The sequence below is a fragment of the Cyprinodon tularosa genome, unplaced genomic scaffold, assembly GCF_016077235.1.
Source record: "Cyprinodon tularosa strain WSP-4 unplaced genomic scaffold, ASM1607723v1 ctg1249, whole genome shotgun sequence".
Taxonomy (NCBI): domain Eukaryota; kingdom Metazoa; phylum Chordata; class Actinopteri; order Cyprinodontiformes; family Cyprinodontidae; genus Cyprinodon; species Cyprinodon tularosa.
The window spans coordinates 3,248-75,336 of NW_024038058.1; the positions used below are offsets into that span (position 1 = coordinate 3,248).

General features: G+C 43.9%; 1 protein-coding gene across 2 annotated transcripts; it reads right to left on the bottom strand.

The window, feature by feature from the left end:
• Positions 1 to 11,311: 11,311 nt before the first annotated feature.
• hdac11 (histone deacetylase 11) lies at positions 11,312 to 29,969 on the bottom strand. Of its 2 annotated transcripts, XM_038276472.1 has the most exons (12): positions 29,843 to 29,969; positions 29,648 to 29,750; positions 29,492 to 29,548; positions 28,848 to 28,996; positions 25,352 to 25,452; positions 25,135 to 25,251; positions 19,971 to 20,013; positions 19,562 to 19,638; positions 19,396 to 19,458; positions 14,895 to 14,991; positions 14,523 to 14,701; positions 11,312 to 12,062 (listed from the first exon to the last, which is right to left on the bottom strand). In XM_038276472.1, the coding sequence occupies exons 3-12, from the start codon at positions 29,524 to 29,526 to the stop codon at positions 11,877 to 11,879; spliced, it is 1,047 nt and encodes a 348-aa protein (XP_038132400.1). In that variant the 5' UTR covers positions 29,527 to 29,548; positions 29,648 to 29,750; positions 29,843 to 29,969; the 3' UTR covers positions 11,312 to 11,876. The 2 variants fall into 2 exon arrangements, with proteins under 2 accessions (XP_038132400.1, XP_038132398.1); XM_038276470.1 differs by lacking the exon at positions 29,843 to 29,969 and having other exon boundaries at positions 29,648 to 29,835.
• Between the last annotated feature and the right edge of the window lie 42,120 nt (positions 29,970 to 72,089).

Consider the following 72,089-nt stretch of genomic DNA (forward strand, 5'->3'; position numbering starts at 1 on the left):
ACTCGCGATTAATCGCATTTTAATCGCACATTTTTTTCCTGATTGAAAATCATTTAAATACTCTCGATGACATACAAAAAAATACATACAGGCTAGGTTTGTGCCAATGTTCTTTTTTTAAATGAAAACAGGTCACAGATACTGATTTATGCCATAGAAACATATGGCAAGAAGATGGGGAGGCATGTAGCAAAAAATAACAAATATGTTGGCAAAAAAAAGGCCCTGAAAACAGGCTGATGTAAAAGACAGTCTTTACAGTTAATACAGTCTTTTGAACAAAGACAAGCATTTTACCCTACTGCTATAAAATGCAGTACAGTTAACATTAGATGTTAATTAACCAAGATAATAATGAACAATTTTCAATCAATACATCAAAATCAATAGACCGACATCACTAGATGGAGGTAGTCTATGCTCTAGAAAGTTACTTTTCAGCCTCTTAACAAAAATGAGAACACACACACACCCACCCCCACACACACACACACACACACGCGATACTGACCTGTGGCGTACACAGACAGCAAGAGTGCCGTAGCAGATTCCATTTCACCTCAGTAATCTGTTTTCTCAGCGTATTTCAGGTTGCTACTAGTTACCAGACACTCAACTTGTTTGTTGGTGGTGGGGCTTAAAGAAAAGGCACTAGCGTCACCCAGTGTATGAGCGTCTTTTTCCCTTGAGGAGCTCCGCTCTCGAAGCCTATGAGAAATGCATACACTGGGGGAAAATAGCCCCGCCTTCCGGCTGCAGCGGGATGTACTTGGAAAATTGTACCATAAAACCACATAGCGTTAATCTCACGTTAAAAAAATTATCGCCGTTAAAATGGCCTCGCGTTAACGCGTTAATAACGCGATAATTTTGACAGCACTAATATATATATGTGTGTGTGTGTGTGTGTGTATATATATATATATATATATATATATAAACAGTAATAAACAGTAATATAAACTGTAAATTTAATGTAAGTGCTGCGAATTAGCTGTTGCTATTGCACCAAGATGCAAACATGGGACTGCTGTTTCATTCAGTTTGTCTATGTAAATGTGTGTCTGTCCCTATCAAATAAACTTTAATAAAAAATTTTTTTTACAGTTCTAACATTTTTTATATATATAATAACAAAATACACTCACCGGCCACATTATTAGGTACCCCATGCTAGTAACGGGTTGGACCCCCTTTTGCCTTCAGAACTGCCTCAATTCTTGGTGGCATAGATTCAACAAGGTGCTGGAAGCATTCCTCAGGGAGTTTGGTCCATATTGACATGATGGCATCACACAGTTGCCGCAGATTTGTCGGCTGCACATCCATGATGCGAATCTCCCGTTCCACCACATCCCAAAGATGCTCTATTGGATTGAGATCTGGTGACTGTGGAGGCCATTTGAGTACAGTGAACTCATTGTCATGTTCAAGAAACCAGTCTGAGATGATTCCAGCTTTATGACATGGCGCATTATCCTGCTGAAAGTAGCCATCAGAAGTTGGGTACATTGTGGTCATAAAGGGATGGACATGGTCAGCAACAATACTCAGGTAGGCTGTGGCGTTGCAACGATGCTCAATTGGTACCAAGGGGCCCAAAGAGTGCCAAGAAAATATTCCCCACACCATGACACCACCACCACCAGCCTGAACCGTTGATACAAGGCAGGATGGATCCATGCTTTCATGTTGTAGACGCCAAATTCTGACCCTACCATCCGAATGTCGCAGCAGAAATTGAGACTCATCAGACCAGGCAACGTTTTTCCAATCTTCTATTGTCCAATTTCGATGAGCTTGAGCAAATTGTAGCCTCAGTTTCCTGTTCTTACCTGAAAGGAGTGGCACCCGGTGTGGTCTTCTGCTGCTGTAGCCCATCTGCCTCAAAGTTCCACGTACTGTGCGTTCAGAGATGCTCTTCTGCCCACCTTGGTTGTAACGGGTGGTTATTTGAGTCACTGTTGCCCTTCTATCAGCTCCAACCAGTCTGGCCATTCTCCTCTGACCTCTGGCATCAACAAGGCATTTCCGCCCACAGAACTGCCGCTCACTGGATGTTTTTACTTTTTTGGACCATTCTCTGTAAACCCTAGAGATGGTTGTGCGTGAAAATCCCAGTAGATCAGCAGTTTCTGAAATACTCAGACCAGCCCTTCTGGCACCAACAATCATGCCACGTTCAAAGTCACTCAAATCACCTTTCTTCCCCATACTGATGCTCGGTTTGAACTGCAGGAGATTGTCTTGACCATGTCTACATGCCTAAATGCACTGAGTTGCCGCCATGTGATTGGCTGCTTAGAAATTAAGTGTTAACGAGCAGTTGGACAGGTGTACCTAATAAAGTGGCCGGTGAGCGTATAATGAAATACAATACAATAACCCATTTTACAGAATCATCTGATCATATTATCAGTGTGATGGCGGTGGGGAAGAAGCTGCTGCAGAACCTGCTGGTCCTGCATTGAATGCTGTGAAGCCTCTTCCCAGAGGGCAGCAGCGAGAACAGTCCATGGTGGGGGGGTGAGGGGTCATTGATGATGTCACGGGCTCGGGACACGCAGCACTGGGATGAAATGTCTTTAATGGAGGGAAGGGGAGCCACCATGATCCTCTCTGCTGTTCTCACCTTCTTCCAGTCTGAGGCGCTGCAGCCTCCACACCACACAGTGAGACAGCTGCTCAGAACGCTCTCTATGGTGCTTCTGGAGAAGGTGGAGGGGCAGGTGGGCTCTCCTCATCCTCCACAGGAAGTCCAAGCGCTTCTGGGCCCTTTGGACCAGTGAGGTGGTGTTTCCAGTCCAGGTGAGGGTGTCTGTGATGAATGTGGTGCTGCTGACCACCTCTACAGCTGAGCTGTTGATGAGCAGTGGAGCGTGGTTAGGCCGGTTCTTCCTGAAGTCCACCATGATCTCCTTGGTCTTCTCCATGTTCAGGATCAGGCTGTTATCTCTGCACCACCAGCTGCTCCACCTCCTCTCTGTAGTCCAGGTCGTTGTCGTCTCTGATGAGGCCCACCACCGTGGTGTCATCTGCAAACTTCACCATGTGATCGGTGGTGAACCTGGGGACGCAGTCGTGCGTCATCAGGGTGAACAGCAGGGGGGTCAGGACGCAGCCCTGAGGGGAGCCTGTGCTTAGACTGATGACATCAGAGGCGTTCTGTCCGACCCGGACTGACTGAGGTCTGTTGGTGAGGAAGTCTAGCAGCCAATAGCAGAGGATGTTCTTTTTGATGCTGATGTCCTCAGTGCATTTGTTGATGTAGGCTGACACAGTCATGGCAAACTCATCAATATTTAACAAGTTGTCATATGTTGCTGCAGCCTTGACGATGTTCCAGTCAGAGCATTCAAAACCGTCTTGGAGTGTTTCCATGGCGCCCTCAGACCACACTCTGACCTCTTGTTTAGCCCTGATCAGCTGGGGCCTATATTCAGGGATAAGCATGACAGATAGGTGATCTGATGACCCGAGGTGGGGGCGGGGGGCTGCTCTGAATGCATCTTTGATATTAGAGTAAACCAGGTCTTCAAGTTGAAGAGACTTTTAGTGGGAGATTACGCATTCGTTATCCAACGAGCAGACTTTGGAGAGCAGGATTGATGGTAGCGGCGTTCTGTGGGGATTTCTCCTTAGCTTCGCCGTTAGCCCCCCACTAAAGCCTTGCTTTCTCCGTCTCACGTGTCTCTTACTCTGGCCTGGCCTGGTAAGTGATCCTGCTGTTGTTTTGGTTACATCCGTCCACAGCACTCTGCTGCTTTTAAACAGTCAAGAATGTCTGTATTTAAAACATTTTGTGAGCGTAGCTCAAGCAGGCATTGGCAATCATAGATGCGGTTCAGATGTCTGGTTTGTAGCGTTTTCAGCCGCATATTCCTTGAAATTGTCATTGAAATTGTTTAGAGCTGTTCTTTGCCACTGCCTTGGAGTGCCGCCATGGAGAATACTTGAATACTTAATAATAAGCATACTTGAAACTAATTTTACAGCAGTAGGAAATTCACCGTGCTCTGCTTATGCTGGAAAAAACACACCCATGCACACAGAAGCAGTGTGAATAAAAGCTGTGTTTTTTAAATTTGGATATTTTAGTCCTTTGTAAAAAAAAATATGTACATGTATTAAAAAAAGAACAATTGTAGAGTAACATATTTACCACATGGAGTACAGTTATTGAGGAACTCATAAAACTATACAGAGAGCTAATTCCAGCAGTTCCTGGGATTTATAGTGTTTACTGATCTGACTGTATTGCTTTATTGTCTCTGTAAAATGGTCTGAGATGACTTTTTGTGAATTTGCATTATATAAAAAAAACGGAATCCAAATGCTAATACTTTCAGACAGGACTAAGGCTAGCAGGGAGGTCAGGTTCAGTCTGACGGTTGTGCACATGGAAGCAGTCCACCGGGCAGAGGTTTCCAGAAAAGGCAAACATCCTTACAATGAGTCATGCAGGGTAGTTTAATATCAATGTAAACTTTTGTTTTTATTACAAGAATTTTCCTTTTAGACTATTAGATCTTAAGAGCAACGAGCTTCAAAACACTAAGAGATGGAAGCAAAAACCAAAAACATCTGAGCAGACGTTTATTGAAAACCAAGATTTAACTGAAATGGTTTGTTGTGCTTTTTGTGTAATTTTTTATCTGACAAAGATTTTTATCAGTGCCTTTCTGATAAAAACCACACTTAATCTGAAAGTAAGAAACCACATCTTAAAACCACAACTGTTGGTTTTTAATGAAGCAACTGATGCTGAGACTGTGAAACTGCAAGATTATTTTCCTATAAATAATGCATAGTCTAAAAACTTTCCTTTTCTCATGATCTCACTTGAAATCAGGTGAAACATTACCTGATTATAGCTTAAGATGACAAAAACAATCAATTTTTTATATATTTATCATGTCGTTTTTTTTTCTATTATATATTTAATAATCCAGTCCTTTGGGAAACAAGACCTAGATGCACCATCTGATCCATCGGCTCTTCACCAGAAAAGAGTCACATCCAAGGTAGGCAGCAGGCACACAAATGACCAACTCTGGGAGATAGTAACGGAAAACAGTACAGGACTCTTTCAAAGCCCTGTAAAGGAATCAGTACACTTTAAATCCTTTAACGAAGATGCATTGGAGGGCAAGTCTGGTGTCAGCAGGCTCTATAATTCCAGCTCCAATAGTGTATCTTAAAGTCGCTGCAGTTCTTAGTTGGATTTTAGGATCCGCTACAGGGCGAGCTACCGTCTGTCCCAGCCCCTGCCTCTCGGCGAGGTACCGTCTGTCCCAGCCGTCTGTTCCACCCCCTGCCTCTCGGCGAGGTACCGTCTGTCCCAGCCCCTGCCTCTCGGCGAGGTACCGTCTGTCCCAGCCCCTGCCTCTCGGCGAGGTACCGTCTGTCCCAGCCCCTGCCTCTCGGCGAGGTACCGTCTGTCCCAGCCCCTGCCTCTCGGCGAGGTACCGTCTGTCCCAGCCCCTGCCTCTCGGCGAGCTACCGTCTGTCCCAGCCCCTGCCTCTCGGCGAGGTACCGTCTGTCCCAGCCCCTGCCTCTCGGCGAGCTACCGTCTGTTCCACCCCCTGCCTCTCGGCGAGGTACCGTCTGTCCCAGCCCCTGCCTCTCGGCGAGCTACCGTCTGTCCCAGCCCCTGCCTCTCGGCGAGCTACCGTCTGTCCCAGCCCCTGCCTCTCGGCGAGGTACCGTCTGTCCCAGCCCCTGCCTCTCGGCGAGGTACCGTCTGTCCCAGCCCCTGCCTCTCGGCGAGCTACCGTCTGTCCCAGCCCCTGCCTCTCGGCGAGGTACCGTCTGTCCCAACCCCTGCCTCTCGGCGAGGTACCGTCTGTCCCAGCCCCTGCTTCTCGGTGAGGTACCGTCTGTTCCAGCCCCTGCCTCTCGGTGCCGCCTAGATGCTCTTAGCCGAGTGTCCCGTGGGATCCAAAGCATTTACTTTGAAAAAATTAGAGTGTTCAAAGCAGGCCCAGTCAACTGAATACCGCAGCTAGGAGTAATGGAACAGGACTCCGGTTTTATGTTGTTGGTTTTCTGAACTGGGGCTAAGATTAAAAGGAATGGCTGGAGACATTGGTGTTGTGCCGCTAAAGGTAAAATTCTTGGACCACCGCAACTAGCAATGAGGCAACATTTTTCCCATCACCCGACGGCGAAGGTCCAGGAAACCAAAGTCCTTGGGGTCCGGGGGAGTATGGTTACAAAGCTAAAACTTAAAGAAATGAACAGAAGGGCTCCACCAGGAGTGGAGCTTAAGGCTTAATTTGACTCAACACTGGAAACCTCAACCAGCCCGGACACGTCAAGTATTAACACAGAATTCAAGTACCTTGGTGTGATACTTGATTCCACTTTGTCCTTTAAAAATCATATAAAAAAACTTGCCAATACTGTCAAATTTAACCTTAAAAATTTTAAACAAATCAGGTCTTTTTTAACACTTGTTGCTGCTAGAATTGTTCTCCACTCAATGATTTTATCTCACATTGAATACTGCATCACAAGTTGGTCTCTCACCACAGTTACCAAATTAAAATTAATTGAATCACTGTACAAAAAATCTCTAAAAGTGTTTGACCAAAAACCCAATTCTTTCCATGTATGTAATATTTTAAACAAGTACAATCTTTTAAATTTTGAAAATTTTATAAATTTTAAGTATGTATGCTTCATTTAAAAAGCGCTACATGGACTAGCCCCTCCTCCTGTGTCTATTCTGTTCAAACACAAGACTTCAAGTGGCCTGAGAAGCAGGGCCTCCTCCAGAGGAGACTGTGAGGTCCCTCACAGAAGAACAACTTTTGGTCAGAACACTCTCTCTGCGAGAGCCACTAACATCTGTCTTCCTCTGCACATACGGGAGAGCCCTACACTGATCAGCTTCAGAGCTCAACTCAAACTACAGATGAAAACAAACCAGTCATGTAAATTCTTAACATTTCCTTGTGATGCTTGTACAGGTGCTGGTCATAAAATTAGAATATCATGAAAAAGTAGATTGATTTCAGTAATTCCATTTAAAAAGTGAAACTTGTATATTATATTCATACATTACATACAAACTCATATATTTCAGATGTTTATTTTGTTTAATTTTGATGATTACAAATGACAACAAATGAAAATCTCAAATTCATCATATCAGAAAATTAGAATATTGTGAAAAGGTTCAAAATTGATGGCCCCTGGTGCCACACTCTAATCAGCTAATTAACTCAAACCACCTGCAAAAGCCTTTAAATGGTCTTTCAGTCTAGTTCTATAGGCTACACAATCATGGGGAAGACTGCTGACTTGACAGTTGTCCAAAAGACGACCATCGACACCTTGCACAAGGAGGGCAAAACACAAAAGGTCATCGCTAAAGAGGCTGGCTGTTCACAGAGCTCAGTGTCCAAGCACATTAATAGAGAGGCGAAGGGAAGGAAAAGATGTGGTCGAAAAAAGTGTACAAGCAAGAGAGATAACCGCACCTTGGAGAGGATTGTGAAACAAAACCCATTCAAAAATGTGGGGGAGATTCACAAAGAGTGGACTGCAGCTGGAGTGAGTGCTTCAAGAACCACCACACACAGACGTATGAAAGACATGGGTTTCTGCTGTCGCATTCCTTGTGTCAAGCCACTCTTGAACCACAGACAGCGTCAGAAGCGTCTTGCCTGGGCTAAAGAGAAACAGGACTGGACTGCTGGTGAGTGGTCCAAAGTCATGTTCTCTGATGAAAGTAAATTTTGCATTTCCTTTGGAAATCAAGGTCCCAGAGTCTGGAGGAAAAGAAGAGAGGCACTTCATCCACGTTGCTTGAAGTCCAGTGTAAAGTTTCCACAGTCAGTGATGGTTTGGGGTGCCATGTCATCTGCTGGTGTTGGTCCATTGTGTTTTCTGAGGTCCAGGGTCAACGCAGCCACATACCAGGAAGTTTTGGAGCACTTCATGCTTCCTGCAGCTGACCAACTTTTTGGAGATGCAGATTTCATTTTCCAACAGGACTTGGCACCTGCACACAGTGCCAAAGCTACCAGTACCTGGTTGAAGGACCATGGTATCCCTGTTCTTAATTGGCCAGCAAACTCTCCTGACCTTAACCCCATAGAAAATCTATGGGGTATTGTGAAGAAGAAGATGCAATACACCAGACCCAACAATTCAGAAGAGCTAAAAGCCACTATTAGAGCAACCTGGGCTATCATAACACCTGAGCAGTGCCACAGACTGATCGACTCCATGCCACGCCGCATTGCTGCAGTAATACAGGCCAAAGGAGGCCCAACTAAATACTGAGTGCTGTACATGCTCATACTTTTCATGTTCATACTTTTCAGTTGGCCAACATTTCTATAAATCCTTTGTTTTTATTGGTCTTCAGTAATATTCTAATTTTCTGATATGATGAATTTGAGATTTTCATTTGTTGTCATTTGTAATCATCAAAATTAAACAAAATAAACATCTGAAATATATGAGTTTGTATGTAATGTATGAATATAATATACAAGTTTCACTTTTTAAATGGAATTACTGAAATCAATCTACTTTTTCATGATATTCTAATTTTATGACCAGCACCTGTATTGTATGTTATGTTCTTTCTTATGTATTTGCCTGCCTAGGGACTACGGATGAAAACTAGCTTTGTAGCTATAATCCGGCATATTTACATTTGTTTTTATACTGATGTTCATTAATGTGCATTGTCCCTATTCAAATAAATAAAATAAAAATAACAGATTAAAATCTCTTTCTGGATTCTGTGGGTGGTGGTGCATAGCCGTTCTCAGTTGGTGAAAGGATTAATCTGGTTATTTCCGATTACCGATGAGACGTCTGCATGCTAAGTACCGGTAGTTACGCGGCCCTGTGCAATTGAAGTACAACTTCTTAGAGGTACAAGTGGTGTTCAGCCACATGAAATACAGCAATTACAGGTCTGTGCCTCTAGATCTCCGGGGCACACTGGGTGGATCAGTGTGTGTCTACCCTTTTCCAAGGGTGGTGGGTAACCCACTGAACCCCACTCATGATAGAGGTTGCGGATTCCAATAATTTTCCATGAACAAGGAATTCCCAGTAAGTGTGGGAATAAGCTTGTGTTCATAAAGTCCATGCCCTTTGTACACACTGCCTGTCACTACAATTGAATGGTTTAATTAGGCCCTTGGATCGGCAACAGCCGTTACTAAGCACCAAGATGATCAAACTTGACTATCTAAAGAAAAGTATTTACAAGGTTTCGATAGCTGAGTCTGCAGAAGGATCATTACTGAGTGTGCACCTGACCACGGTCCCCTGCTCCCCTAACTGGGAATGTTAAGGTGGCCATGGGCCGAGCCGTCACCGCATCAAGCCTCCAAGCCAAGTTCGGCAATGTCCAAGCACTTGGACGTGTCCTTCCAAGGCCCACCTCGGTTGCAGTGAAGCTGCGGGGGAAGGGGGTCTAGTCCCTCTGCGGAGGCTGACATGGAAAAGGGTTCCATGTGAACAGCAGCTGAACATGGGTCAGACTGTTCTAAGGGATGGAAAAACATGTCATGAAAATCAAAAGGGAGTCAGGTTCAGGAAGTGGTGGAGATCGGCCTGGTAGAGTCGTCTCCACCAGGCGTCCAGTGTGGTTATGAACCAGGAGAAGCTGATGCGAGCCCATGAGCGAGTTCTCTTTTCTTAGCGACAGAGGTACAGTGAAGACAGTCATGCATATATGTTGCTGAACGATAGTTTTAAGAATAAGTTTTAGCCTAAAATTGTTTGGCTAATAACACGGTTTGCTAATCATTAACTGGTGTTAATGTAGTGGAGCCTTACAGCTGTCATGGCAAAAAGTACTCGGGGTAATCTGTACAGATGACGTCTATTAAGTAGGAGTTTAAATGTCTGTTTTTTTGTCCAGAAAAAAAGGCATGAATTATTGGCTAACTAGTATTTGCTCTGATTGTGCTTTTCCAGATGCTATTTCTTCTTGTATTACAGTTGTATTTTCAAGTTATGTAAGAGTTCTTTGGTTTTTCAGTTAATTTTTAAGTTAAGTGTGTTTTTAGTGTTAAGCTTTACATCCATGTTAAAATGAAAGAATATTAATTCTTTATAACTCAGTATTCCCATGTATAATATACTGCAGTTAACTAATTAATAAATGATTAATACGTTTTAAAATAAATAATACATTTTGATAATCACACTAAATCTATTCTAAACAGTATATTGGATAGAGAAAATCATAGACTACATGATACAACATGATTCCCGGATTAAAAGAAATGTCATGATCATGTGGCTGATGGCTGGCTTGATTGCTCATTTCATTCACCTATCTAGCTCTGCCCAGTTCCTCATCACTGCTCATCTGATCCACCTGCTCCTGCCTCCATTTAAACTCCTTGGTCCCAGCCAGCAGTGCCAGATTATTCTTGAGCCCTTGGTGAGAGTTCTTCTAGCGTAACTTATTGTGTTCCGATTGTCTGATCCTGACCTGTTTTGTATTCAGACCTTTTAGCCTGCCTGCCCCTGTCTGATCTGTTTGCCTGACCCGTCTTCGGACATCTGCCGGATCCTATTTGTGGACTGAACCTGCTTCTCTCTTTTCCTGTCTCTATCAGTGTATCTTTACCGGCCTCTCTATATCAATCAATCAACTGTGCGGCTCTGCCTCTCTAGTTTTTATCCCTTCACTCCCTGGCTTGGAAGTCACTCTGCCCCAGCACCTTTTATGGGGTGAAGACCACTCTGATCTGTTTCCTAGGTTACTCATCCAAGTTAATGTTGATTCACAGCATTAAAGTCCTTCCTTCTGCTGGGGCCCAAGCTCCAAAGAATTTATTTCATTATCTGCTTCTGTCTCCTTGAACCCCAGTGGGCCTCAGCAGATGGCCGCTCACACTGAGCCTGGTTCTGCTGGAGGTTTCTTCCTGTTCAAAGGGAGTTTTTCCTCTTCACTGTCACTACAAGCATGCTTAGTGTGAGGGATTGCTGAAGAGTCAATGAGTCGATGCAATCAGCTGGTTTTCCTTAGATAGAAAACTTTGAATCAATCTGACTGGATGTGAGATGTTTGACATGATGTGAATTGGCGCTATAGAAATAAACTGAATTGAGTTAATGAGTCGATGCAATCAGCTGGTGTAGCTTAGAAACCTTTTATCTGACGGGATGATCTGATGAAGCTAAACTAAATGTAATAAAATAATAATGCTTAATGCTTCCAGACAGAAATCTCTTGGAAGGTTCACTTATTGGAAAGCAGCAGGAACAGCTGAGGATAAGGGACAATAGAAACCACAGGCAAAATCAATTCAAAGAAACGGCTTAATTTAATTTAGACTTTATTCTCTGGGTTAAATATTTCCATATATATTATACATAGCAGCTGATTTAGACAAAAACAAAGAAAAAAACTTCAGTTCATAATGAAATCTTGTTTGAGTATTTCTGAGGAATCAGAAGCAAGACCCTTAACCACAAACTGCTCCCCACGTGCTGCACAATGGCAGCCCACTACTTCCCAAGGGGAGGGATTAAATGTAGAGGTAAATTTATCCATTGTAAGATCAATAAAGTTCAATTATTACTATTATTATTAACCAAGCTGCCCCACTACATCCATTTAAATTTTTTCTTTTTTTTTATGTCTAATCTTTGTTTTCTTACATCCCTTTGAATGTTTTGGCACCATGTTTTTAAGGGAAACAGAAGGAAATAGAAACATCCTTTATTGGGAGAATCGATGTTCTCCAGCAGCAAAGAAGAATAATCATGGAAACTCATTAATCTTCCTGTTTTACTTCACTTTTCCAACATTCAGTCCTTTTTTAGTGGAAAACTCATTTGTTGAGAGTCCAGACTACGGTTAGCGTCTGAGAGGCAGCCAGCCTCACTCAGCAGACGGTCCTGATCCTGAACCGTCTGCTCCGATCAGGCCCTGCTGATGTAGGTTCAGGATGGAGTCAGCGATGATCCGAGCCGTTTTCTTCTGGTATCCTCCTGAAGTCACCATGAGGATGGGGATCCCACGCCGCCTGGCGGCCCTGAACACCAGCTCATCCCTCCTAATGATGCCCTGCCAGGAAAACAGAAGGAAAGCTGTGAGTCTACTTCACCTTCTGCAGCCTGGAGACGAGGGATGGAGGCAGAGATGACAGGAAACTCTAACCAGAGCTGAATTAAACCCAAACCTTCAAGTATTCCTTATTGAATAGCACATTACTATAATTATTATTGGTGAATTATTGGTGACTTCCAACCTACAGCTGAGTAGATAAAGAGAAATGTAACAGAAGTCTCCCTGAGTTGTACACTTCTACTGCATGTAGAACGACTCCAAGTGAAAAAAGTTGCATATCAGCAGAAATTATGATGTCAGGAGCCAATTGATGATCTTTTACTGGAAAAATAAGGAACGAAAATCCAAAGATTCTGATAAATAACTAAAAGAGACTCTAAAATTATATTATTTTGAATTAACCTGGGGAAGAAAATAAATATATTAACAAGGTAGGTGTTAACAACCATAGTCTGTGGCGTTTCCATGGAGACAGAGAGGAAGAATACTCCTGAACTGGATGGAAAAGAGAAGATCTAATGGTCACCTTAAATGAAAGGTTGGTTGGATGGATGGATGGATGGATGGATGGATGGATGGATGGATGGATGGATGGATGGATGGATGGATGGATGGATGGATGGATGGATGGATGGATGGATGGATGGATGGATGGATGGATGGATGGATGGATGGATGGATGATGGATGAATGAATGGATGGATGATCGATGTATGGATGGATGATGGATGGATGGATGGATGGATGGATGATGGGTGGATGGATGGATGATGAATGGATGGATGATGGGTGGATGGATGATGGGTGGATGGATGGATGATGGGTGGATAGATGATGGGTGGATGATGGATGGATGAATGATGGATAAATGGATGGATGGATGGATGGATGGATGGATGATGGATGGATGATGGATAGATGATGGGTGGATGATGGACGGATGGATGATGGGTGGATGATGGATGGATGGATGGATGGATGAATGATGGATGAATGATCGATGTATGGATGGATGATGGATGGATGATGGGTGGATGGATGGATGATGAATGGATGGATGATGGGTGGATGGATGATGGGTGGATGATGGATGGATGAATGATGGATAAATGGATGGATGGATGGATGGATGGATGATGGATGGATGGATGATGGGTGGATGGATGGATGATGAATGGATGGATGATGGGAGGATGGATGATGGGTGGATGGATGGATGATGGGTGGATAGATGATGGGTGGATGATGGATGGATGAATGATGGATAAATGGATGGATGGATGATGGATAGATGATAGATGATGGATGGATGGATGATGGGTGGATGATGGATGGATGATGGATAGATGATGGGTGGATGATGGATGGATGGATGATGGGTGGATGATGGATGGATGATGGATAGATGATGGATAGATGATGGATGGATGGATGATGGGTGGATGATATGTATGATGGGTGGATGATGGGTGGATGATGGATAGATGATGGATGATGATGGATGGATGGATGATGGGTGGATGATGGGTGGATGATGGATAGATGATGGATAGATGATGGATGGATGGATGATGGGTGGATGATGGATGGATGATGGGTGGATGATGGATGGATGATGGGTGGATGGTGGATAGATGATGGATAGATGATGGATGGATGGATGATGCGTGGATGATGGATGGATGATGGGTGGATGATGGGTAGATGATGGATAGATGATGGATGGATGGATGGATGATGGGTGGATGATGGATGGATGATGGGTGGATGATGGATAGATGATGGATGGATGGATGATGGGTGGGTGATGGATGGATGAATGATGGATAAATGGATGGACGGATGATGGATGGATGGATGATGGATGGATGATGGATGGATGGATGATGTGAGGGAAATTTATAAATCATCTGGTGGATTTCCTCCTCCTGGTCATTAATCCGATCAGACTAGGATTTTCTATGACCTCAGGTGACCCCAGCTGCTGCTGCAGGTCTGCATTCAGACCAGAGTGTGTCGAGACAGAGACAAAACCAAGACAAAACCAAGACTTTTAGGCTCCGAGACAAAGTCAAGACCAAGACCAGAGTGTGTCGAGACCGAGACAAAACCAAGACTTGACTTTGACTCGGACCCACCAAGACAAACCAAGACAAAACCAAGACTTTTAGGGTCCGAGACAAAGTCAAGACCAAGACCAGAGTGTATCGAGACCGAGACAAAACCAAGACTTTTAGGGTCCGAGACAGAGTCAAGACCAAGACCAGAGTGTATCGAGACCGAGACTAAACCAAGACTTTTAGGGTCCGAGACAAAGTCAAGACCAAGGCCAGAGTGTATCGAGACCGAGACAAAACCAAGACTTTTAGGGTCCGAGACCAAGTCAAGACCAAGACCGAGGGAGGTCGAGACCAGCGCCAGTATGTGACAGTATGGTCTGCATTCAGATCGGAGTACCTGAGGCGATATGGAGAGGCCTCCCAGGAGATCCCCATCCAAGATGTCCGTCCCTGCGTTATAAACGATGACGTCAGGACGCAGCTCGTTCAGCGCTCCCTCACAGTGGAGCTCAACCTTCTGAAGGTACTCCGAGTCCTCGGTGCCCCATTCCAGCTCCACCTTCCTCTTTATGGCCCCTGGAGATAAAATGGATGGGTGGAGAAGGTTCAGCCTGGTTCCTCCTGACCACCTGGAGCCCTTCCAACGCCAGCCCCAACGTGTCTGATTCATCAGACCTGCGGTACCAGCTGCTTCCTGCAGGGGGCTCCGTCTGTACCCACAGGATCAGCAGGGAGCCCAGCCCAGATGGAAGAAGCAGGAGGAACTCACGTTTGGCGAATCCGTCCCCAGGATAGATGTTGTGATTATACACGTCCATGATGAAAACCCGCCGGTCGTCCAGAAAATCTCGCTCATGTCCGTTTCCCTGGAAGACATGAAAGCCAAGGAGGTCAGCCTACCTCTTATGTTTTAGGAATGACCTGTAAGATAAATACTGCAAACTGTAACCAATCCATTTAATTCCAGGCTGGAGGCAACAAATGAGGAAAAGTGGCAGAGGGGTTGAATACTTTTAGAAGTCTGTTCATGCTTTGGAACGCTGTATGATGGACCATTCATTCATGTCACTTATTGTTTTCCTGTTTCTCTTCATCCGTCTCGAACTAGTCCTGCATACTTTAGCCGATTACAACAATTTTGGTATCAAACGTTCAGCTTCTTCTGGAGGGTTAGGATTTGTCCTTTGGTGATTTCAGCTATTATAATTTTAGAAATATTGAGCTTTTTATGGGGTTTTTTTACCCTTAGAAATGAATAGGATTCTGCCAAAAATCCGCTAAAACTTCAGCTACTTTGCCCTTTTACTACTTCTGCATACTTTCAGCTAGAAATACATTCAAATTTTAAAACATTTCCGTGACCTTCGGCTACTAATGTTTAACTCAGCTTTTTGCTAGCTTTTACTGTTTCGTTTCAGTGAAGCTTCAAACTTTTAAACATTTTTTAAAGATTGTTGGTTTTACAGTGGGCCATTCTAGCGCTTTTTAAACATTTTACTTTTGGCAAATAACTTTTGCTTTCTTTCTGAATGTTTAAACTACCCATAAAAATTATAAATCAAAACGTAGTTATTTTTGTCAGGATACAGGAATTGTAACCTTCATCGGTGTGGGATGTATAGTTTTCCTACAGTTTGGCCCAGACCACCAAGAAGTCCAAACTCCCTCAATACAAATCCAATGGGAGAGTTTTCGAAAATACAAAACGATACATTTTCGTATCACAGCCTCTTTAAAACCATTTCATGTACAAACATGAAACTTCGTATAGAACATCTTCAAACCCTTCTAGCACTTACATTGAACTATTTTTTTCAGTATCACTTATGGCTTAGCTGTTTAGCTGACTTGTTCGGGCACATGAAAACAGTAAAAAAATAATTAAGTTTTTGATTTAATAACCATACTTCAACACAAACTTTTATCCATTTTTCAAATTTTGCCAACTTCCCTCTTTTTTTCCAGAGTGCTGTGTCTTTTCGAAAACATTTTGAACAAAAATAGCCCTAAAGCTTTCTTCCCCAATCTGTCATGAAATAAACGGTGCAAGAATGACATTGATACGACTTATTATGCAAGAGTTGAGGCATTTGTTTGGCACAAGATCGTACCGGCGATTAAACCAGGGATATTGGGAGAGATGGTGTCTGATGGATGGACGCCTCTCCCAAGATATTTAATGTACAAACATGAAACCTGGTATGAAACATATTCAGACCCTTCTAGCAGTGTTGTGGTCAAGACCACCTAACCCGAGACCAAGACAAGACCAAGACCAGAGTGTATCGAGACCGAGACAAAACCAAGACTTTTAGGGTCCGAGACAAAGTCAAGACCAAGACCAGAGTGTATCGAGACCGAGACAAAACCAAGACTTTTAGGGTCTGAGACAAAGTCAAGACCAAGACCAGAGTGTATCGAGACCGAGACAAAACCAAGACTTTTAGGGTCAGAGACAAAGTCAAGACCGAGACCAGAATGTATCGAGACAGAGACAAAACCAAGACTTTTAGGGTCCGAGACAAAGTCAAGACCAAGACCAGAGTGTATCGAGACAGAGACAAAACCAAGACTTTTAGGGTCCGAGACCAAGTCAAGACCAAGACCAGAGTGTATCGAGACCGGGACAAAACCAAGACTTTTAGGGTCCGAGACAAAGTCAAGACCAAGACCAGAGTGTATCGAGACCGGGACAAAACCAAGACTTTTAGGGTCCGAGACAAAGTCAAGACCAAGACCAGAGTGTATCGAGACCGGGACAAAACCAAGACTTTTAGGGTCCGAGACAAAGTCAAGACCAAGACCAGAGTGTATCGAGACCAAGACAAAACCAAGACTTTTAGGGTCCGAGACAAAGTCAAGACCAAGACCAGAGTGTATCGAGACCAAGACAAAACCAAGACTTTTAGGGTCCGAGACCGAGTCAAGACCAAGACCAGAGTGTATCGAGACCGAGACAAAACCAAGACTTTTAGGGTCCGAGACAAAGTCAAGACCAAGACCAGAGTGTGTCGAGACAGAGACAAAACCAAGACTTTTAGGGTCCGAGACCAAGTCAAGACCAAGACCAGAGTGTATCGAGACCGGGACAAAACCAAGACTTTTAGGGTCAGAGACAAAGTCAAGACCAAGACCAGAGTGTATCGAGACCAAGACAAAACCAAGACTTTTAGGGTCCGAGACAAAGTCAAGACCAAGACCAGAGTGTATCGAGACCAAGACAAAACCAAGACTTTTAGGGTCCGAGACAAAGTCAAGACCAAGACCAGAGTGTTTCGAGACCGAGACAAAACCAAGACTTTTAGGGTCCGAGACCGAGTCAAGACCAAGACCAGAGTATATCGAGGCCGAGACAAAACCAAGACTTTTAGGACCGAGACAAAGTCAAGACCAAGACCAGAGTGTGTCGAGACAGAGACAAAACCAAGACTTTTAGGGTCCGAGACCAAGTCAAGACCAAGACCAGAGTGTATCGAGACCGGGACAAAACCAAGACTTTTAGGGTCCGAGACAAAGTCAAGACCAAGACCAGAGTGTATCGAGACCAAGACAAAACAAAGACTTTTAGGGTCCGAGACAAAGTCAAGACCAAGACCAGAGTGTTTCGAGACCGAGACAAAACCAAGACTTTTAGGGTCAGAGACCGAGTCAAGACCAAGACCAGAGTGTATCGAGACCAAGACAAAACAAAGACTTTTAGGGTCCGAGACAAAGTCAAGACCAAGACCAGAGTTTTTCGAGACCGAGACAAAACCAAGACTTTTAGGGTCCGAGACCGAGTCAAGACCAAGACCAGAGTGTATCGAGACCGAGACAAAACCAAGACTTTTAGGGTCCGAGACAAAGTCAAGACCAAGACCAGAGTGTGTCGAGACACAGACAAAACCAAGACTTTTAGGGTCCGAGACAAAGTCAAGACCAAGACCAGAGTGTGTCGAGACCGAGACAAAACCAAGACTTTTAGGGTCCTTGACCAAGTCAAGACCAAGACCAGAGTGTATCGAGACCGAGACAAAACCAAGACTTTTAGGCTCCGAGACAAAGTCAAGACCAAGACCAAGACCAGAGTGTATCGAGACCGAGACAAAACCAAGACTTTTAGGGTCCTTGACCAAGTCAAGACCAAGACCAGAGTGTATCGAGACTGAGACAAAACCAAGACTTTTAGGCTCCGAGACAAAGTCAAGACCAAGACCAAGACCAGAGTGTATCGAGACCGAGACAAAACCAAGACTTTTAGGGTCCGAGACCGAGTAAAGACCAAGACCAGAGTATATCGAGACCGAGACAAAACCAAGACTTTTAGGGTCCGAGACAAAGTCAAGACCAAGACCAGAGTGTATCGAGACCGAGACAAAACCAAGACTTTTAGGGTCCGAGACAGAGTCAAGACCAAGACCAGAGTGTATCGAGACCAAGACAAAACCAAGACTTTTAGGGTCCGAGACAAAGTCAAGACCAAGACCAGAGTGTATCGAGACCGAGACAAAACCAAGACTTTTAGGGTCGGAGACCGAGTCAAGACCAAGACCAGAGTGTATCGAGACCGAGACAAAACCAAGACTTTTAGGGTCCGAGACAAAGTCAAGACCAAGACCAGAGTGTATCGAGACCGAGACAAAACCAAGACTTTTAGGGTCCGAGACCAAGTCAAGACCAAGACCGAGGGAAGTCGAGACCAGCGCCAGTATGTGACAATAAAATGTGAAACATGATCAAAATCACATTCACATAAAAACACCTAGATATTTAACACACAGAACTGGACTAAACATTAACATCTTTATTTAGTACTTCTGTGTAGTAATCACAGAATTTCAAACAATTAATCAAAGTCGATCAAATGTGCATTTTCTCTGCCGTTCATGAACAGTGCATACATTTATGTTGTTTTTAAATGTGCTATTTCAAAACAATGTGCAAAATTCTGTAAAATGTGTAAAACTGAAAAAAATGCCAATCATTTCTCTTGTTTCTCTCTCATATACAGATTAAAGCTATATTATATAACTTTTCTTCAATAAATTTATATCTGTCACCAAAATTTTTACATCGTCACAGTGACGAACTAATGAATTATTAAGAGTGTTTTTTTTATCATTTATAATCAGCCATTCTTCTGCCACTTGCTTCTCTCTGATTCCTCTATTTTAACGAAGGCTCTTAAAGGAGATTGGGGTGGGTGGGTAGGTAGGTGATGGATGGATGGATGATGGATGGGTGAAAGATAGATGGATGGATGATGGATGGATGATGGATGGAGGGCTTACCTGATGAGCATCAAGGTCAATGATGGTTGCTGTGGAGACGCCCTCCACTCTATCAAAAAGAAACTGAGCAAATAAATTGAGAAAATGTTTTTAAACTGGTTAAAGTGTAATGCTGACATTTCATTCATTCATTCATTAATCATCAGAAGGAAATGTGATGTCTTACCCTGATGGCCAACGTGATGTCAGCATACGCACAGAAGCCCCCTCCTTTGTCACTGGAGCAGTGGTGGAAGCCCCCCCCTGATGAAACAGAGCCAGACTCAGTCAGGGCTTCTAGACATCTTAGAGATGGCATGAAATAGACCAGGAGCTGATGGACTGAAGTTCACTTCTGCCCCCTGCTGGGCTCTAGTTTAAACTACAGGCTGTTAGAAAGCACTGCTTAAAGCTTGATGACACTAAAATGAGATTATTGCTAAAGTACAGAATTAACTAGAACTTGACTCGTCACACAGAGGCATGTGAGCGACGTGTTCCCTAATTTGAGCCGTTTCTAGATGCTCATAGTTTATTACAGTACATCCTGTAAAGGTTCAGACAGGAGCAGAGTCCCTGATGCTGACAGAACTCACCTACATTTATGGCCCATCCTCGCTCTATAGCCAGCTTCCCAGCCTGCAGAAAAAAAACAGTAAGAACACACGTCCATCAGACACATGAAACAACATCGTCTACCTGAGATCAGGTTCTCTGCTTAGAGCCAACAACGCGGCCATGATAAGGAAAAAAAACCAACAGCAACCTGCAGTTGGCCCACAGCCTTGGTTTCTGCTCACTCCTCCACTGTGGGTGGAAGCTGCAGTGTGTTGGGACCAGCAGAGCGCCTACATGTATTTTATACACGTAGGCTTTAATAGGGGGGTAAAGTGGTTAGCTCACCATTATAACCATTGCCTCTTGATGGGTGACCTTACCTCTCAGCCTGGGGCTCTTCCTTTGTGGGCTTCTCTCTATAAAACAGAAGAATGTGTCCCACAGTGCCTGCTGGATGTGATCGCTGCATAAATCTGATCGCTGGCGGTAATGACACCCGGTTACGCCGATCGGAGGTCACTAAAATTAGTGTTGCTTCAGTGTGTAAGTTTGCCTAAACAATGTGGGAATCTGTAATTTTCTCTGGTCCCCTCTAGGGCTGCAACAACGAATCGATAAAATCGATAAAAATCGACTTTTAAAAGCTTTGGCAACGAATTTCATCATCGATTAGTTGTGTCGCGCGATTAATGCGTCATCCGCCGCCGTCATCACATCCACTTGACTGAAGCGGGGGAAGAAGAAAAAATACGGCGGAGCGAGTCAGCGCCGCAGCTGCAGAGTTGCCAACTCAGCGACTTTTCAGACCCCTCCAGTGACTATTTTTCAAAAAAGCGACTAGCGACAAATCTGGCGACTTTTTACGGTGTCACTGGCGGCTATTGGAGACTCTTACGTGAAAGCATGTATCGTTCCTACTCTGCCGTGGGGCGCCTCCCCCATCCCAACCCCATTCTCCCGCTCCCGCAGGAGTCCCTCTCAGCGCTGCAGTCAGAGCCTCAGCGTCCAAACTGCAAATGAAGCGCGCATGCGCCGGGATTGACGGCGCAAATTGATCACAATAATTAAAATAGACTGCGCTTTGTAAAGTGAAAAAAGTCGTAACGTGCAGCTTTTGTAAAAACAAATGAACATGGCACGGAACCACCATGTTTGTTTGGTTTTAAAGTGGGGAAACGTTACGTTAGTTTCTCAGGTAGCTCATCTGATGCTTTCCTTATGCTGCGTTCACACCGGGGGCAGCAAAAGCAGCAAAATCGCGTCTGCTGCTTCATTTTTGCTGCGTGTACCAGGCTGAAGCAGCTTTGCTGCTCTGCCTGCGCGGTCCAAAAGTGGCTCTGACGCGCGTTGGGCGGAGCTTCACTATCCTTTCTCTGCCTTGCAGCTATATTTGCTGTGATCAGTGGGAATAAAGTAGTTTTAATATGTGTTTAAGTGAGAAAATACACCTGAAAACTTCATCAGTGCAGTCAGTTCATCCAGATTACGATCCTGCCTCCCAATATTATTTCTGTCGGAGCCGCTCAGACCCCCACATACCGGCGGTGCGCCGACAGAAGGAATCCATTCATCAGCAGCCTCTGGCGGGTCGCCTCCTCGCGGTTTACCGCGGCGGCTGGTAGGTGTTTTTCATCTAAATAATCCGATCTGCAGGCACCACAATAATAAAAGCGAACATATTCTGCCGGCAGATGTATATATTTTAAGTTAATTATGCGTTAATAAACTGTTTAAGAGGAGTGATCACAGCGCTCTGTGTCATCAGCGCTGTGTCTCTCTCCCAGCCAGCTCCCAGATCAGCTTCTCTGATTGGTTGACGCGGCGCGTCGAGCAGCAAAAATTAAATTTTTCCATCTCGAGCAGCAACGCGTTTGCGGCGCGTCACGCGCGTCAGATGCCAAAACGCGCCCGACGCGCTACTTCAGCTGCTCAGACGCGCTGCGCTTGCTGCTCGAAACGCGCCGCGGGACCTTTTGCTGCGCCTTGACGCGCGTCAACCATTGACTTTGCATGTAAACTCGCTGCTTCTGTCGCGCCAGCTGCCCCCGGTGTGAACGCAGCATTACCGTGTTAGTAGGTTACAGACAGTGATAAGGTTGGCTACTTATTTTACTTTTAATTTCATTTGAATTAGCTTAAGCAGCGTTTATATTTACTTTATAAATAAATTAACTTGCAAATTATGAGGGCAAGGCTTTTAAAGTTTAAATCTTCTGGCAAAGATAAAGTAAAGAAGATCCTGCAATTTATGGAAGTAAAGCAGAATAAAATCCAGTAAGATCAGTAATATGTCAATTAATTATCTGCCACATTCCCATGTAAATATCTGTCTTTGGAGGATGTGTTTTTTAGCACCCCTAGTTCTCTCATTTTTATTCCAAATACAATTTATAATTAGAATCACAGGCTATTTTTATCTCTATGGTTCAGTATTTTCTCAAGTAGCAACTTTAACTGCTATACTTTCCTGTCTTAAAAGGCAGAACTCTTCTAGTCTAAAAAAAACTCATTTGTTGAAATGGGGGGACCTATTGTTTGAACCCCTTAGGGGCTTTAAAAACAAAAATGTCTTTTTTTGCGCTTTATGAAACAAAGTAGCCTATATTTTGTGGATGTACAGCTACATTTCTCATGTAAGTTTGCGTAGTTTTAACACAAACATTTATTTTTCATATTGCACCAGTACAGTTAATGAGCAACCTGTACTTGTGTGCTTGTTTGTTCTGTCTAAAATGTTTATTTTGGAATAAAGAGTATAAAATATAAAAAATATTTTTTGTCCGATTCATCGATTAATCGAAAAAATAATCGGGCGATTCATCGATTTTTAAAATAATCATTAGTTGCAGCCCTAGTCCCCTCCCTGATCTGACCAGTGATGACATGTTTAGCCGCATGTCGTCATTCAACCGCTGGTTGTCTAGGTGGTGTCCTGAAAACAACGTGGGCTACATTAATAACTGGCAATCCTTTTGGGGAAAGCCTGGTCTGATTCAGAGAGACGGCGTCCATCCCACTTTGGATGGTGCAGCTCTTCTTTCTTAGCCTGGGTGCCATTCCGAACTTAGTCCCGCCCACAACGTTTGAGGTCGGGAAGTTCGGTCTGGCATTGCTCAACAGTAGCGCGAGTATGCTAGCACAATATCTGGTGGGCCAATCAAATTGTCAGGGCGGGCTTTATACGATGATGGACAGATGATCAACAGTAAAGTAATCAACCACGTCACCAAAGCGCGCTTGGGTGACAACAACAATGGCTGCCGCTGGAGAGTTTAGGTGAGTAGATTCTGCTATTAGGTCTGTTCTAGAAGATATCGACAGCAAATTCATTTTAAAAGAGGAACAGAGAAACGCGATCAAGGCTCATCTTCTTATTCTAGGCATGCAACTGCACGCTTTGAGTTTTGTTGACAACAACTATGCGTGGCTTAACATCCGTCACGCACTCCGTTGCTCTTATTGGTTGTAGGTCTATCCAATTGAGTGCAGAGGCATTTTTTTTCCTGGTTCGTTCAAAACACGCCCCATAATCACAGCTCTATGGAGCAGAATCAGACTCATTCTGACTAGAATTGAGTCGGACTACGTCAGGCTACTTCTTTCTAGGAATCTGGCCACATTTATTAGTCCTCCAAAACCCTGACCCCCCAGGGTGCAGACCAGGAAACAGAGTTGTAGTCTAACACACATCTCTGCAGCTTCTCTACTGTTACCCACTCTTTACTCCATCCAGACAGTGTCTTTCCCATGACCAAAATCTAATTAGCAAATATTCCCAAAGGAGTAAATCATGATAATCTAATTAAAATTAAAATAACACCTATTGGGGAAAAAGTTAAAACGATTAAATGTGGTCTGTTTAACATAAGATCTTTCCTCTAAAAGTCTGCTAGTTAATGACTTGATTTGTGATAATCACATTGATTTATGCTGCCTTACAGAAACCTGGCTGCAGCAAGAGGATTATGGGAGCATAAATGAGGCTTCAAGCTATTTAAATTTTCACATCCCCAGAAGTTCTGGGCGAGGAGGAGGAGTAGCAGCAATCTTCCAGTCTGACTTACTGATTACTACAAAGGCAGCTAAAGGGGAACGCCATTTTTTTTTTACATTGGGCCCTTGATTTTACGTTATTACATCATGTTCCACTCAACCATATTAGTTTTCTGTCATTTGGAGCTGTTCTTAAGATATTCCGTTAGGTTATATTCAAGTCGTGCCGGCTACCGTTCATTCATCCTGTCCTCTGAACTGCTGCTAGTTTTCCTCAAATGCCTGGAAGATGTCTAGTGCTGCTACCACAGATGATCTCGCTCTCCAAATGGAATTGAATGATTCAGATTATGAAATTGATGAGTTTGAATATGATGGATGTCCATATCGATTTGACCACGAGTATACTGATGAAGAGATCATGGAAAGGAGGAAGCGCACTGATGACATCATACAAACTCCGCTTTGTTTTTTAAAAGATATAAATATCAAAAATATAACGGCGGATGTCTGGGGGACAGTGATTGGCCTCCATGTTCTGAATGCTGGCGTAACATAAAGAATAAATTATGAACAGTTTAATTCGTGCCTTCAAGTCGTTGCCCATAGGAAGACGTTACTGGATATAACCTAACGGAATATCTTCAGAACGGCTCCAAATGACACTAAACTCATATGGGAGAGTAGAACATGATGTAATAACGTAAAATCAATGGCCCAATGTAAAAAGAAACGGCGATCCCTCTTAATAATTACAACTCTTTTCAACATTTAACCCTTAGTTTCCCTCATCCAAATTGCCTTGAACCCCAGTGGGCCTCAGCAGATGGCCGCTCACACTGAACCTGGTTCTGCTGAAGGTTTATCCCTGTTCAAAGGGAATTTTCCTCTCCACTGTCGCTACAAGCATGCTTAGTGTGAGGGATTGCCTTCGAGTCAATGAGTCGATGCAATCAGCTAGTTTTCCTTAGGTAGAAAACTTTGACTGGATAATCTGGTGAACTGTAAAGTGGCTTGAGATCAATTGTGTTGTGAATTGTAAATGGAGCCTGTTGTGGTTCTGGGTATGAGGTTGGCTTCCAGGAAGCAGATATTCAAAAAGGAAACCATTAATCCCTCATGGTTGGTCTGAAAACCCTGATCAGTGGCTCCTCCCTTTGATCACCCATGCAAGGGATCCCATTAACCAGCAGTTAGGTGAATACCAACCATTATGGTTCCTCCTGTTTGGGTCCGTAAAGGTCTCAGCACCCTCCTCTTGACCAGGGAATTGGGCAGAAGCATCAGGGGGGGGATTTCAGTGATGGATGCCACCACAACAGACCACTAGACGGGAAAAAGAGCACCAAGATGAGAACCTGACCAGCTCCATGCAGAACACTGGAGGTTTCAACGTGGAACAGAAGAAACAGCAGTAGATGCCCACCTTTAATCTGTTGAGGTACCGTTTAGTGTGAACCACCAGCAGATCCTCGTCTGATGCCTCACGAGCTTCCACCAAGTTCTCATCGCTGACAAACTGCTCCTCTGAAATACAGGCATAACCGATCAGCGCCCAGGAAGCGGCAACATGAGGAGAATATGAACCTTTTAGAGGAACATTAACCATGTGGAACTGTGGGGGAGCTACAGGGATCCAGGGCTCAAGTGGACAAATTCATCCTCAGGACATCTCTTTGTATGTAACCGTCATGGAAGAGCAGCAGAAACAAAGGGGCACGGCAACAGGTGGAGGAGGGTTCTAGTCCTGGATCTGGAGATGGAAAACCAACACTGGAGACATATTCTCCTTCAGCTTCTCTGGGGGGGAAACCATAGGCTGGCCGACAGACTCAGCCTTTGGAGTTTTTTTATTATTTTAGGATGTACTTTATTTTCTGTCCTGACTTTTTTAGAAACAGTAGACGCAGCTAAAGAAGAAAAGAAAATATTGTTTAAACTGCAGAGTAGCTGAGATCTTAATGCATTGACAGTAGTATAGTTGTGAAAAAAAAAAAAAAAGGGGGAATGGAGGATTTATTTTTTTTTTTTTTTGGAAGCATCCATAGCCTAATTAATACAGTTTATAAACCTAAAGTGCTATGTCTGGTCTGGTTGTTCAATGTCAGGTATGCCAGTCATTGACCTTCACCAAGGCACCTTACAGTAGAACTGCAATAAGTCCCTGGACTGGCATGGCTAGCACTGGCCCTACAGAGTTAGCATGGCTAGCACTGGCCCTACAGAGTTAGCATGGCTAGCACTGGCCCTACAGAGTTAGCATGGCTATCACTGGCCCTACAGAGTTAGCATGGCTAGCACTGGCCCTACATAGTTAGCATGGCTAGCACTGCCCCTACAGAGTTAGCATGGCTAGCACTGCCCCTACAGAGTTAGCATTGCTCTCAGTGCCCCTACAGAGTTAGCATGGCTAGCACTGGCCCTACAGAGTTAACATGGCTATCGCTGGCCCTACAGAGTTAGCATTGCTAGCACTGCCCCTACATAGTTAGCATGGCTAGCACTGCCCCTACAGAGTTAGCATGGCTAGCACTGCCCCTACAGAGTTAGCATTGCTCTCAGTGCCCCTACAGAGTTAGCATGGCTAGCACTGCCCCTACAGAGTTAGCATGGCTAGCACTGCCCCTACAGAGTTAGCATGGCTATTGCATGGCTAAAAAACATGAATCGATACTCTTGCGGACGTATCGATGCATCGGATCGTCGGCTGTTGGATCAATGCATCAATACAGAACGATTATTTTTACGATATTTACACCCCTATGCCCCTACATAGTTAGCATGGCTATCACTGCCCTAAATAGTTAGCATGGCTATCACTGCCCTACATAGTTAGCATGGCTATCACTGCCCTACATAGTTGGCATGGCTATCACTGCCCCTACATAGTTGGCATGGCTATCACTGCCCCTACATAGTTGGCATGGCTATCACTGCCCGTACATAGTTAGCATGGCTATCACTGCCCGTACATAGTTAGCATGGCTATCACTGCCCTATATAGTTAGCATGGCTATCACTGCCCCTACATAGTTAGCATGGCTATCACTGCCCCTACAGAAGTAGCATGGCTAGCACTGCCCCTACATAGTTAGCATGGCTAGCACTGCCCCTACAGAAGTAGCATGGCTAGCACTGCCCCTACATAGTTAGCATGGCTATCACTGCCCCTACAGAAGTAGCATGGCTAGCACTGCCCCTACATAGTTAGCATGGCTAGCACTGCCCTTACAGAAGTATCATGGCTATCACTGCCCCTACATAGTTAGCATGGCTAGCACTGCCCCTACAGAAGTAGCATGGCTAGAACTGCCCCTACATAGTTAGCATGGCTAGCACTGCCCCTACAGAAGTAGCATGGCTAGCACTGCCCCTACATAGTTAGCATGGCTAGCACTGCCCCTACAGAAGTAGCATGGCTAGAACTGCCCCTACATAGTTAGCATGGCTAGCACTGCCCCTACAGAAATAGCATGGCTAGAACTGCCCCTACATAGTTAGCATGGCTAGCACTGCCCCTAAAGAAGTAGCATGGCTAGAACTGCCCCTACATAGTTAGCATGGCTAGCACTGCCCCACATCAGTGCCCCTACGGAGGAAGCATGGCGTTTAGGATTTGGAACAAAACCTCACAAAAAATTGCAAATTATATCTGAATCCTTTCAAGTCAAGTATTTTTTAAATTGAAATTCAATAAATGAAAATGAAAGCCTGTATAAAATCTAATAATTTTACGCACCTTTCAACTATTAATTTAGAGTTATTTTATAAAATAGACTGTTTATCAGAAAATCAGTCTTGCTTCTATTGGGTATTTTTTTTCACTTACATCTTTCTACCCATTTTATAGAATAGAATAGAGAATCTCTTTATTGTCCCACAATGGGCAAATTTACAGCAGCAGAAAGATTATTGAAAATGGTCACACAAATGTAGACCTTAGAAAAATATCTAAGAATAAGATAATAGGAAAGAGTTAAAATATAAACAATAAAACACTGTAAAGTGCTTTAACAATCTATAACTGTGCACCTGGAGAATAACCAATATCCAGCTATGGACATTTTTACAATAATGGATATTTAAAAATAGCAACATCAGAGACGTGTAAAATGACAGCAGATGGCAATGCGAGTAGCCGCAAAAAGACAGAGCTCCGCTAAAAACCGCACATTTATACTTTCAACGTGCTCCATATCCTCCCAAAATTTTAATGGATAGTAGCAAATTACTAAGACCTGCGAAAGTACAAGCGGGATTTTATTTAATTTCATGTTAATGTGATAAAAATAAATGATAAAACTGATATTTTAATTTTTATCATCTTAATATTTGATAATATTTATCATATTTATTATTTCATTTAATTTATTCATTAACAAGATGGGAAGGAAAAGGCAGAGTCACACTAAGCTCCTCTGCAGGAGGAGCAGGGAGGAGGAGCAGCAGGAGGAGCAGTGATGGGGAGATAAGGAGGGAGAGCAGGAACCGTATTATAAAAGGAAGGAACTGAATGTGTTTGTTGCAGAATAATTGAAGTGTTGTTTAAGATTATGATACAAATATGTTGAAAGATGGCTTTCCATAGGATGAGTTAACAGACTGGGCTCTACTATCGGCAGGATAATGTAACGGTCTAGGTTTCTATTTTTAATCTACTGGACTTTATTTTGTGGCACATTTCTAAGTGCTTAGATAGAAGCTTCAAAAGAAAGATGATGAGGAACAAACAGACCAATCTGATCAGAAATCAGAAACATGTTGATTTCGATCATTTAGAAAATATACAGAGTTAAATGATGAAATTAAAAAAAATTTCTGGGAAAGATGCAGATGAAGCCCCCTAGAAGGGACCTGCTCAGGACCTGTGGCCCCTGTATGCGGCCCTGATCAGGCTCCTAGAGGCCCCCAGAGGCTCCTACCTTTCAAGAAGTGGATGACTTTTCCCCACTTCCCAGAGTCGAATGGGTGGAGCTTCTCCAGGCCCATGAAGGTGATGTTGTAGTTTGGATGGTAGACGATGGGCAGACATGTTGGAGGGATGCTGGCGAACAGCTCAGAGTGGTGAAAGCTGGAAGACAAACATCCAGTCAGATTAATGGAGGGACCGGTTCCCTTCACGGAGGGACCGGTTCTCTTCACGGAGGGACCGGTTCCCTTCACGCAGGGACCGGTTCCCTTCACTGAGGGACCGGTTCCTATCATAGAGGAACCGGTTCCCTTCATGGATGGGACCGGTTCCCATCATGGAGGGATCAGTTCCCTTCACGAACGGACTAGGTCCCTTGATTGGTTCCCATCGGTTCCCTTCACAGAGGGACCGGTTCCCTTCACGCAGGGACCGGTTCCCTTCACTGAGGGACCGGTTCCTATCATAGAGGAACCGGTTCCCTTCACTGAGGGACCGGTTCCTATCATAGAGGAACCGGTTCCCTTCATGGATGGGACCGGTTCCCATCATGGAGGGATCAGTTCCCTTCACGAACGGACTAGGTCCCTTGATTGGTTCCCATCGGTTCCCTTCACAGAGGGACCGGTTCCCATCATGGAGGCAGCAGCTTCTAACCTCTTCCCCTTAGTGTCTCTTCTATCAGACATCATCTCCAATCATAGCTGATCTGACCTGGAAGGAAACCAGAGCAGTTAAAGTCACCTGCTAATAGATCTTAACCTTTCAATCCTCAGTAAAATGTCAGATAACAGGTTGGACGAGCAGACGTACCTGTGCGCATGCGCATTACAGCAGTCAGGCACGCAGAAGAAAGGAGGACGGGAGCCGCTCTGAACTCCAAGCGACCCAGCTGCTTCGCTACGTCACAGAGGAACTAGGAGAAACCAGTACAGATTGGAAGGAAACCAGTTAGCGGAGCAGCAGCGGATGTCTCCCCTCCGAAACCCTGTTACGTAAAACACGTACTCTCTGTTTCCTCAAACCTCATACGCTGTTTACGTAGTGGGCGGAGCAGTGAGACAACACTGCTCCGCTCGCTCACTCGAAACTTCAGCAATGTAAATGAACCAAACCATCAGCCAATCACGCTCAGCTTCTTTTCATCCAATGAAAGCATTCGTTCCTTCTTCTTCTTTTCTATCATGGCGGATCGCAAGCAACTTTAAGGTGCATACCGCCACCTACTGTTCATGAGTGTGTAGCAACATTGTTTTACATCTATTAAATTCTATTTTTTAATTTTGTATTCTGAAGATAACTAAATAATGCTTTCCTTAATCTATAAATATCCTTTATATTTCCTTTATTTCCCAATAATCCTTTAAGACTCCATTCTTGACCTGTCCTTTCAACTACTCTTCTCAATTTCTCCCTTTCAGGTTCATATGTTTTACAGTTCATCAATACGTAAGCATTCGTTCCAAATACTACATCCGGTTAAATGAAAAAAATATATAAAAATAAAAACAGAATCAGGAAAATCAAACAACTCTTACAGTTATTTGGTCAGCACTCCTAACCATTTGATGGGCAGAAGAAGTACTATAAAATATCTTGAATTATCTCAAATAAACTTCAGTAAAACAGTTATTAGATCATTGCCTCATCCATCTCTTTTACCTGCTATTGACATGGATTTAAATTTGCTGTTTTAAAAGAAAAATAACAAGGACATTGTGGAGCAATATGGCAATTGCCATACTTACTGCCACACTTATGAAAGTAAAATCTGTTGGGCTCTTTTTGGCATCAAGACAATTATTCTTATTGCCACATTGCCAGACAGGACACTGTTAAAAAAAAAAAAAAAAAAAAAAAAAAAAAAGCTAATGGACTTCAGTAACAATAGAACTGAAATCTTTTTAGGTGCTTTTACATATTTCATGTGATATCACAATTATGATCATTAGTGCAAAGTAAAGGGGATGTTATCTTTATGGTGTGGTAGTTCTCTTGCATTTTGCACCTTTTTCTGATCTATGGTCAGATTGGTGATACGGACGGCTGCAAATCTGAAGAATTCTGGAGGCATCTGAGATGAAAAAGAATCCAGGTTTAACATACTGCCTAGCTAATATTTATTATTAGACAATCCCTATTAACTGTGCTTTTCCAGGCATTTGTGTAAATGAAATGTAAGAACAGGATCTCCATTTTGTGCTCTGGAATAAAAATAAAAAATCAAATTTCTTAATCAATAGAGGCCTGGATTTGGAGTCAGTTTCCAGAATCTGTCACATTTGCTTAGTGTGAATACATATAGAGAAGAGAACGGGCCCTGGCATTGATCCCTCTGGTACTCCACATGGATCACTGCATGAGGAAGATATATTATCATCATGAACAAACTGAAATCTGTCAGATTAATATGCTTTAAACCAGCCTAGTGCTGTTTCCTTAAGTCCTACAAAATATTACAGTACAAATACTAGTCTATTATCTCAGGCCATAAGAATATCATTTATGTCTTTAACCTGAGCTGTTACAACACTATAATGAGCTCTTAAACCAGATTGAAACTCTTCAAAGAGTTCATTATGGTGGAAGTGGTAACATTTTTTTGACAACTATTTTGGCAGGAAGTTTAGATGAGACAGATTGCTCAGATTCGCAGTAGTTTGATTTGATTGATGCTACATTATTTTTTTACATATACCCTTTATTTTTGGGGGAATTGTATGACAAACTATGTGTTCATTATCTGTATAGTGTACAGTTGTCACAGGGTGAGTCCCTTCAGTTTCTGCAGGAAATAGTTGCGACCCTTATGCTGGACTCATTTCTAACCCCTTTCTCCACCAAGTTAAAGATGATTCCAGCCTTGCAATTTGAGTAATCTTCTCAGTCTGGTTAAGATGATATTACTGTTAAACCTTAAGTCCTGTTTTATAGCCATTTATTATACTGACAAGTTATTTAAAGTAAGGTTAAAACCAGTCTGAGAGATCATTGAAATAGGTATGACCCACTCTTAATCTGATCATTGACTTCTTCCCTTCTGTTTCTCTCATTAATATTTCTATTTAATATTGACTTTTGTACTTTATATAATCCTCTTCCTTTCTTATCTTCATTCTTTTTTTTTTTTTTTTTTTTGCCATTAGAATACTTTGGCAGGAACCATAACATTAAGTTGATTATTTTAATGCATATACTTGATCTATTTTTGTTTTTTAAGTATTTGATAATAATAATAATTTCAGTTTTTGGAGAATAATTTTCACTTTTTCAAGAAATTTGCCTCTGCAATTAACCCATCCTTTTAGGGAGCAGTAGGCTGCCACTGTGGGGCGCCCGGGGAGCAGTGTGGGGTTAAGGGTTTTGCTCCAACACTCAGAGTGGCAGCCTGTGGGGGCGCACAAGAACTCAGAACCTCATGGTTCCAACCTCTATGCCTAAACCATTAGGCCACCATTCCCCTATTTATAATAGAAATGTTATTTTTTGAAGAGAACAATAGCAGATTCAAGGAGCAAGCAATTGGTAAAGGACACACTAACCCTCCTTTCAACCAGCTTGTCTAATTTTGCTGTGGGAGGATGAACTGCTGGCTACAGTATACAACCAACCAAACAACCAACCCCGTGACCTCACTGCTTAGAGAACTACAACATGGTGGCCCTTACCAAAACAATTATAAACTGTGCTATGTTTTTTCTTTTATATGTTTAGATTTTTCAAGTTAGTGATATAATTATTGATAATAGTAAAAAATAAGTCTTGAATATTAAGTTAGTTTGGTTGACCATTTCATTTCCAAATTAAAAACAATAGACTGATTTTCTAAAGCTTGCACTTATATAAGGACAAGTGTGAAATTCAAACTATTCATGATTACCCTCTCTAAACACTCCATAATATAAAAATAAAGAAACAAGTAAAATACTTAGGAATACTGATCTGTAAAGATACAACAGTTTTTATCCATAGGAATATTTTAAAAAAAATGCAAAAAACATTTTTATTACATGGATTTCAAGGGATATAACTGTTTTTGGAAAAAATATTCTTAATCAAAATTAAACAAAATTAAACTTAATTTTATATAGAAGAGCAAATGTCATTATTACGGAGCCCTTCTGATGACATGGTCAAAAAAAATGTTTAATTGTGGCCACGAAGTAGTATTTCGCGGCCACGCAATAAGTATAACGTGCGCACGAAATACTTATTAATAATATCAATAAATCCGCCCCTGTTTTCAGGCTTATGTTAACTGTAATGACTTATCTTGGACAGGCTGCTATGTAAACGGGCGTTTAGTCCTTCGTTTAGCTATGCTGCGGTTGTTTACACTATGCCTTTTCCACCTAAAATGGCGTCTTAGCAACAAATATCACGTGACTGGCGGAGACCGACTGGGTAAGCAAATCGAGCGCGCCTTAGACCTTAGAGAAGGCGCGCTCGATTTGCTTACCCAATTGTCCAGGAATGATATTAATATTATTAATAAGTATTTCGTGCGCACGATAAACTTATTGCGTGGCCACGAAGTAGTATTTCGTGCGCACGTTATACTTATTGCGTGGCCACAATTAAAATTTTTTTTTGACCATGTCATCAGAGGGGCTCCGTACATTATATTCAAAAAAAAAAAAAAAAGATACGGTTAAAAACTATGTAATGTAATCGATTTTGGTTCCATGAACAAAAATGAAAGTTAATTAGCCGAAATAATTTTATGAATGTTTAGAATCCGTTTGGTTTGTGATTCCCAACTCTGTTTATTCAAAGTGTAGGTGGAAAAAATGATTTGCTCTTGAGATGTGACTTTGACTAGAAGAAGTTACCCATCAAATAGAGTCGGACTTTAATAAACAGGAGCATATAAAAGGATGCATGTTTATTGAGTTGTTGCTGGGTTTCCCAGGATCGCTGCAGGAGATGGATCGGGAAGAGAGTGGACCAACCCGCCGGCAGAGGGACGCAGTTTAACCAGGACTCCCGGCCGAAGCTGAGCTCTTCTTTCCGGGGATCTAGAAGATCTTTTCTGCAATAATTTAAATACCAACTGCATTCCGGGAGGTTCTGTTCAGGAGAGCCAGGGCGCCAACATGGAGGACGGGAAGCCGGTGTGGGCGCCTCATCCGACGGACGGGTTCCAGCTGGGATCCATCGTTGAGTTCACTATTTGCAGATGATGGAGCTGTTTGGAAACGAGGGAAAAATGTTGATTTTATTGTTAAAAAAATTAAAAAAGGTTATTATTGAAATAGAGAAATGGGCGTTGCAATGGTGATTTAAGTTCTCAGTTGATAAAACGAAAGTAATGATATTTACTCAGAAAAAAATAAACAAGGAAATAAAATTAAAATTATATAAACAAGAGTTAGAGCAGGTAAAGTGTAGGCCTATAAAATTTTTAGGCTTATGGTTTGATGAAAAATTAAAATGGCATATACATATACAAAAAGTTGATAAATGTAAGAAAATTTTGAATATTTTGAGATGTTTGGCTGGCAGTGACTGGGGAGCAGATAGGAAATCACTAAAACATAACATACAACATATTCTCATTCTGCTTTTTTCGTCTGTCTGCCTGCGCATGCACACTGATCTGTATTTTCTGGGAAAAACGTCAAAAACGTACAAAATTACTGTGCATAACTTTTCGTACGATTTCGTACGAACTGATAATGAGAATACACTGACAGAGGGTCTGGAAAGGAGAGAATTAGTGAGAGAAACAAAACTGTCCACAGGACAACGATAATTTAAATCTAAGCTTTATGGAAGGTGAACAAAGCCATTCTCCATTACAGGATGGCAACAGAGTGTGGAGGAGACATGAATATATATCACACAACAACTTTTAAAGCAAATAATTGAAAGACTATTTTCAAACTGTGTTTGTTAATTAAAAACTATTCATATCTCAACAACTCTGAAGTTTCCATTTGGAATTTGTGCATTTGTTCAACAAAAGGAGGAAGACTAAAAAAAGTATTAGGCACAAATTCCAGAAATTCCTTCAACAGATCAGTGACAAAAGGCTCTGTTTTTTATGCATACAAATTACAAATCTTCAGCTTGAATTTGAAAGGAGCATCTCTGGGTTCAGAAAAGGGTTGAACGTCTGCCCGATATTGGCGTTAGTTTCTTGTATCGGCATTAGATATGTCATTTGTTCACAGACTTGTTAGCGAATTAAACAGTTTCCAGTTTCTATTGATTGATGGATTGAATATTGATCTCACAGGGGAGAAATGTACCCGTTACATCAGCTCAATAGTCCAAAAGAAGGTGCATTATAGTCTTCATTTTTGGTCATTTTCTGAATGTAAACATGCACAAAAATAATTTTAAAATTCCGTGTAGCCTGCTAGGCTAACTAAGCTAAGCCTGCGGTAGTAGCATTGGAACCCAGCCAGAGGCTAAGCACTGATGAAAAAGATAAGTGAACTGACGCACCAGATTTCTTATTCACAATAAAAGATTATGAGCAATTTATTCAAAACAGGTTGAAACGGCCTGCTAAATATTCTCCATATCATCAGGGGTTGGGGTATTCTTACATAAATGGATAAAAAGGATGACTTAGAGATGTTTTACTATGTGATAAATTTGACTGGGTTTTTGATGAATAGTTTGGTCAGTTTTATTTAGCAGAATATTAAAGGGACAACAAGCTGAAACTTCAACACTTGGAAATAATAAAGTAGCCTCAACAGAATGCAATTTAGGAGAAATTAGAACATTTTCGGAGCAAATGTTTAAAGCAAATGATGACATCTTTTAATATAAGCAATATTGATGAAGACTTAATGAGTTAATGGTGCTTATGGCACTTCAATATCAGGCCTAGGATCTAATCCAGGGGTTTTCAAAGTGGGTGCCGCGGCACCTAGGGGTACCGCAAGGTCTCTACAGGGGTGCCGCAGGATTTTTTCATAGATTAATGAGTTTTATATTGAATGTACATTTTTACATTTTAACAATTTTGTAAATTTATTTTGATGTAAGCAAATATATTCTAAGACGAGGGGCTTCATTTTATGTTTTCTTTACTACTTTTAAAAAATGACAGAAAAATAATTATTATCAAATAATGCATTTCGGTTGAGAGGACGTGGCGGCGTCACTTGTACACAGCATCGCTATGACAGTGTCCGCGGTGGAGGCAAAACAACAATGGACAAGTTTGTGAAGCGAACCAGTTCAGATCCTTCACGTCTGGACACACCCAATGCAACGCCTGAAGAGTCAGCGGGAGCAAAGAGGCCAAAGATAAGACACTACAATGACAGTTATCTCAAATATGGATTCTTCTGGAGTGGGGATGTTACATGTCCCACACCTGTATGCCTAATCTGCAGGGAGACGCTAGCAAACAACACCGTGGCACCTAGCAAACTGTCAAGGCACTTTGACACAAAGCACCAGGACTATAAAAATAAAGACATTGAATTCTTCAGAAGGCTAAAATCACAAAATGCCACACAGAGTGAACGTATGCGGTCCCATGTTCATGTGTCAGAGAAAGCACAAAAGGCTAGTTATATGGTAGTTGAAATCATCGCTGAAGCAAAAAAGCCGCACACCATTGCAGAATCGCTAATTTTACCCGCATGCAAAAACATTGTTCAAGTAATGCTAGGACCAGACGCTGCCAAATAATCGATAAGATTCCGCTCTCTGACAGCACCATCAAATGCAGCATTGATGATATGTCCGCTGACATTGAAGCTAGTCTCCGTGACAGACTACGACAGAGAGGAAAATTTTCACTTCAAATAGATGATTCCACCGATGCATGTGCCGTTTGACACCTTATGTTAATGTGGGGTACGTCAATGAGGACCGCATAATACAAAAACTTCTTATTTTGTAAGGCACTGAAAAATCATGCCAAGGGCGATGAGATATACAGGGTCACAAATGATTACTTCATGGAAAATGGCCTTAACTGGCAGATGTGCGCAGGTATATGTACTGATGGCGCTGCGTGCATGACAGGCTGAGTTAAAGGTTTTGTGACGAAAGCAAAAGAGAGAAATCCCACCATAAGCGTGACACACTGCATGCTCCACAGGCGGAGTCTTACTGCAAAAACGATGCCCCCTGATCTCACTGAGGTTTTGGATCAAGCGGTCAAAATTGTCAACTACATTAAGTCCCGCCTGCTTAAGACGCATTTGGCGCCCTCTGCAGTGAAATGGGATCAGAACATCTGATCAAATCGTTGGTCGTGATGTCAACAAAGCCGTTCACTACATATAACAAGTCATTCTCTTTAGAACTTGTTCCCGCGTTTGGTCGAAGGTACAGTAAGAGAAGTCAGAAACATTTGGGAAGGGTAAAAATGTAATTTCTGCTGTTCAAAATACAATTTCCTAATGATAATGGAGGACGGGGGGTGTTTTTAAATATTCTTTACCAGGATTCATCATTAACACAGGGAAGACATTTAGAATAAAGACTGACAATAAATAAACCAAAATACATTCATGATAAAAACTTCTTAATGTGGTTACTAAAACCAGTCTGCTGCGGAGGCTGTAATCAGGGTTAAATTCAATGATTTGTTTGCTGCAATATTTTTCTATCCAATGTGAAGAAACAGGAAGAAACCTCCAGCAGAACCAGGCTCAGTGTGAGCGGCCATCTGATGAGGCCCACTTGGGTTCAAAGAGACAGAAGCAGAGATAGAAAAAGAAGCATAGATTCAAAAGATGACTGTCAACCAGCTCCACAGGCGGCCCCGTCCAGGAAACACACAGCCAGGCAGACGAGCTCCGAGCCAGCTCCCATGTCAGAGGATGAAGAGAGCACATCCAGTTAGTCACAGTCAGAGAAACAGGACTACACTGGAAAACAGGCCAAGCTCCAACATCTAGAAACAAAGGTGTTGATGGCAGCAGCGCAGCTGATATTTCTCTCCAGGATGGAGTCACAGCCAAACAGGAACAGACCAGATGAAGCTACTATGAGAAAAAGCAGAGAGAGCAGAACGTTAGAGATTGAACTAACAGATTCTGCAGAGTGGGAGAATAGAGATAGAATGAAGCAGAATGATGAAAAAGGGGTCCCTATGTCCTCCAGCAGTCTAAGCCTATAGCAGCAGAACTATAGAGATAGCTCAGGATAACCTGAGCCACTCTATGTCCTCCAGCAATCTGAGCGAATCTCTTTATTTGTATGGTTGATAAAGAGCAAATGATTAACTACACATTCCATTGCAGTTTGGATCAACAAAAGGATGCTTCAACATGGTTTCCTAATTGCATGATTAGATTTACTAATTGCAGCTCAAACTTTCAACTATTTAGATTTCCGGTCTTCAGCGAGACACAGGAGCTGCTGCTCCCATGGAAAATATCAAAATAACGAAACACAGGAACAGACCCTAGTTAGATATTCAATGAAGGGCCGATCTGATCAGTTCTTTAGCATCTGCCCTCATTTACTTACATTTAATACCTGCCTACAGTCTTTGCCCCGCCTGACAACCAGAACATTGTTGTCATGGTGTGTACAGGGTAGAAGTGGGACACAGTCATGAGATGGAATTAAATTTATTGGATAATTTCAACTTTAAGAAATAAAAAACTGGAGGAAGGGAGCGGGGGGGCTAAATGAATGAACTCCTTTATTTTCAGTGCAGCAAACTCTCTACAGAAGTTCAGGATCTCTGAATGATCCAATGTTGACCTCAATGACTGATGAATAGAATCAATCTGTGAGGAATCAATGCTCCTGCTCTGTGATCGTCTCAGAGGTCTGTTTAAAGCCCAGAGAGCTTCATGATGAACAAAGAACACACCAGGCAGGGCCCAGATGCTGTGGAGGAGAAGTTTGAAGCTGGATTTGGATCCATATAGATTTTCCAGCTTTAAACATCCCATTAACTCTCAGCAGAGATGATACTGGAATGGAGGGAGAATTAGACCACTGGGAATCTATGAACACCCGCTGTTCCTCTGAACCTTCAGACTGATCAGAGATCATGATCCTTCTGGATGAACTGCAGAGATCTACTCACTTCCTCCCGACCGCCGCAGTATTGACTCTCTCCCCTTATTCAAAGCCAGACTCAAAACCCATCGGTTCCAGCTCGCTTATTTGTGAATACACTGCTCTTTTCCCTTTCCATAACTGTTTTTATGTTCCTGTATTTGTATTTTAATTTTTCTTCTTCTTTATTTATCTAATTATTTTTTTTTTTCATTTTCTGTAAAGTGACCTTGAGTGTCCAGAAAGGCGCCGTCAAATAAAATGTATTATTATTACTACAACTGCAGATGGAGACTGTCCATGGGACACCAATCACATAGACTGTGACAGACTTTGTTGTCATCTCGTACACAAAGTGTATACAAAATGAAATTTCAGTGCTTACAGCTTTTCTACATTGAATGAGCAGCTTAGTTAGCAGAGAAATTGTCATGTGGAGAGACAGATGGACCCAGTATTCAAGGCGAGACAGTCAGTAGGAAAGTTCAAATGTTTAATAAATAAAACAAAACAAAGCGGAGCTGTGGCTCGCGGACTCTGCAGGCGGGGGGAGGCGGGGCACCGCCCAATCTCAGACACTCTATGGAGGAAACACAGGTAAGTGACCACGATCAACTGATAGATGATTATCCGTGTTGGTCACTTACCTGGTTTAACAGTCCAGACCACGAGTGTCCCCAGTGCTGCAGTCCCAGAGGTGATGGTGGAAGCTGATCCTGGTGAGGGATCCAGAACCGACGGAACAGGAAGAATCCAGATCAGGTAGGAACAGAAACAGGTGGCAGGATCCAGACTTCCAGGCATCCACAGGCTTCCAGGAGGGTTCAGAGTCTGACTGGGACTAGAAGCATGACCAGGTGGTCACGCACAGTAGCAGACAGGATTAGGTGCAGATGAGCAGGTTCAGTGGAAGAGGGTAGCCGAGACAGGACGTAGGAACCGGAACTTGAAGCAGGACTTTAAACTGGTCTCCTTCCTGGAGCCAGGCTTACTTAGATAAAAACTGAACCTGCCCCCATATTGAGCCAAAAACCCAGAGGACTCCGCTGGGGAAGAACAGTGGACGATCAGGAGACGAGACAAACACTAAAACCCTCTTTCCACTGGCTGCTAGGATCCTGGACATGAACCATCAAATAAAAGCGAACAGACAGACTAACAAAAAGACAAGCAATGATCTGGCCCTGAATGCTCAGGCTGAACTGAATATAAACCAGAGGAAACAGGTGAGAGGAATAAATTATGATTGAGGCAGGGAAGGAAGAGGGCAGGTGAGAGGAATTACTAATTAGGGAGGAGCAAACAGGCCAGATCATGACAGAAATGAACATTTCTATTTAGTGATCAGTGCAGTGCAGCAGTGATCAGAATGTTAAGAGTGTGGGATAAAAGTAAATGAGTTTAAAGTCATGGTGCAAAAGGCCTTGATATCAGTTTAGTGTAAATTAAGAAAAATGGTGCAAAATGCAGTAAAACATGAGTATTTTTCTATTTAAAGAGATTATGGAAAAAAATCAGCCATGTTAGTAGAGCAGAAATGATGTTAACAAGTGTGATGGAGTTTCAATCAGTCTATGCTGCAAACATCTGACCTTTATGGAAGGAAGCTCTTTGGGAAAGATATCCATAAAAAGGTTTAAAGTTTAAAGTTTCCTACCAGCCTCCTGCGAGACACAGCAAACATCTGAAGGAAGGAGCTCTGCTCAGATGGACCCAACGTCCTACTTTTTTTCAACAAAGCAACGCAGTTCATCACCCTTAACACATCATCCCCACTGTCAGACATGGTGGTGGAAGCATCATGGTGTGGGCCTACTTTACTTCAGCAGGGGGGGAACACTATCTGACAGGCCTATAAACCCCGTCAGATAGCGTTCCCCTCTTCTTAACATGCTCGGAACGCTATCTGAAAGGGCTATAAACCACATCAGATAGCGTTCCCCTCTTCTTAACATGCTCGGAACGCTATCTGAAAGGGCTATAAACCACATCAGATAGCGTTCCCCTCTTCTTAACATGCTGGGAACGCTATCTGATGTGGTTTATAGCCCTTTCAGATAGCGTTCCCAGCATGTTAAGAAGAGGGGAACGCTATCTGACGGGGTTTATAAACCACATCAGATAGCGTTCCCCTCTTCTTAACATGCTGGGAACGCTATCTGACGGGGTTTATAGGCCCATCAGATAGCATTCCCCCCATGTTAAGCAGTAAAAGTGGCCTAGTCAAAGTTCAAACCTAAATCAAAATAATAATCTGCGGCAGGATGTCCACAGAGGATTTAAATCCAAAGAAATGGACAAAAATATGAACCCAGATTCTACAGAGCTCAGACCACTTCACATGACCAATAGGTTTATTTACGCTTAATTTCATGAGGTGATTAAAAGAATCTGCCAATGGATTGAGCATTTTAATAATAATATGAGTCGTTAGTTGTTTTTTTCTTGTTCTATATGTGAATTGTCCTATTCCATTTCACTTACCTGCCCTGCAATGGACTGGCGACCTGTCCAGGATGTACCCCGCCTCTCGCCCATTGACTGCTGGAGATAGGTACCAGCACCCCACTCAGGACAAGCGTGTCCGATAATGGATGGATGGCATTTCACTTACCTGCTCAGTTCAAGTAAAAATGCAGTCACTTTTTTGAAACGTTGACATTAATTTCATTTTGCTGCTCCTGCTCAGCCTCAGACTGGCAGCAGAGGGCAGCAGAGGGCTGAGACCAACAAATAGATGCTAGAAATGCTTCTACTCCATCATGTTTCTGAAATCCACCAAACTACTGGTTTTACAGCAGGAGAGCAGAAACAACAGGTCCCTCTGCAGACGGTGGTTCCCAGTGGCCCCAGTGATCAATCGCACCGTGTTAGTTTAACCAACTGGTGGGTGGTTATCACGCTAGAGGTCATGAGTCATCTTTCCATGGCTGGATGTGATGCTTTTGTTCCAAAGCAAATAAACTGCATGTATGATGGAAAGCCTTGCTAGGAGTAAAGTTCAGTCTTCCAGGATTAACTCCTCTTATTCTACCTGATGAGTCTGTTTGGATGAATTCCTGCTGATTGAACAGGCCGCCTTCAGCAGCACACTCCTTTGATAAACGCCAAAGGCTGCGTCAGCGGCACTTTATCTGCTCCTGTTTGGTGCAGCTTACAGAAATAGAACAGAAAGAAAATTCATGAAAACAAGAAAAGGGATCAAAGAGACACCAGAGCTGTGACGGATCAGTAGTTCTAATTGACCTGAACTTTCACTGGAATCAGTTCCTAAAAGCAATCAATTAATTTCATGCAGAAAATAAGCATCTCTAGTCAGAGACTGCATCTTCTCTTCCTTTCCGTTTAAAACAGGACGAACCTCCACTGATGAATAATAATGTAAGAGTCGGTCAGGAGCAATGATCCCATTAAAACCAGAGCCTTAATGAGGGTTGGAGCTTCTCCCACAGTGCAGATGAAGGTAATGTGAGAAAAGCTCAGATTGCAGCGTTTCCATATAAGTCGCTGCATCGCATCAAACAAAGGAGAGCTGCTGGTCTTTCATGTGAGCTGATGAAGTTCAGAGAGAAGTCTGAGGTCATCCAGGAGGGTGTTTGTCGAGGTTGGGTGGGTTTGCCTCAGAGTCGGCTCGGCTCGGGGGCCGCATGTCAGTCACGCCGGGGGTCGGCCTCACAGCCTTTGTTCTCCATAAGTGATGCTCGCACAGGTTGGCTGATCGGCTTTGATCCTCGGGTCAGCTGAATCTCCCGGAGGTCACCGCAGGGCTGCCATTATCCAGATCATAGCATGTCTACAAAGAACCACAATGAGAAACCTGGAGACGTTGTCAGCCCTGAACCCAGATACCACCGCCTCAGTGGATCAGCTGCATGTTAGATCACTCTCTCTGGGACAGGAGATGGAATATTACTGCATGGAATAGGAGGGTTCGAAGCAGGACCAGGTCAGGAAGGAGGGATGAACTTAGTGAAGTTATTAGCATAGAATTAAAAGCATAAACAAGAACAGGAAATTTGTAGGATGCCATCATCCAGTCAGATGAAAGGTTTACAGCTTTCCAGCAGCATCTCCTACAAGCATGCTTAGTGTGAGGGATTGCTGAAGAGTCAATGAGTCGATGCAATCAGCTGGTTTTCCTAAGACAGAAATTTTTGAACCAATCTGACTGGATGATCTGGTTGAATTGGATCTCTAAAGCGACCTGATGTGACATTATGTGAATTGGAGCTATAGAAATAAACTGAATAGAATTCACCAGCAGTGTTGGGCACGTTACTTTGAAAAAATTATTAGTTATAGTTACTAGTTACTTCTCCCAAAAAGTAACTGAGTTACTAACTGAGTTACTCCACAGTAAAAGTAACTAGTTACTATTAAAAGTAACTATTGAGTTACTATCTATCTATCTATCTATCTATCTATCTATCTATCTATCTATCTATCTATCTATCTATCTATCTATCTATCTATCTATCTATATATCTATCCCTCCATCCATCATTTGATCGTTCACGCTCTCCATAGTTCCCCTGTGGCGCGAGCACAGGTCGGCTGTTAGGCGCCTTTAGCTAGCTTGCGCGTTTCCTATCGCTTGTGGTGAAACGTGCCGCCTGCGCTGTGCGGAGATGCAGGGGAAACCGTATCTGATGGGCAAACGCAGCTCGACGTAACACCAGTATTTCCATGTGGAAAACGCTGTTTTGCTGCTGGAGTCCTCCTCACTCTCCATCTGTCTGTGTGTGCTGTACGTTAACACCCGCCAGCAGAAACACCCACCTACCCAACTGACAGACGGAATCTCACTATACATCAGCCATTCTCATCCTCCCCTCTCAGGACAAGGCGCGCACGAGTCCTATCATGAAAAAATGGTTAATTGTGCGGTTTGGCTGCTGCTGTAATTCAGGGCTCCTGGACGCCTCCCTCTGAGGGGTCTACGGAACGTCCCACCAAGAGGAGGACCGGGGAAAGACCAGGACCCCATGGAGGTCTGGCCTGCAGCACCTCAGGCTTCCCCCAGCAAAGCTGGAGGAGGCCAGTCCTTCTCGGCAGACATGTTTAAATGAGCAGGATTTTACCCATAAGCCTCATCGGTCTGCTGTACAGCTAACAGCCAATCACATGTGATTTTGGACTGATGATGGGATTTCATGAGTAGCTATGTGAAAATTGTGGGTGATCGCAGACAGGAGGCCTCTGATTGGTGAAATCTACATCCTCTCTCCACTATGCGTCTGGTACCTTACTGGCTTGCTTTGTTTGTATGACCACCATCGTGGGAAACGACTGAAGATGGACCCGCAAGAAGAGCGAAGTGCACTAGAACGCTGGGAGCCGTTTTCCACCTGGATCCCCGCTCTTTTTGGCCCTCATGTCCCTCCGTTGTCACACAAACTTGCCCCCACTTCCTCACCTCCTCGGCCGTATCTAGACCCACAGCTAGTTCCTGATTGGCCCTCTGGCGTTGTGGCGTGGAATAACATAGAGCAGACCACGCTTCAATATTGGGCATGAATCAAAAATATCTACGACAAGATCAGTGCAACGCACTGCTGCGGGAGGATAACCAGACCTTCAGGCTGCCTTTCCTGTTTCAGCTCCTTCCAGAGATGCTAATTAGGATGGAGGTCAGGGCCCCTAGGGGCCCCTTCAGTCCGATGTTTCCCTCTCAGCCGTTCTCGGCTGTTTCTGTGTTTTGGTTCCTGATCTTGGTCTCTGCTGCTGAGACCAAGCTTTCTGACCCTGCAGCTCCTTTCTCTCTACCATCCCTGATGTCTGCAGATTTCATTGGAGCCTGCAGAGATTCAGATGAAGCAAAGCAGCCCACAGCATAACACCACCTCCTCCGTGTTTCTTTTTTTTCTTGGGCTGTGAACATAGAGCTGACGTTTCTTAGCATAAAGCTCCATGTTTGTCTCCTCTGTCCATAGGACGTCCTCCCAGAAGCTTTGTTTCTTGTTTCTTGTTTTTATAATCTGTTTCCATCAATGGTTCTTGGTTGTCTACCATTTAATCCACTTTGGCTGAAACAGCAATGGGTGCTGCTGTCTGACTCTGATGCTCCTTCAGCTTGGAGCTCACCTTTAATCTCTCTAGAAGTTTTTCTTGGATCTTTTGTCTCCTTTCTTCTTATCTTTCTCTTTGATCTGTCTTCAGTTTTCCTCCTGCAGCAACGTCCAGGAGGTTGGCTGCCGTCTATGGATCCTAAATGTCTGAATAATCTGTGCAGCTGTAGTCAGAGGAACATCAGCTGCTGGGAGATGGTCTGATAGTCTTTACCCTTTACTGTTCTATAATTCCCTTTCTAATCTCCTGAGAGAACTCTTTCCTTCTCTTCCTCTGGTCCATGTTGAGTGTGGTAAACACCATGTCACCAACAGCACATAACTCTATATTTAGGCCCACTGATGGATTAATATATTTTAAACACCTATGATGTTAAATTGTATACACACCTTGATTTACCACGTCCCTTTGGTGACATTATCTTCAGTCTTTTCTGGGGGCGCCATTCATTTGTATGAGGCCTATTTAGTAGTTGAAAATGAATGTCTGACTTGCATTTGTTCATTAGGATAAGGTTTTTATCTACTGATACTTTTGTGAGATACAAGTATTTCTTTCACTGAACGAGGAGTACCAATAATTTTGACCACGTGTATGACGAGAAAAAGCAGAGAGAGCAGAACGTTAGAGATTGAACTAACAGATTCTGCAGAGTGCGAGAATAGAGATAGAATGAAGTAGAATGATGAAAAAGGGGTCCCTATGTCCTCCAGCACTCCTAGCCTTAAAAGTAGACAGGGTGTCTGCCTCACGGACTAAAACTGGTAGTTGGTTCCACAGGAGAGGAGCCTGATAACTAAAAGATCTGCCTCCCATTCTACTTTTAGAAATTCTAGGAACCACTAGTAAACCTGCAGATTGAGAGCGAAGTGCTCTGTTAGGAACATACGGAACAATCAGATCTCTGATATCAGATGGAGCTTGTAAAAACATTTTTTTAAAAGTAAAAAAATAAAACTTATTTAATTGAGTAGTCATGGCATCTACTTCTAGTTTAGCTCTATGAGCAAACTTCAAGAGATTCAACTAAGGGGATTAATAATACATCAACGTTTGAATAACTTTTCTTAATGTATGAACAGTCTAGTATAAAAGCTGCACTTGAATGCACCATCAGACGTCCTGGTAAATGGAGGCTTTTTGCATCTGTTTGTGGCTCTGCTGTTAGCTCCTCTGTGCAGGTGTTAGTGGGACTGAAAACACCTAAACCCATTCCCACTTGGTCAGACCGCTACAGATCCGGGAACAAACCCCCAAGTCATGAACAGAACTGATGAATGTTGAGAAAGCCAGTGAAAAGTAGCCAGCATGGGGTCCAACTGTCAGGAACATATGGGCAGCTGGGATCAACCAATCAGATCTCAGGGATAGAATCCCATCAAATAGGCTCCATAATGCACCTCTGATGATCCTGCATATAGAAACCCATCTGACCCCCTTAGAGCAGAAGAAACTGAAAGCAGGTTGGATAGAACATCATTTAAGTTATTTAAAAATCACAAGTAATAAAATGAACAACTGAAAACATTTAGGCTGTATTATAACATCACTTTTATCTGTACTGCTGTTATTAGCATTGTGTTTGTTGTGGGAGATAATTACACATTTGGGTTTGGGGGGCGGGGGGTACGGGGGGGTCTGTCTGGAATGTGACGGCCTCCGAGGACAGACCACTGACACCTGACCAGCCAACAAAGCTCGGCTCAGCTTCCAGTCTATTTGCCGTCTTTCATCACATGACTTCATGTTTCCTGTTGATGCCCCTAAAAACACGACGTTTCCTCTGAAGTGGCAGCTTGGCAGCAAACAGTCTGTTTGTTAAACAGACGGCTCAATTTCACCACTTTGTTTCATCCAGTCAACGCAAGGAGTTGAATTTAATGGCATCAACCGAAAGGAGCCGTTTATCATGTAGAGAAAAAGGCGTTTTAGAGAGTCGGATTTTAAGCACATAGACATGGTGTTGCTGAAAGCTTGATTCTTTTAGCAACCAAAGCATGAAACAAACATGAGCCAGTCTGACATGAAAACTGCATCACAGCTGGTTCTGCTTGACTGTGGAGCTAGCTTACTGTTAGCTTTTTAAACATAGAAAGTCCTGATAGATCAGAGCTTCCATGCTTCTTTTTCTATGTCTGCTTCTGTCTCCTTGAACCCCAGTGGGCCTCAGCAGATGGCCGCTCACACTGAGCCTGGTTCTGCTGGAGGTTTCTTCCTGTTAAAAGGGAGTTGTTCCTCTCCACTGTCACTACAAGCATGCTTGGTGTGAGGGATTGCTGAAGAGTTGTTATATAGATAAAGAAATGTTAATTGAATTCTCACTTTTCTTATTATTCTTATAAAATAAAAATAGACCAGGTAACTAAAATATTGAACTAGCTTGTTAGCCCTGCTTTTGGGCTTCAAACTTTTACATTTTGTTAAAAAAAATTTGAAAATAAAACTGGACTTTAAAGAAAAGGTTGTAATGCTCCTGCATCGTGATAAAGGATGATTGGGATCCATGAAAGAGTGAAAAGGCAAAGCTCTCATTTACGGTTGGTCTACATTCCCACAGAGGCACCAACTAACAAAGTACAAATACTTTGTTTCCTTACTTCAGTAGAAATACTTAACAAGACTAATTAGTTTGTTAAACAAATTTTTCCTTCTCAGTGTTTCCCATTAATGAACGTAGCCTGCCACAGTCTGATATAGACACAGAGAGAGAGAGAAAACGACAACAACAAGATCTGTCAGTTTATCAGACCATTCTACAGCTGTACTTTCATACCGCCCGCAACCCAGCGCCATGGAGAGACAAATTGTAGCATTGTTCCTCGCCTCCTAGTGGCAATCTACAGTACTACAGCTCTCTTGAGGGACACAAGTAAACCAACATGGCAGCACTGTAACATTCAGTTTGCGGAGAGTCAGGCGAAGAAGGAAGCCTTTGGTGAATTTACTTGACAAAGTCGGCTTTGGGAAGTGGATACGACAAACGATAGTCGGGGCTTCCAGACACAGGAAACAATGACAGACGTTGAGGTTCTTCACACTGCTAAGTAGAATCATCACTGGAAAACATTAACTGTAGGGAAGCTCGGATTTTTATGAATTTTCTGATTATGGAGGCTGACTGTAAGGAGATGACATGGTCTGCTCATGCGCTCCTTGTTATCTATCTGCTGGTCGAGAAGGAGCTGGAGATTGAATGTGCAGAGAGGGAGATTGCTGCCATAGAGGCCCAGCTAAGAAGAAATTATTAATTACAATTCATTACAATGAATGTGTTGTGATTGGCATTACAATTAATGCCAATTCACAACACATGGCATCTCAAGGCAATTTACAGTTCACAACCTGTCTAATGGTCTATTACAATTAGACAGGTTGACTTTGGCAAAAGTGCACTGGGAGCACGGGGGGCACTGGGAGCATGGGGGGCACTGGGAGCACGGGGGGCACTGGGAGCACGGGGGCACTGGGAGCACAGGGGGCACTGGGAGAACAGGGCGCAAAAGGGGCAATGGGAGCAATAGGGGCAGAGGGACACTGGAAGACCTGGGAGCAACGGAGGCACAGGGAACATTTGGAGAACAGGGGGCACTGGGAGCACAGGGAACACGGGGCACAGGAAACATTGGGAGAGCAGGGAGCACCGGGAGCACAGAAAGCACAGCGGGCACTGGGAGCACGGGGGGCACTGAGAGCACAGGGGGCACTGGGAGAACAGGGAGCAAAAGGGGCAATGGGAGCACTGGGAGCACATGGAAAACAGGGAGCATTGGGAGCAATAGGGGCACAGGGACGCTGGAAGACCTGGGACCAACCGGGCAAAGGGAACATTTGGAGAACAGGGGGCACTGGGAACACGGGGGGCACACGGAACATTGGGAAAACAGGGGGCACTGGGAAAACTGGGAGAATAGGGTGCACAGGAGGCACTCTGGGCAAAGGGGGCACAGGGAACACTGGGAGAACAGGGGACACCAGGAGCAAAGGGAGCAAAGGGGGCACTGGGAGCACTGGGAGGACAGTGGGCACAGGGACACTGGGAGTACAGGGGGCACTGAGAGCACAGAGAGTAATAGGGGCACTGGGAGCACGGGGGCACAGAGAGAAAAGGCGGGACTGGGAGCACCAGGGGCACTGGGAGCACTAGGGTCACTGGGAGCACAGAGAGCGCAGGGGGCACTGGGAGCAAAGGTAGAACATAGTGTACAGCGGGCACTGGGAGCACAGGGGGAACAGAGAGCAGTGGGAGCACTGGGAGTACAGGGGACACTGGGAGGAAAGGGGGCACAGGGGGCTATAGCTATGCTAACATGTTTTGCATGCTGTACTAACATGTTAGCATAGCTGTGCTAACCTGTCAGCATAGCAGTTATCTTAGCATCCTAGTGTCGAGGTGTGAAGGATGCTAACGTTTTTTCAAATCTGTTCTCACTGTTTGTGTCTTAATAAAAAATGCTCTTTGACCATTTCTCAATTCACGAGAACGCGAGTACAGACTCGTGTCCTCGTCAAGTCCGGTCTATGCAAGAATACAGGAAAGTCTGGACTTAAGTATCTACTGGACTTAATAGTATCTAGATCATAATAAATTATTACTTTTTTCATTTAGTGGGGAAGTAATAATTAACACAGTCAGATAAACACAAATCAAATAAACATTTTGTCAAATAAAACAAACAAAATCACCATCCTTCACACATGGCTATGCTGCCGTTAGCCTCGGAGCTCCGCTGGTTGCGGTCCTCTCAACTTCGGAAATCTTTTTTTAAATTATGCATTAAATCGGTAAATGGGCCATATAGTGACCCTCTAAAGTATAATATTCACCTCAAATGATCTTAAAACGTACTTTTATTGAACAAAAGCAACAGAAAGAGAGCTTTTAACTTTCAATGGTCTGCTCTGATGCATGCTGGGTAAAGAGGGCTGGGCGAGAACAACATCCGGGGATTTGGTGTGTCGGAACAGTGCTCGGGCTGAGGCTGATGAGGGATCACGAGCACACAAGAACGCTCAAGAACTCATACTAAGAAACGGGGATTGTTTAATTTAGTTCTATATTTAATGATGGTGGTTTAATGTAATTATAACGCTCTGCCACACTTCCTAGATATTTGTTCTGACGTCAGATAAAGACCATCAGGATTGGGATTCACCTCTATATACTGTTTAAACACACCTTGTCCTGCTGCTTGTGAGTCTGTGACTTTGTCAGATGTTTTATCGCACATTTGCTAAAATGCAGTAATTATTATTTTGTGTCTAAAAGCGTCTGTTCGCCCTCCTCTGGTTGAAAGAAGTTACTCCAGCTTGTTTTTGCAGCTGGCTCGGTCTGGGATGTGACCTCAGGCAGCTGCTCTACTGTTTCAATACATTAAACATGTTCTTATTACGGAAAATCAAGCTAAAGAAGCATTTTCTTTATTACTAAGGCTCATAAAAAAAAGTAAAAAGGATAAACCTCCGTCTGCATCGTCTGTCCCGTCTAGTATAACGATTTGACATTAGTTTGGTGTCTCTCAGTCATGTGACCTGAAAACTAGAAGAACAATAGAAAAATAAAAACTAACTCTAAATGGGGCCTCTGGTCTGAACTAAGGATCCTACATTTGTTTCTGTGACTCAGAAGACATGAAGGTTATTTATGTTTTTGGCAGAATATAAATCAAGGCAACCTGGTGTTTCTTAATGCAACAATGGTAGTAAATATTGTTTTAAATACTGTTTTATACTGCAGCTCTGAAATAAGCTTCTAGTATTTTGGTTTTCATCAGTTTAAGTTCAGCAGCTGCAGGACAATGGAAGGGAGGAACCAGCCTGCTGCTCTGCACTCCTGCAATATTTACGGTTAAAATGTGAGGCTGGCACAGGAGCGCGTCCCTATTTAGCTCCGGCTTATCAGCAGAAACTGGAGCCGTTATGAGAAAAACATTTTCTCTCTTGCTTTTGTGGTTCGGCTTGAAGGATCTGAAGGCTGCTGTCACTCCTCAGCACATCCAGTCATTCATCAACCGCCTTATCCGCCATTTCTCTGCTTTAAAGAGGAGCTGTCAGCATAGTAGGAAACATTCACACATCAAGCTCTCTTGGATAGGGTGAAATCTTTCCATCAACAAACCGCTGCAGACACATGCAAACATTGCTGCAGTCATTTTAGCAGCAGAGGCATTGGTGCAACAACAGAGGATGCACAGTGATTGTGTGGGAAAACAATAGTTAAAGCTATAGCGGAGGATGTTGTTTTTCCGGGTGGATCATCTAAATAAGTTGTCCTCCTAACTGTCAATCATTCTGGTGATATGTTTCCATAAGGCCGTCCTCCGTCCTCGTCCCCATTCTCACTGACCGGTGGTGAGTCTGAAGTAGTGGAAAGATTTCCAATATTCTTTTGGAAAGTAAGCTTAAATGAGCTTAAATGAGCTTAAATGAGCGATGCAAACAGCAACAGGGGCACTGGGAGCACTGGGAATAGCTCTCGCATGATTTTAATATGTGTTCCCTCTTTGGAGCAGGTACAGGACTGTGCATGTGCATTTTTTTTTTTGTACAGTGGAGAGGGGAGGAAAATCCTCCACTATAGCTTTAAAAAAATGTTAGTTATGAATAATGTAATGAAATATTGTTTTACAGCGTATCTGATCAAGCGGCTGTTGGGAGGAACTGGAGGAGATAAATGAAGAGAAATATGCTGCTCTTGTTTACGAAGGGACTTTTTATCTAGCAGAAAACTACTTTTCCACACTAGGGAGGATTCTCGTGGGCCTGTTGAGCCTGATTTTCTCTCTCGTTTCCTAGCATTTTGCTATTTTTCTCTTTTGTTCTTTTTTTTTTTTTATCAGTGTCCTGTTTTGCAATGTGTAATAAAATGTAGAATAATTGTCTTGATGCCAAAAAGAGCCCAACAGGTTTTACTTTCACAAGTGGAGCAGTACGGCTATCGCCATAGTGTTCCTCTTGATTTATGCGTATAAACAGCTTTATTATAATTCATGCAGGGAGTTTTACAGATTCTGAAAAAGTTTGAAAAACAATCCGCTGGACTTTGTTTCCGAGCTTTGAAGACGTTTCGCTACCCCTTAAGGAAGCTTTCTCAATTCAAATGTCTGGATCCGCAGCTAGCAATATAAGGCCTTGTATTGGTTGGAAACATGCAAATGGAAACCGATGAACGGGTCGTTTGCTTCCATTGTTAGCCTGTAATATCTGAACCCTGTTAATGATTGCTAAAGGCGGGATTGTTCACCTCGCTGAACAGAGGAGGTACTTTGTTCTTCTGTGATGAGGTGGGGGGTGGGGGGGGGGGGGGGGGGGGGGGGGCTGTCTGGAAGGGATCATCTCTATAACAGAATTGTAAGTTTTTGGAAGCTGCAATCTGAGTCCTTCCCCCCCCCCCCCCCCCCTTTTGATTAAGACATAATGGCTTTCTTCACATCCCCCAGCCAGCGTAAAGCCGGAGCCCAAGGAAGCCGCGGGGACGAGTCCGCGGGCTCCTCCATCAGCAAGCCACCCCGAAGTGGATCTGGCCATGTGCCCCAAGGATCCAAGGCCCCAGGGGCACCTCACTAGAACTATAGAAAGTAGATCAGACAGCTGATCCAGACGCTGCTGCCTGCGTCCTCACTAGAACTATAGAAAGTAGATCAGACAGCTGATCCAGACGCTGCTGCCTGCGTCCTCACTAGAACTATAGAAAGTAGATCAGACAGCTGATCCAGATGCTGCTGCCTGCGTCCTCACTAGAACTATAGAAAGTAGATCAGACAGCTGATCCAGACGCTGCTGCCTGCGTCCTCACTAGAACTATAGAAAGTAGATCAGACAGCTGATCCAGACGCTGCTGCCTGCGTCCTCACTAGAACTATAGAAAGTAGATCAGACAGCTGATCCAGATGCTGCTGCCTGCGTCCTCACTAGAACTATAGAAAGTAGATCAGACAGCTGATCCAGACGCTGCTGCCTGCGTCCTCACTAGAACTATAGAAAGTAGATCAGACAGCTGATCCAGACGCTGCTGCCTGCGTCCTCACTAGAACTATAGAAAGTAGATCAGACAGCTGATCCAGACGCTGCTGCCTGCGTCCTCACTAGAACTATAGAAAGTAGATCAGACAGCTGATCCAGATGCTGCTGCCTGCGTCCTCACTAGAACTATAGAAAGTAGATCAGACAGCTGATCCAGATGCTGCTGCCTGCGTCCTCACTAGAACTATAGAAAGTAGATCAGACAGCTGATCCAGACGCTGCTGCCTGCGTCCTCACTAGAACTATAGAAAGTAGATCAGACAGCTGATCCAGACGCTGCTGCCTGCATCCTCACTAGAACTATAGAAAGTAGATCAGACAGCTGATCCAGATGCTGCTGCCTGCGTCCTCACTAGAACTATAGAAAGTAGATCAGACAGCTGATCCAGATGCTGCTGCCTGCGTCCTCACTAGAACTATAGAAAGTAGATCAGACAGCTGATCCAGACGCTGCTGCCTGCGTCCTCACTAGAACTATAGAAAGTAGATCAGACAGCTGATCCAGATGCTGCTGCCTGCGTCCTCACTAGAACTATAGAAAGTAGATCAGACAGCTGATCCAGACGCTGCTGCCTGCGTCCTCACTAGAACTATAGAAAGTAGATCAGACAGCTGATCCAGATGCTGCTGCCTGCGTCCTCACTAGAACTATAGAAAGTAGATCAGACAGCTGATCCAGATGCTGCTGCCTGCGTCCTCACTAGAACTATAGAAAGTAGATCAGACAGCTGATCCAGATGCTGCTGCCTGCGTCCTCACTAGAACTATAGAAAGTAGATCAGACAGCTGATCCAGATGCTGCTGCCTGCGTCCTCACTAGAACTATAGAAAGTAGATCAGACAGCTGATCCAGATGCTGCTGCCTGCGTCCTCACTAGAACTATAGAAAGTAGATCAGACAGCTGATCCAGATGCTGCTGCCTGCGTCCTCACTAGAACTATAGAAAGTAGATCAGACAGCTGATCCAGATGCTGCTGCCTGCGTCCTCACTAGAACTATAGAAAGTAGATCAGACAGCTGATCCAGATGCTGCTGCCTGCGTCCTCACTAGAACTATAGAAAGTAGATCAGACAGCTGATCCAGATGCTGCTGCCTGCGTCCTCACTAGAACTATAGAAAGTAGATCAGACAGCTGATCCAGATGCTGCTGCCTGCATCCTCACTAGAACTATAGAAAGTAGATCAGACAGCTGATCCAGATGCTGCTGCCTGCGTCCTCACTAGAACTATAGAAAGTAGATCAGACAGCTGATCCAGATGCTGCTGCCTGCATCCTCACTAGAACTATAGAAAGTAGATCAGACAGCTGATCCAGATGCTGCTGCCTGCGTCCTCACTAGAACTATAGAAAGTAGATCAGACAGCTGATCCAGATGCTGCTGCCTGCGTCCTCACTAGAACTATAGAAAGTAGATCAGACAGCTGATCCAGATGCTGCTGCCTGCGTCCTCACTAGAACTATAGAAAGTAGATCAGACAGCTGATCCAGATGCTGCTGCCTGCGTCCTCACTAGAACTATAGAAAGTAGATCAGACAGCTGATCCAGATGCTGCTGCCTGCGTCCTCACTAGAACTATAGAAAGTAGATCAGACAGCTGATCCAGATGCTGCTGCCTGCGTCCTCACTAGAACTATAGAAAGTAGATCAGACAGCTGATCCAGATGCTGCTGCCTGCGTCCTCACTAGAACTATAGAAAGTAGATCAGACAGCTGATCCAGATGCTGCTGCCTGCGTCCTCACTAGAACTATAGAAAGTAGATCAGACAGCTGATCCAGATGCTGCTGCCTGCGTCCTCACTAGAACTATAGAAAGTAGATCAGACAGCTGATCCAGATGCTGCTGCCTGCGTCCTCACTAGAACTATAGAAAGTAGATCAGACAGCTGATCCAGATGCTGCTGCCTGCGTCCTCACTAGAACTATAGAAAGTAGATCAGACAGCTGATCCAGATGCTGCTGCCTGCGTCCTCACTAGAACTATAGAAAGTAGATCAGACAGCTGATCCAGATGCTGCTGCCTGCGTCCTCACTAGAACTATAGAAAGTAGATCAGACAGCTGATCCAGATGCTGCTGCCTGCGTCCTCACTAGAACTATAGAAAGTAGATCAGACAGCTGATCCAGATGCTGCTGCCTGCGTCCTCACTAGAACTATAGAAAGTAGATCAGACAGCTGATCCAGATGCTGCTGCCTGCGTCCTCACTAGAACTATAGAAAGTAGATCAGACAGCTGATCCAGATGCTGCTGCCTGCGTCCTCACTAGAACTATAGAAAGTAGATCAGACAGCTGATCCAGATGCTGCTGCCTGCGTCCTCACTAGAACTATAGAAAGTAGATCAGACAGCTGATCCAGATGCTGCTGCCTGCGTCCTCACTAGAACTATAGAAAGTAGATCAGACAGCTGATCCAGATGCTGCTGCCTGCGTCCTCACTAGAACTATAGAAAGTAGATCAGACAGCTGATCCAGATGCTGCTGCCTGCGTCCTCACTAGAACTATAGAAAGTAGATCAGACAGCTGATCCAGATGCTGCTGCCTGCGTCCTCACTAGAACTATAGAAAGTAGATCAGACAGCTGATCCAGATGCTGCTGCCTGCGTCCTCACTAGAACTATAGAAAGTAGATCAGACAGCTGATCCAGATGCTGCTGCCTGCATCCTCACTAGAACTATAGAAAGTAGATCAGACAGCTGATCCAGATGCTGCTGCCTGCGTCCTCACTAGAACTATAGAAAGTAGATCAGACAGCTGATCCAGATGCTGCTGCCTGCGTCCTCACTAGAACTATAGAAAGTAGATCAGACAGCTGATCCAGATGCTGCTGCCTGCGTCCTCACTAGAACTATAGAAAGTAGATCAGACAGCTGATCCAGATGCTGCTGCCTGCGTCCTCACTAGAACTATAGAAAGTAGATCAGACAGCTGATCCAGATGCTGCTGCCTGCGTCCTCACTAGAACTATAGAAAGTAGATCAGACAGCTGATCCAGATGCTGCTGCCTGCGTCCTCACTAGAACTATAGAAAGTAGATCAGACAGCTGATCCAGATGCTGCTGCCTGCGTCCTCACTAGAACTATAGAAAGTAGATCAGACAGCTGATCCAGATGCTGCTGCCTGCGTCCTCACTAGAACTATAGAAAGTAGATCAGACAGCTGATCCAGATGCTGCTGCCTGCATCCTCACTAGAACTATAGAAAGTAGATCAGACAGCTGATCCAGATGCTGCTGCCTGCGTCCTCACTAGAACTATAGAAAGTAGATCAGACAGCTGATCCAGATGCTGCTGCCTGCGTCCTCACTAGAACTATAGAAAGTAGATCAGACAGCTGATCCAGATGCTGCTGCCTGCGTCCTCACTAGAACTATAGAAAGTAGATCAGACAGCTGATCCAGACGCTGCTGCCTGCGTCCTCACTAGAACTATAGAAAGTAGATCAGACAGCTGATCCAGATGCTGCTGCCTGCATCCTCACTAGAACTATAGAAAGTAGATCAGACAGCTGATCCAGATGCTGCTGCCTGCGTCCTCACTAGAACTATAGAAAGTAGATCAGACAGCTGATCCAGATGCTGCTGCCTGCGTCCTCACTAGAACTATAGAAAGTAGATCAGACAGCTGATCCAGATGCTGCTGCCTGCATCCTCACTAGAACTATAGAAAGTAGATCAGACAGCTGATCCAGATGCTGCTGCCTGCGTCCTCACTAGAACTATAGAAAGTAGATCAGACAGCTGATCCAGATGCTGCTGCCTGCGTCCTCACTAGAACTATAGAAAGTAGATCAGACAGCTGATCCAGATGCTGCTGCCTGCGTCCTCACTAGAACTATAGAAAGTAGATCAGACAGCTGATCCAGATGCTGCTGCCTGCGTCCTCACTAGAACTATAGAAAGTAGATCAGACAGCTGATCCAGATGCTGCTGCCTGCGTCCTCACTAGAACTATAGAAAGTAGATCAGACAGCTGATCCAGATGCTGCTGCCTGCGTCCTCACTAGAACTATAGAAAGTAGATCAGACAGCTGATCCAGATGCTGCTGCCTGCATCCTCACTAGAACTATAGAAAGTAGATCAGACAGCTGATCCAGATGCTGCTGCCTGCATCCTCACTAGAACTATAGAAAGTAGATCAGACAGCTGATCCAGATGCTGCTGCCTGCGTCCTCACTAGAACTATAGAAAGTAGATCAGACAGCTGATCCAGATGCTGCTGCCTGCGTCCTCACTAGAACTATAGAAAGTAGATCAGACAGCTGATCCAGATGCTGCTGCCTGCATCCTCACTAGAACTATAGAAAGTAGATCAGACAGCTGATCCAGATGCTGCTGCCTGCATCCTCACTAGAACTATAGAAAGTAGATCAGACAGCTGATCCAGATGCTGCTGCCTGCGTCCTCACTAGAACTATAGAAAGTAGATCAGACAGCTGATCCAGATGCTGCTGCCTGCGTCCTCACTAGAACTATAGAAAGTAGATCAGACAGCTGATCCAGATGCTGCTGCCTGCGTCCTCACTAGAACTATAGAAAGTAGATCAGACAGCTGATCCAGACGCTGCTGCCTGCGTCCTCACTAGAACTATAGAAAGTAGATCAGACAGCTGATCCAGATGCTGCTGCCTGCGTCCTCACTAGAACTATAGAAAGTAGATCAGACAGCTGATCCAGATGCTGCTGCCTGCGTCCTCACTAGAACTATAGAAAGTAGATCAGACAGCTGATCCAGATGCTGCTGCCTGCGTCCTCACTAGAACTATAGAAAGTAGATCAGACAGCTGATCCAGATGCTGCTGCCTGCGTCCTCACTAGAACTATAGAAAGTAGATCAGACAGCTGATCCAGATGCTGCTGCCTGCATCCTCACTAGAACTATAGAAAGTAGATCAGACAGCTGATCCAGATGCTGCTGCCTGCGTCCTCACTAGAACTATAGAAAGTAGATCAGACAGCTGATCCAGATGCTGCTGCCTGCGTCCTCACTAGAACTATAGAAAGTAGATCAGACAGCTGATCCAGATGCTGCTGCCTGCGTCCTCACTAGAACTATAGAAAGTAGATCAGACAGCTGATCCAGATGCTGCTGCCTGCATCCTCACTAGAACTATAGAAAGTAGATCAGACAGCTGATCCAGATGCTGCTGCCTGCATCCTCACTAGAACTATAGAAAGTAGATCAGACAGCTGATCCAGATGCTGCTGCCTGCGTCCTCACTAGAACTATAGAAAGTAGATCAGACAGCTGATCCAGACGCTGCTGCCTGCGTCCTCACTAGAACTATAGAAAGTAGATCAGACAGCTGATCCAGATGCTGCTGCCTGCGTCCTCACTAGAACTATAGAAAGTAGATCAGACAGCTGATCCAGATGCTGCTGCCTGCGTCCTCACTAGAACTATAGAAAGTAGATCAGACAGCTGATCCAGATGCTGCTGCCTGCGTCCTCACTAGAACTATAGAAAGTAGATCAGACAGCTGATCCAGATGCTGCTGCCTGCATCCTCACTAGAACTATAGAAAGTAGATCAGACAGCTGATCCAGATGCTGCTGCCTGCGTCCTCACTAGAACTATAGAAAGTAGATCAGACAGCTGATCCAGATGCTGCTGCCTGCATCCTCACTAGAACTATAGAAAGTAGATCAGACAGCTGATCCAGATGCTGCTGCCTGCGTCCTCACTAGAACTATAGAAAGTAGATCAGACAGCTGATCCAGATGCTGCTGCCTGCGTCCTCACTAGAACTATAGAAAGTAGATCAGACAGCTGATCCAGATGCTGCTGCCTGCGTCCTCACTAGAACTATAGAAAGTAGATCAGACAGCTGATCCAGATGCTGCTGCCTGCATCCTCACTAGAACTATAGAAAGTAGATCAGACAGCTGATCCAGATGCTGCTGCCTGCATCCTCACTAGAACTATAGAAAGTAGATCAGACAGCTGATCCAGATGCTGCTGCCTGCGTCCTCACTAGAACTATAGAAAGTAGATCAGACAGCTGATCCAGATGCTGCTGCCTGCGTCCTCACTAGAACTATAGAAAGTAGATCAGACAGCTGATCCAGATGCTGCTGCCTGCGTCCTCACTAGAACTATAGAAAGTAGATCAGACAGCTGATCCAGATGCTGCTGCCTGCGTCCTCACTAGAACTATAGAAAGTAGATCAGACAGCTGATCCAGATGCTGCTGCCTGCGTCCTCACTAGAACTATAGAAAGTAGATCAGACAGCTGATCCAGACGCTGCTGCCTGCGTCCTCACTAGAACTATAGAAAGTAGATCAGACAGCTGATCCAGACGCTGCTGCCTGCGTCCTCACTAGAACTATAGAAAGTAGATCAGACAGCTGATCCAGATGCTGCTGCCTGCGTCCTCACTAGAACTATAGAAAGTAGATCAGACAGCTGATCCAGATGCTGCTGCCTGCGTCCTCACTAGAACTATAGAAAGTAGATCAGACAGCTGATCCAGATGCTGCTGCCTGCGTCCTCACTAGAACTATAGAAAGTAGATCAGACAGCTGATCCAGACGCTGCTGCCTGCGTCCTCACTAGAACTATAGAAAGTAGATCAGACAGCTGATCCAGATGCTGCTGCCTGCGTCCTCACTAGAACTATAGAAAGTAGATCAGACAGCTGATCCAGATGCTGCTGCCTGCATCCTCACTAGAACTATAGAAAGTAGATCAGACAGCTGATCCAGATGCTGCTGCCTGCGTCCTCACTAGAACTATAGAAAGTAGATCAGACAGCTGATCCAGATGCTGCTGCCTGCATCCTCACTAGAACTATAGAAAGTAGATCAGACAGCTGATCCAGACGCTGCTGCCTGCGTCCTCACTAGAACTATAGAAAGTAGATCAGACAGCTGATCCAGATGCTGCTGCCTGCGTCCTCACTAGAACTATAGAAAGTAGATCAGACAGCTGATCCAGACGCTGCTGCCTGCGTCCTCACTAGAACTATAGAAAGTAGATCAGACAGCTGATCCAGATGCTGCTGCCTGCGTCCTCACTAGAACTATAGAAAGTAGATCAGACAGCTGATCCAGATGCTGCTGCCTGCATCCTCACTAGAACTATAGAAAGTAGATCAGACAGCTGATCCAGATGCTGCTGCCTGCATCCTCACTAGAACTATAGAAAGTAGATCAGACAGCTGATCCAGATGCTGCTGCCTGCGTCCTCACTAGAACTATAGAAAGTAGATCAGACAGCTGATCCAGATGCTGCTGCCTGCGTCCTCACTAGAACTATAGAAAGTAGATCAGACAGCTGATCCAGATGCTGCTGCCTGCGTCCTCACTAGAACTATAGAAAGTAGATCAGACAGCTGATCCAGATGCTGCTGCCTGCGTCCTCACTAGAACTATAGAAAGTAGATCAGACAGCTGATCCAGATGCTGCTGCCTGCATCCTCACTAGAACTATAGAAAGTAGATCAGACAGCTGATCCAGATGCTGCTGCCTGCGTCCTCACTAGAACTATAGAAAGTAGATCAGACAGCTGATCCAGATGCTGCTGCCTGCGTCCTCACTAGAACTATAGAAAGTAGATCAGACAGCTGATCCAGATGCTGCTGCCTGCGTCCTCACTAGAACTATAGAAAGTAGATCAGACAGCTGATCCAGACGCTGCTGCCTGCGTCCTCACTAGAACTATAGAAAGTAGATCAGACAGCTGATCCAGATGCTGCTGCCTGCATCCTCACTAGAACTATAGAAAGTAGATCAGACAGCTGATCCAGATGCTGCTGCCTGCGTCCTCACTAGAACTATAGAAAGTAGATCAGACAGCTGATCCAGACGCTGCTGCCTGCGTCCTCACTAGAACTATAGAAAGTAGATCAGACAGCTGATCCAGATGCTGCTGCCTGCGTCCTCACTAGAACTATAGAAAGTAGATCAGACAGCTGATCCAGATGCTGCTGCCTGCGTCCTCACTAGAACTATAGAAAGTAGATCAGACAGCTGATCCAGATGCTGCTGCCTGCGTCCTCACTAGAACTATAGAAAGTAGATCAGACAGCTGATCCAGACGCTGCTGCCTGCGTCCTCACTAGAACTATAGAAAGTAGATCAGACAGCTGATCCAGACGCTGCTGCCTGCGTCCTCACTAGAACTATAGAAAGTAGATCAGACAGCTGATCCAGACGCTGCTGCCTGCATCCTCACTAGAACTATAGAAAGTAGATCAGACAGCTGATCCAGATGCTGCTGCCTGCGTCCTCACTAGAACTATAGAAAGTAGATCAGACAGCTGATCCAGATGCTGCTGCCTGCGTCCTCACTAGAACTATAGAAAGTAGATCAGACAGCTGATCCAGATGCTGCTGCCTGCGTCCTCACTAGAACTATAGAAAGTAGATCAGACAGCTGATCCAGACGCTGCTGCCTGCATCCTCACTAGAACTATAGAAAGTAGATCAGACAGCTGATCCAGATGCTGCTGCCTGCGTCCTCACTAGAACTATAGAAAGTAGATCAGACAGCTGATCCAGATGCTGCTGCCTGCATCCTCACTAGAACTATAGAAAGTAGATCAGACAGCTGATCCAGATGCTGCTGCCTGCGTCCTCACTAGAACTATAGAAAGTAGATCAGACAGCTGATCCAGACGCTGCTGCCTGCGTCCTCACTAGAACTATAGAAAGTAGATCAGACAGCTGATCCAGACGCTGCTGCCTGCGTCCTCACTAGAACTATAGAAAGTAGATCAGACAGCTGATCCAGATGCTGCTGCCTGCATCCTCACTAGAACTATAGAAAGTAGATCAGACAGCTGATCCAGATGCTGCTGCCTGCGTCCTCACTAGAACTATAGAAAGTAGATCAGACAGCTGATCCAGATGCTGCTGCCTGCGTCCTCACTAGAACTATAGAAAGTAGATCAGACAGCTGATCCAGATGCTGCTGCCTGCGTCCTCACTAGAACTATAGAAAGTAGATCAGACAGCTGATCCAGATGCTGCTGCCTGCATCCTCACTAGAACTATAGAAAGTAGATCAGACAGCTGATCCAGATGCTGCTGCCTGCGTCCTCACTAGAACTATAGAAAGTAGATCAGACAGCTGATCCAGATGCTGCTGCCTGCGTCCTCACTAGAACTATAGAAAGTAGATCAGACAGCTGATCCAGATGCTGCTGCCTGCGTCCTCACTAGAACTATAGAAAGTAGATCAGACAGCTGATCCAGATGCTGCTGCCTGCGTCCTCACTAGAACTATAGAAAGTAGATCAGACAGCTGATCCAGATGCTGCTGCCTGCGTCCTCACTAGAACTATAGAAAGTAGATCAGACAGCTGATCCAGATGCTGCTGCCTGCATCCTCACTAGAACTATAGAAAGTAGATCAGACAGCTGATCCAGATGCTGCTGCCTGCATCCTCACTAGAACTATAGAAAGTAGATCAGACAGCTGATCCAGATGCTGCTGCCTGCATCCTCACTAGAACTATAGAAAGTAGATCAGACAGCTGATCCAGATGCTGCTGCCTGCATCCTCACTAGAACTATAGAAAGTAGATCAGATCAGCCTGGTTCTGAAGTCCTTCCACTGGCTCCATTCATCTATTAGAAGCCAAAGCAGCTTTCTTCATTTTTCTCTGCGGTGCGTCTGGATCTGATGTCATGGTGCCATTCATCCTGTAGCTTCAGGGCTGCATATTTTCTTGTGTGACTGGAGCTTGTCTCTGCATGTGTAGATCCACATCATTCTGTTCTGCAGCTCACCTCTCTGGGTCTGGCTTCAAATACACAAAAGTAACTTATTTAGTTAAACATTTTATGTTTTTGTCCTGAGTTTGAAATAAGCCTGAAGTTTACCTCTTCCCCTCCGCTCCACCACAGAGAGGAGGTGGAGCAGCTGGTGGTGCAGAGATAACAGCCTGATCCTGAAGGTGGAGAAGACCAAGGAGATCATGGTGGACTTCATGAAGAACCGGCCTAACCACGCTCCACTGCTCATCAACAGCTCAGCTGTAGAGGTGGTCAGCAGGGGGTGCACACCACAGACACCCTCACCTGGACTGGAAACACCACCTCACTGGTCAAAAGGGCCCAGAAGCGCTTGGACTTCCTGTGGAGGATGAGGAGAGCCCACCATTCAATGCAGGACCAGCAGGTTCTGCAGCAGCTTCTTCCCCACCGCCATCAGACTGATGAACCGTTGAGAAAACTCTAAATGATGTCACAGACTCTGCATCACACCAAACCAAAACACTGCATATTTGTACCATATATAAATGCTCTGAACCTCCTTATCAATGCGTTTTTTTGCACCACGTTTTTTCTCTCACACTGTTTACATTTGATCACTGCTGCACTGGAAATGAAAATGTTCATTTCACTGCTAAGCTGCTGCTCATTTACTGCCTGAAAGCTGCACAAAGTTTCATTTTGATCATCTTTTTGTTCAGCTTTCATACACTGTTTGTATACAAAATGACAATGAAAGTTGTCTAAGTCTAAGTCATGTTCCATCACTGTGGTTGACGTTGAGAAGGAAGTCTGGATGGGCTCCCAACAGATGTAGTTTCTGACATGGGTCCCCAATTTTGTCCCAATTCTGGAGGGAGCTCTGCTCCTTGTTGGGGATCTCCGTCAGCCTGTCTTCAGGCTTTCAACCCCAAACGGACGGACAGACAGAGAGGGCCAACCAGGAAATTGAGACCAAGATGCGCATTCTCTGTGAGGCTGATCCCACTAAGTGGGCCAGTCGGCTCTCCTGGGCCAAACATGCTATCAACTCTGCTCCCTCTAGCACCACTGGGCTCTCTCCATTTTTTTTGTGGTTTCCAGCCACTGGTGTTCCCCATTCAGGAGAAATTGGTTCCTCCTGCCTGTCTATCCGCTCTCAGATGCCAGCAGGCCTGTAGAAGGGCTAGAAATGTTAGGAATCCAGTTTGTGTGGGTTGTGTTTTTGTTTGTTTTCCCTCCACCACCAGGGGGCGCCTGGTTCTCGTTGGCCTTCTCACACACCTGCGGATGGTTGCCTCATTACCGGAGGATTCTTAAGCTGCTGACTGCCACTACCTCGATGCCCAGAGTGTTTGTCAGTTTTGGGTACTCTAGCCAAACTGAGTTTTTTGTCACCTGAGTCTTAACCTTGTTGTTTTTTTCTTTGTCTTTGCCTCTTGGCAGGAAGTCATCCTGCAAACTGGATTTTTTGGACCTAGGCAGCTGCCTAGGGCCCCAAGTTCCTGGGGGCCCCATAAAACTCTGTTAACATGTATGGTTAATACAACTATTCCTTACTTGTGCACTTTAATTATGTTTTTGATAAAAATCCTTTCGCTAAAAGGACAGCAGCGAAGCATTTGAAAAAAAATTATGCAAAGAGCGGTGTCGCACTTTAACGACTTTTCAGGCTCCTCCAGCACTTCCATTTCAAAAAAGGGCCTAGCGCCAAATCTAGCGACTTTTTTTCTGCTACTGGAGACTTTGGCGACTACATTCATAGGGCCCCCTGCCTGCCTTTGCCTAGGGCCCCAAATTTCCTAAATCCACCCCTGCTGAGCGTTAACTGAGCTAAGGATTCAAACAAGTGGTTTGGATCAACTTTTCCCCAAGGATTGTTTGGGCTTCACACTGAGCAGGGGATTCATCTCCACAAGAAATTGTTCTAGAACCATTGCAAATCTAAGTGGCAGTCAGCTCCTCCGTTCCTCAAGGAAACACCTCAACCTTGGTAAACCCCGTCCCCCCTCCAACGAGCAAGTCTATTACTGGAACAACCCACACCGACTCGATTCAAAGAAAGACACCTTTTCTGGAAACGTGAGTCCTGTTGCCTTTATTCCCTTTTACAATCGATACACAAATTTCCCTCTGAGCCTGAACTAACCGCAGGATCTTCCCCTTCACTTTTCAGTCCCGGTTCACCAGTGTTCAGTGTTCAGTCTTGATTGGTCAAGCCAAAGATGCCAACCATTGGAGGGTTCTGGCACCCACTTACTAGGTGTGTCAGAAAGTTTAGCTTTCCACCGAAGATCTGCCCCCTTAACTAAAGGTTCACCCAACGTTCCGTGTCCCGGGTCAAACCTGTTGTTACCTCTAGGTCTGTGCCCACCTCCAGACCCCTCCGCCCATTGATGTTGGACCCGCCTATATGGTCATCCTCTGACCAGCTGTCTTTTTGTATAAATTCTTTGTAAACAAAATGTCAATAAAGTTTGTCTATGTTTAGGTGTTCAACTGCTGAAACAACTTTTTCAATAATCTCACTGATGAAGGGGGGGTTAGAGGTGGGCCTGTAGTTCTGCAGGATTCATTTGTCCAAGCTTCTCTTTTTCATCAATGGTTTGATAATTGCTATTTTAAGGCTTGGGGGGGGCGGAGACACCCAACATGAGGGATGAGTTTGTGATTGAATCAAATTAGACTCTAAAACTGGTAAAACCTTCTTAATTAAACCTTAATATTGATGTGCAGACTGCTTTTTTAATATCCTGTATTTTCTTAGTAAAATACTTTGCAAAGTAATTTAGGGCCTTTTTTAGTGTGGAGTTCATTGGCTGCTGTGATAGGAGGGTTTGTTAACCTGTCAGCTGTGGCAAATAAGGCGCGAGCATTGTTGATATTTTTGTTGATAATCTCAGAGAAGAATAATTGTCTTGCATCCTCTAATAAATTATAGATGTGACGTTTCTCTTGATAGATTGCATAGTGAACATGGAGTCCATTCTTCCACCACCTTCGTTCGACTCCCTCTTTTCTTTTCTCACTGCTAGGGCGTGTCTCCATGGAGATTTCCTCTTCCCAGAGACAACCTTCACTTTAACTGGATCAATGGAAACTATCAACCAGCTCATCTGCGGAGTTACAGGGGAAAGTGGAAGCAGTAGGATGAGCCTGGGGAAAGTTAACTGAACTGTGCATGATAACACACTTTCTTATAAAATTACTTTTGGTAATTATTTAAGTGGGAAAATGGTTTCAAAGTAAACAGAAAAATGGTCTGATAGGGAAACATTACAAATATTTAGACCTTTGCTAACGGCCAGGGCCTAAATATGTTTAACTTTAAATATCTTTGAGGAATATCACACAGTTCTTTTTCTCCTCTGCCTTCAGGGTTCTCAACATCAACATTGAAGTCTCACATTAATTAAGTAGTCATGTTCAATACATATCACAGATAAGAATTCATGGAAATTATTAAAAAGTGTGTTTTGGACTTTGGAGGCATGTAAACATTCGCAGTCATGGCTCCAATGGCTGGACTCCCTGGCTTACCTGCTTGGTCTGTAGATGACGATTGTTCTCTGAACAGCTGCATTTCTGGACAACAATGGATTTTATGTAAGAGATGAGAGTTAAAGGATGTAAATCTATTAGAATGTGTTTAAAATATTTAGAGCTGTGTTTAAATCATTTAAATATCGGTGATGGCCTGGTGGTTAGAGGAGTGCTCTGTGCTCTGAGAACGTTCCGAGTTTCCGGGTTCGATCCCCACAGCCTGCACTCTTGGTCTCTGAGCACGACCTTTAACCCCCCGCTGCTTCCTGGGCGCCGCACAATGGCAGCCCACTGCTCCCCACAGGGGATGGGTTAAATGCAGAGAGTGACTTTCTCCAGTGTGAGATCAATAAAGGGATTTACATTTACGTTTCCCTTCACTGTGATCAATTACTGTTTCTGAAAGTGTCTCATAAATTCCAAGTAAAACTAATGAAATTGTATACAGTAGATGCAATGCATTTAAAATGTAAAGGTTTGCAGCTTAAAGGAATAGTACACCCAAAACATGATTAGCCTTCATTTTCTACTCACCCCCATGCTGAACAACACTCTGGAGTACTTTTTTGATATCTCAAATACATCTGGAGATCTGGGAGGCTTCTTGCTGTCTGCTGACATTCAAATAATGGAGGTCTATGGCGCCCGAGGCAGAAAGGTCCATAAAAGTCCACAAAAAACGTGTCAATATTCCTCCATACTGCTCGTCCAATGTATTCCAAGTGTCCTGAGTGGGTAGCATCCAGAATTTACTCGAAACGAAGTCATTTAGAATGTTTTTAGAGCCTAAACAGTAGTGTATAGGATTTCCTGAAAGCGCGCGCCTGCGCGTTCATGACGCTACGGAAGCCGGCAGACCAAACCAGATGAAAGTGCGCATTCAGCGTCTGCTCTGCCGATAATGCAAGCGTAGAAGAAGAAATGTGCTGTTTACCTGTGCAAAGAAAGAAACAACGAAAAAAAAATGTCTGAGGACTTCAGTTGAGGAAGAGCATGAGTTCTTTGCCGAGCTGAATGCGCACTTTCATCTGGTTTGGTCTGCCGCGGTTTCCGTAGACTCGTGAACGCGCTTTTAGGAAATCCTATACACTACTGTTTAGGCTCTAAAAACATTCTAAATGACTTCGTTTCGAGTAAATTCTGGATGCTACCCACTCAGGACACTTGGAATACATTGGACGAGCAGTATGGAGGAATATTGACACGTTTTCTGTGGACTTTTATGGACCTTTCTGCCTCGGGCGCCATAGACCTCCATTATTTGAATGTCAGCAGACAGCAAGAAGCCTCCCAGATCTCCAGATGCATTTGAGATATCAAAAAAGTACTCCAGAGTGTTGTTCAGCATGGGGGTGAGTAGAAAATGAAGGCTAATCATGTTTTGGGTGTACTATTCCTTTAAGTATACTTTTGTCAAAATCCATTTAAAAACAAAAGTTGACAATGATCCAAATCCAAAGTTATAATAATAAGTCAGGATTTCTTGTTTCAAAGGAAGAATAAATGAAATATTTAAAGGTTGCAGGATTTAGCTGACATTATAAAATAACTGGTTTATTATTTAAATCGAATGATGCAAAGAATTGATTTGGATTTAACTGGACCTGATTCATGCTGAGCTGAATCGATCTTGTAATATTTAACGTCTCTGTTAACATTTTCGGTTCTCTCTCTTTTAAAGGCTTCTGTGATCAGAAAACCAAAGGGAACTTTAGAGTAAGGAAGAGCGATAATTGGACCAAAAGAATAGAACCAGAGTAACTTCCTGTTAGATATTATTAAGCTGCAGATGAGAGGTGCCGCCTTGTGTAGAAATATCTGATGTGTTTATTAAAATAAATAGCCGCACATATAATTATATTCCTAATATTATCTTTTAGTAGCCAAAATGTTTCTTTTCATTCAAACTTTTTTCTGTTTTTTCTTGAGTTGTTAAAAATTTGCATGCAGTACTTCCATTCAAAAAGTTCAAACCGTTAAGATAAACAAATGAAACAGGAATGGAAACACATGGTACATCTAGAGTTGATGAGCTATGTTCATTTGTTTAGTTTTAATATCCGTCTGTGCTGCTCTGAAAGCTTTGCTCTGTGAATGATGTGTTCATGTAATGGATGCAAACACCTCCATCCTACCGAGCTGAATAATTTAGAGCTTAGGAAAAGCAGACGGTTGTTCACAGCCCACTGCACCTTAACCTGCACTTTCATCACCTGCCGATGGTGGGTCTGGCTACAACAAAGGATAATGGTTCTGATGACTGATGCCAGTGCTCTCCCACTGTGTGGCATGCAGTCCACCTCAGTGTTGGTACCGATGCTGTGAAACACACACATAGCATGCTACATTACCCTCAGCTTCAATCACTGCTACCTGTAGGGTTCTCAGAGATCAGAAAGATTTATTTCATCTCTTTGGTGAGAAAAAAAACCTCTAGCTCACATAGCAGGAGGCAAGTCAACGATTCTTAGCTTTTTCCCAACAACACAGATAGAAAAGCAAAAAGAGAGTAAGGAAATGCAGATGCAGTTACTGACTGACTCTAGATGTATTTGAAGTGTGACTTATCCTCTAAGGTAGATTCAACCCTTAGTGCATTTAAAATCAGCCGTGCTGGATCAATACTTTAAGGAAGAACGTTTGCTGCCATTAGAGTGTGACTGAGGCAGTCAACAGAGAGGTGATGTCAGCTCTCAGCGTAGTTCAGCCTATCTATGCTGCTGAGCAGATTTAACCAATAAAAACAAAGTAGGTCCATTCATTCTTAGCTAAAGTCTATGTGACCAAATCACATTATACATTTGCATCTCATAACTGCCTATAAAAGTACAAATACCTCAGGTTATCCTGAGCTATCTCTATAGTTCTGCTGCTATAGGCTTAGACTGCTGGAGGACATAGGGACCCCTTTTTCATCATTCTGCTTCATTCTATCTCTATTCTCCCACTCTGCAGAATCTGTTAGTTCAATCTCTAACGTTCTGCTCTCTCTTTTTCTCATAGTAGCTTCATCTGGTCTGTTCCTGTTTGGCTGTGACTCCATCCTGGAGAGAAATATCAGCTGTGCTGCTGCCATCAACACCTTTGTTTCTAGATGTTGGAGCTTGGCCTGTTTTCCAGTGTAGTCCTGTTTCTCTGACTGTGACTAAAGCTCCTGTCACACCTCAACGATTTAGATTTATGCCTGCGTATGAAATCTGTTAAAATGCTTGCATACGCTGGATAGGTTAAATAGCGGTAAACATCAGCTAGGTTAATACCGCGACTGCTGCCCCCCTCAGGACACTTGCTTGTGCATCATTTCATGGGCATTGCGCTGCTGTGCTTTATGCAGAAGTTAGGCTGATGTTGGACAGAAGTTCTGGACTTGTTATGAATACTCTATGTATTCGCCAAGAATAAAAAAATCCATAGAAAGTTTAGCGTATGACAGCGTTTTAGGAGGTTCTTGGACAACGCTGGACAAATCAGGAAGGTGTGACAGGAGCTTTACTGGACGTTCTCTCTTTCATCCTCTGACATGGAAGCTGGCTTGAAGCTCGTCTGATTAACTCTTTCTTTCCCAGAGAGAGCCACCTGTGCAGCTAGCTTACCGTTAGCTTTTCTAACATAGAAATTGTTTATAGATCAGTGCTTCAATGATTCTTTTGTGTGTTTTCCCTCTTCATCTTTGCTGGATGGATTCTTGGTGTGAGGAATTGCTGAGGAGTCACAATGCCATCTAATATCTACTGACTCTACCTGCACAGATTCCTGCAAAGCTCATGACTGGATGTCATCAGCAAATAAAACTTTGAACCATCTGACTTGCTGATCTAGATAAACTGTCTCTGTAAAGTGACCTGAGGGTTTTTTTTCTATTGTGGATAAGAAGGTGTTTCTGTGGGAGGAGAGTAAACCTACAGGGTCTAAAATCAGCAGGTTATCATAAGCCGTAATGGACGGTTTCATGACTCTGATGAACAGCTGAGTTATCTTGGTGGAATGTGGAGAAAGCCAGAGAGGCAGTAACTAAAGAAGAGATTTCCAGAGCAGAACCATACGTTCCATCAGGCTCCTCCTGATTGGACCAAAAAGTTTGGACCGTGAGTTTCAGAGGGGCGGACGTCTATCCAAGCCTTCAGATGGCATGCTGGATGTAACACGTCACACTTTAATGATCTTTGATTTCAAGATCAGGTGCTACTTTCTGCTCATGACATGAAATCTTTTACACATAAAAAGACTAAATCTAATAAGTTGAAGGTCTACAAATTCAGTTTGAGCACAATTTCAGCTGATTATCCTGCAGATGCTAAATCACCGTCCATTTCTAAGGCCTGACAGTTTTAGAAGGATTCTTTAAAATCCTCAGCATTAGAAATCCGGAGTTGTTGTACTCCCCCTCTGTGAGGAACGCCAGCTTCCTGGGTCCTTCTGCAGGCCTTTCTAGTTAGTTCTTGCTGTTCTCTGTAACAAGTCAGCTCAGGAATGTCTAGGTGTTGTCTTTTCCATCGGAATTTAAGCCTAATAAATTTCCCAAAGCCTGGTAATGCACAGACTCTCAAAGTGATTAAGAGCTGGGCCATGTTTGTTCACTTGAAATATGTGTTATTGCAAATGTTTTGCTCTTTCTCCACTGGGTGTTGGCCTTTCCTGATAACTTCTGACACAAAGCAAAATAGATCAGGAAGCCTCAGAGTGTTGTACGTGCGACTTGCTGGAAGTGGCAGGTACTGATGGCTGGACCGCTCTGCCTCTGTATCATCCTGGGTTCAGCTTCCATTCACAGTTCATCAGCGTCTGATTGGACGACAAACTGAGGAGACAGAATAGCTGTCATAAAGTTTTCCCTTCCAAAGTGGAGCAGAGTGCAACCTTTAGATAGTGGAGAATGTGAATCTGGTCTTGTGAAGCAGTCAGGCAAACAAAGGGCCCGGACTACGGCCGTCAGCGACCGTGGGACCCACTAAGCATCTGGTGACAGATTTGCCAGGATGCATGACCACTTTACACTGGACTGACTGTGTGTGGGAGTCCTGGCTGAATATAGGAATTGTTTTCACTGACTGAGAGCGGCGGAGGAATTCCTGCACAGTCCTGTCCTCGCTGCATGTTCATCTCTTACCTGTCTGCAGAGGGATCCTTCAAATCGGCCTTTAGAGGCCAGCGGCTCCAGAACATTATGTTCTAAACCTGAAGGTCCAGATCAACCACAGCTTAGAGGATCATGTTTCATTCGTCGAAACTTTTCAAGTAGAGCAAATTGCACTTTATATCTTAAACAGTTTTAACAGCAAAATGTGATGAACTTCTAAGTTAATAATTCAAATTGAAAATGTCCATCTTTATCAATTAACTGTTTCTTAGTATTTTTCATATTTGTTTACATACATAATGTACATTACCCTTTCACATTCAGCATAACATACCATTAAACTTTCGCTTGGGAGCTATTACTCTATTTCACCATTCTAGTTTATTTAGTTCCTTATTTTCTGTCACTGTCTTTTTTCTTGAATGTTTTCCATTCCATCCACTTTTCTTCTATTTCAGTTTGCTGAAACCTCAAACCATGTGTCAGTTTTTCCATAATGTACATTTCTTCTATTATTTCAGTCCATTGATATGGGAGGGAGGTGGGGGGGGGGGGGTGATGTGAATGACCTGCGCTCAATAATCCATATTTATGCCACCCAATGTTTGTGTCCTTATATCTATTCTTGATTTTAGGCGTGATGAAAAATGTCATTAGTAGAATTGAACCCCAGTGGGCCTCAGCAGATGGCCGCTCACACTGAGCCTGGTTCTGCTGGAGGTTTCTTCCTGTTCAAAGGGAGTTTTCCTCTCCACTGTCGCTGCAAGCATGCTTAGTGAAACCTGGCCTGTCGCTCTGACTCCCATCATGATAAAGTGCTTCCAAAGGCTGGTTAAAGAACACAT

Bases quoted from the DNA above. Each gene is read 5' to 3' on its own strand.
- hdac11 (XM_038276472.1), bottom strand. From the start codon at position 29,526: ATGATGTCTGATAGAAGAGACACTAAGGGGAAGAG. The intron at 28,997-29,491 runs GTTAGAAGCTGC...TTTGTCTTCCAG, and splicing joins AGAGACACTAAGGGGAAGAG to CTTTCACCACTCTGAGCTGT. The intron at 25,252-25,351 runs GTGGGCATCTAC...TTTCCCGTCTAG, and splicing joins GGTACCTCAACAGATTAAAG to TGGTCTGTTGTGGTGGCATC.